Raw genomic sequence first — 72,089 nt, forward strand, 5'->3', positions numbered from 1 at the left:
AAAAAATCCAAACACAGTTAATTTTAAATTTGCATAGAATAACCTCTCAATGCTTAAATATTTTCATATTTGCATAACAATATGGTTAACACATCTATAAATTCAATTATGCATATAAATACAATTTTAATGCATGTATAAATTGAGATTTCCATAGAAATGCATTTTTAATGCATGTACAAATACAAATTTGTATATCACTATGATTCTAACACATGAATAAATTCAGATTTACATAGAAATATGATTCTAATAAATGAATAAATTTGAATTCACATCGAACATGGCTCTAACATGCATATTAAATTCGTATTTAAGAAAAACATCAATTCTAACACATGAATTAATTTTACTTTTTATGAAACATCATTTCAAAATGCATTTAAAATTTGAATTAATATAATTCTCAATTCAAACATGCATATAGAAATCAATTTTGGGAAAATCCTCAATTCTAATACGTGAATTAATTCTAATTTTCTATAAAATAATATTTTAATATGCAGTTAAAATTTGGATTAGCAAAATCTCTAATTGTGACATGCATTTAGAATCTAAATTTGAGAGAATCCCCAATTCTAATATATGAATTAATTTTTATTTCTACAAAACAACATTCTAATATGCATTTAAAATTAGGATTTACATAATTCCTAATTCTAACATACATATAGAATCCAAATTTGGATGAATCCTCAATTCTAATATATAAATTAATTTTAAATTTTATAAAACAATATTTTAATATGCATTTAAAATTATGATTAGCATAATCCTTAATTCTAACATGCATATAAAATTCGAATTTGAAAAAAAATCTTAATTTTAATACATGAATTAATTCTAATTTGCATGAAACATTATTCTAATATACATTTAAAATTAAGATTAACATAATCTTTAATTTTAACATGCATATAAAAATCAAATTTGAACAAATCCTCAATTCTAATACATGAATCAATCATAATTCTCATGATATGTTATGCTAATATGCATTTAAAATTAAGATTAACATAAGTCTTAATTCTAACATGCATATAGAATTCAAGTTTGGATAAATCTCCAATTATCACTTCTAATTTTCATGACATGTGATTCAAATATGCATTTAAAACTTAGATCTACACAAAAACATAATTCTAACATGCATTTAAGATTCAGATTTAGCATGCTTTAAAACTTTACAACTATACAAGGTTAGAGTATTTCTACCTTTTATGTATAAATTGAATTCTCAAAAAAGCCAATTCCCAAAATTGCGGGTGAGAGTATGAACTTCAATTCGTGAATTGAGAGAGAGAGTTCCTTCTCCAAATAAAAAATGAGAATGGGGGCGGGAGAGTGCTTCCTCCAAACCGAAATGAGAGTGAGGGCTTCCTTCTCCAAAACACCAATTACATAGACCGAAACGAGGATGGCGATCGATGAGGGCCGTGTCCCTACGGACATGGTGAAACCCAATCCCCTAGAAAGATGTAGTGATGGGTCATGTCGACCGCAGGTCATACGTACGAAGGATTGCAGATCCCCATGTACAGGACCCAGCCTAGCAGAGACACTTGGTCTGCCGACACTGCCCTTCTCCTTCCCTCCTATGGAGACAGCTGGATAAGTACCTCTACCACGTGAGGTGTCATCCGGTTGAGAATGAACCAGATGTCCCCTTAGGTTTTTCTTTTAGTTCGTGGGATATCTCTGCCCCCAAACGGACCCGGGTCGTGGATCCGAGTTTGAAACAGAGCCCCATGAAACCAAGTATCCGGATCCGCTCCAGGAACTCTGTCAAAACTCAAAGCAAGGGGGCGATGGGTATGGAAACTCGAGGGTTTCCAAGGGCCTCCTCAACCCTTTTAAGAAAAAAGAAACCCCTACCCACAGGGGCATTAAGAGTACCAAACCTCTCAGGTCGGCCAATGTGAACACCACCATGGCATTCGAATTCATGGTCACCACCGGAGGGTCCCTTTGTGGGGAGGTCACAAAAATAGTGCATTCAGGTGACAGTTTGGAGGACTACCCCTTTCCCCCTGATTAATGATGATCATAACTTAGAATGTTAGGGGCTTGGGTCGCCAATGGGCCCGTCGGCAATTTTTGTAAAACGGAAGGACAGACCTGGTGGCCAGAGTCAAACATCTACTCACAGGTCAGCTTCTGTTCCCAAACAATCCCATCAGGTCTGGTTTCTTGCCTTTCGAAAAACAAAAAAAATACATGACAGGAAGAAACAACATAACCTTGCCATTGTAGCCCCGGCATCAGATTATGATCAATCAATAAGACAAAAGATAACTAGTATAATCTCCATTACAGCAATTCCTTTTACAGATTGTTCAGGTGCTACTTTAGGATTAATATTGGCTGCCATCGACTGTATCATACTCTAGTATAAACTAGTCATTTTTCAAAAATGAAGAATACTAAAATGCAGCTGTGGGTATGATTGAGGGAAAAAACAAAGTCACACCTATTATCTTTCGCTAGATACTGCAGTACTCTCAAAGTTGCCTACATTTTCCTTACATTTATAAACAAGAACAACAAAGAATGACTGCCCGTGAGGGCACTGCTCATCTGGTAGGGGGCAACTTGTAATCATCACCAAGCTGATGGGTTATCGCACATTTCAAAACCGACAAATGTGCACCCTTTACCGCAAGACTGAAGCTGGGTGTGCTCCCTGTTAGCTGGGCAAGCGGAACCTAGGGTTTTATGCCAATAAATTTGGTGGGTGAGGCAGTTTTTTTTACACATTCTTTTTTTCAACAGAGAAAGCTGGGGTGAGGCAGAACCCTACCATAACATTGGGATTCAAACTTGCAACGTCTCAATACAAGGTTATGTACACTACTGCTCCTGCCGGACAAGCGTTACCCCCGTTGGTTTTTTTCTACTATATTCCAGAAAAGAGGGGAAACAATTATCAACACATTGTCATCAGGATGACATACTCCATTGAGACGAGGTCAATTCTACAAGTCATGCGTCTCCATTTTATTCATAAGCATGAGGTCTCATAGTCTTCAAAAGATGAAAAGACAAGACCCCACTCACAATATTCCAAATTAGATTTCCAAATTGGTTCATGATGTTTGTCCAGTTCTAGATGACCTTTTGGCATTCCACTGTCCTGAGTGCATTCACCCACACATGGACTTTGTCCTCTTTCCTTGCGAACCTACCCTCCACATGGCATGTCGGTGCTGCATTTTTCTTGCTTTTGGAAAATGAGCTGATGCTGCTTCACCTACCTCTTTCTCCTAGTTTAGTTTGTAATCAAAACATAGAGAAACCACCATTATGGTTTAGACGTCTCATTACCCTGCTTCAATGTTTGTGGTGTAAAATTCCAGGAGCACTCTTCCTTGCTCACCACAGATATTTTCCTGTTTACGCAAGTTTCTGTCTCGACCCAAAACCCATACCTAGAAATGGTGGCTCAATGTCCACTCTTAGGAACCCAGTCAAGTCTTTGAGGCGCGCTTAATATTGTGTTGAAGACATCTAAATACAAGCTAGCCCACAAGGGTTATATACACCTGATTAAGCGGGTCATTACCCTGCTTCAATGTTTGTGGTGTAAAATTCCAGGAGCACTCTTCCTTGCTCACCACAGATATTTTCCTGTTAGCTTGGGCTTGAGACAAGAGATGCACACCTCCCATATTGAATTCGCAATGTCCTTCAACTTGAATGCCTTAAGCTGACCCGCTTAATCAGGTGTATATAACCCTTGTGGGCTAGCTTGTATTTAGATGTCTTCAACACAATATTAAGCGCGCCTCAAAGACTTGACTGGGTTCCTAAGAGTGGACATTGAGCCACCATTTCTAGGTATGGGTTTTGGGTCGAGACAGAAACTTGCGTAAACAGGCTGGATCCAAGTTAAATACGGTCAAACTGCTAAGTTTTAAAAGTTTACGGATGAGACAGTCGAAAAAGTTCGGGCAATGTTGTATACAACACTAATTTTTTACACAATATCATCACTGATTGAGAACTAGAAAATATAACAAAGATGGTCAATTTACTGTTTTCCCTGACAGTTTTGCTCTTTTGTTTTGTCGAAATCATGGTGCCTGATTTTTTCAGGCGACAACTTACTTGGTGTTTGATTTTTTTAAGAGATGACTTACATGATGCCTGATTTTTTTTCAAATAACAATTTAGACAAGTGGTTTGACCAAAGTACCTAATTTTTCAGGCAATAAAAGGGTAAAATCATTATGAAAAAAATAATTGGCCAGATTTGTCAAATTTTGAGTCATGAATTGACTGTGTTTGACATATTTTTTTGGGTATCGGCCAAAACACAAAATGGTGCCAAATGTTAGTGTCATCTATGTCTCTGTCAGAAAAGTTTATGCTAAAAAATGGATCCTAATCAAGATTAGGGTTAGACCAATGTCTTGATTTTGCCCAGGACTGAGTTCAACTAATATACGGAGCCTCCTTACCTAAAATCAATTAACTTTTTTTTATGTTTACATGAAAAAACCACCAGACCTAGTCGCATTGGCTCCTCTTGTTGTACTTACAATCACTGTCCTGACAGTGTAAAACTTAGTGAGCTTACTCTTTGCCCTCAAAAAGTCGCCAGGCTTCAGCTTGGTCAAAAGATGACGTTTATGAGATTTGAACCCAAACCTAAACCACCTGCCAAGCGGCTTAAGCCACCCCCATCCCACTAGGCAAAACCAATTAACTTAATAGGCAAGATGTAATTTTTTGGGCTCAACATGAGATTTATTTTGAGTTGGCTTCTAGCCTTCTTGTAATAAATGAGGGGAACAACAATAAATAAATAACTTGGCGGGTTGTTGGAAAGTCATTATTTTAGAGACAAATGTTCCCAATGTGTCAGGGTCTTCAAGTAAACGGCCTTGGGCTTTCACAATAGGAGACGTATAGAATTGCCGCTTCAAGAAAAGTTGAAAGAACCTCCTTGTGGATGTTTTGGTGAGGTTCAGATTTTGGTTTTACTGGCCTCCATAATTGCTGGCCGCGCCACTTGCATATGGAGCATTACCAAATATGACAAACAGGTGGGCGCCACAAAGTCTAAAGAGAACGACGGATGCTTTAAAAAAAATCATTCTTTAGCCGCCTATGTTATTCTCCTTTTATGCCAACAATCATTTGCAATGTAAATTATAATTTTATCATCAATGAGAGAGAGAGAGAGAGAGATTCCACCGGTTTAGAAAAGACGGTTTAATATTGTCACTTTCAAGAGTTGGGTGATCAAAAGTAGCATGGGAATCATCATCTGAGAAAAATGAGGCATCTCAAATATTTAAAACGAGTTGCTAAATCCAAAATTCTCTATAGATTAAACACCTATGTGAAGATTAGTTTTTTATTATTTTTTTTCTTTTGCTAAAGCAAGTGAAAACCCTTCATCACCAACCACGTATTGGCTCTTAGCAGGAACATAAGGGTCATTTTTACCAACGGGGCCTCCGCTTGTCTGGTAGGAGCAGCTAGTGAACGTCACCTTGTTTTGGCACGCTGCAAAGTTCAAATCCCACAATATTAACAATTATATAGATCATGATCAACATGAGTTGTTGCCGGAGGCTTGGTTGGAGTTGTGAAGATCACATCTTTTCTTGCCGATCTGGGATTTTGTCTTGATGGTTTTAAATATTTTTTAATTAGTTTTATTTTAAGGTTGGTAATATCTCTTTAAATTTAAGTTGAATAGTAATTATGTCAGTGTTTTTATTAAACATGAATTTACCTATAATTTCCTAAGGTTTTTCAATTTTACTTTAAATATTTTTGATGTGTGTAAAAAAAAATTGGTCTGACACTATGAACAAGTTCATAAGGCATTGCTCTACAAAACTAAGGTCTAGGGAGTCAGCTTTTGCGCAAACAGTAGTGTTTAATAGCTTCACAGGCTCAAACTCTAGAAAGAGACTACCCAATGACAAAACATCAAATACAACTTTAATTGTCCTTCAGTTACAAATCTTAAGCGGGTCATACTTATTTTTAACCTTGTAGGACTAGATCCTAATCCCTTGGACTTGGGTCCACGTCCACTTTCATAATTCGGTTCTACTAAAACGATTCTGAATCTGAAACATAACATATGATCCATAATTGAAATTCTAAATCATTCGTATAAGTGAGCAAGCTATCTAATTCAAATTGAAAATGTAAGTCTTAATACATCAACTTAAAATAAAAATTTTATGACTTAGGAAGAATCTAAGTCAAGTGTTTCCCCGAGATCCTAAAGAAAGTGTAGTTCTTGGTTCCTCCATTACATTCCACCATTACTCGTAAAACCAATATTCATCACTTGAAGGATTTATATATAGTCTGACTCATCAAGTCTGATAGGTATAATAACAATGCAAGTTGAACAAAACTTACACATACATAACCCTTAGTCATTCAGGATACAAGTCAGCATAATACATCAATTGCATAATCATGATATATGAATATCAATTGCATGCTTTCAATATCCAATTTCAACATAAGCATAATACAATAGTTTTCAACAAAACTATTTCATAATCTCACTAATGGCTATCTTACCTTGCCATCCCATATCATGCAACATCATACCAATATGTATAATTCTGTATTACACAATTAGGACATGTTTTTAATACAAGGTAATTGTGATTACATGGTTATATTTTTCTTGCTTAATGCACTCATCGGGTACTTGTGGAACTCCCCAAGATAGAAGAAACCACAATGAGTGTTTATTCTGCTATGTTATTTCATTTCTCGTGTATCTAACTATTCGATGAGCCAAGTGGGCGGTCCATGACTGGGAGGAACCATGTAAGGCATGCAACAATTAGGATGCACCCTGACCTTTTGTAAAAGGTATGCATCTACCACCTACGATAGATTAGTAGTTCAATCTCCTATACTCCCAAGGATTGTTGAGTAAGTGAAACACCTCGCTCTTACAAAATATCAGAAAGAGGTCGCGTAAGGGTTTGTACTATCTACTCTCTCTAAGGTAAACCTGGAAATGAATGAGTCATGTTCATTATTAAAGGTCACTTTATATTACATGTGCCTTCTCTTTAGGGAGTTCAAGGCTAAATAGCCTAAGTACCCCTTTAGGATAATTTATTATTCATGTTCTTTAGGTTTAACTTGATTGCAACCCATTCATGCATGCTCTGATGCCTTTAGTTCAAATGAGTATATCACATATGAGGGTGATCATCAAATTATATATGCATGTATTTATTTTTCATAACTTGGTGCATTTGTTGCACCTCATGGGTTCTCATAAACTCTTTGCTCATTCCAGAGCAAAACAACAAAACATCATACATGAATGCTTTTCCATGCCTTACACTACGATAAAATCACATGCCACATAGATACGTGGAAATTTGCACCACATTGGTTCCTTTGAACCCAAACTCATTAACGAGCATTATACATGCATGCTTTTTCTATACCTTACAATACAAAAATTATATGTTACACATTCATACGTGCAATACTACACTACATTGGTTTTCTTGAACCCAAGCTCATTTAAGAGCATTGTACATGCATGTCTTTTCATGCCTTAAAATACAATATAATTATATGCTACACATACATATGTATAATATGGCACCACATTGGTTCTTTTGAGACCAAGCTCATGCATGAGCATAACAAGTGCATATATGCATTTTATGTCTTATAACGTTTACATAATATTATGTTGTATATTAGTATCATGTTGCATATAAACATCATACTTAACATCATGAATAATTCTAATATCATGACAATATATAACATGCTTAATATGTATTTAGCACAAACATGATATTTAAATACCTTCACTATATACATAAACCTAACATCAATATAAACATAAAATTTATTTTTTTTTGTATACCTCAACATGGTAAAAATCACATAACATTAAAACTAATTTTTAGTGCACATAAGCATATCACAATTCACATACATTAATTCAGATTTTGTGTGCTCATAATTATAACACAACACACCTCAAATTTGATTTTTTGTGCACATAATCATTTCATAATTTACAAACATTAAATCAAAATTTCTGTGTGCATACTCATTGCATAATCACATACCAGAAATCCAATTTTTCTTTTCACATAAGTATTGCACAATCACATACATAAAGATTTGATTTTAGATACACATAGACATGATATAATTCACATATCAAATCTAATTTTCTGTGCACACAAACATTCACATACACATACAACAAATCAGATTTTCTGTGCACAAAAGTATTTCACAAACATATACATAAGATATGAATTTTTTGTGCTCATAATCATAACCCCAACATACTCACTAAATCTAGATTTTTTGGGTAGATGAATGCTATAATAAATCTAGAAATTTTTGTGCATACAAGTACCAATTCAAGTCTAAAATTTATGTGCATATAAGAAGCTTTTCAAATATAAAATTTTTGTACTTAATGAGCACACAATCAAAACTGAATTTAAGTCATATACATGCATTTTATAAAATCTAATTTTTTTTTGCGTATGAGCATACATTCAAATCTAAAATTTCTGTGCACTTGAATATATTCAAATCTGAAAATTTTATGTACACTTTAACATATTCAGATCTAAAAATTTTGTTCACACTTGCACATATTCGAATTTGAAAATTCCTGTAAATACTTTCACATATGTAATTCTGAAAATTCTTTACAAACATGTATTCTGTCAAATTTAAATGTATCGCATTTAATTTTATCATTTCATATTTGCATATTTAAAAAAAAAATCCAAACACAGTTAATTTTAAATTTGCATAGAATAACCTCTCAATGCTTAAATATTTTCATATTTGCATAACAATATGGTTAACACATGTATAAATTCAATTATGCATATAAATACAATTTTAATGATGCGTATGCATCATTAGGCCTTCGCCGAATATGTCCAAACCACCGTAAACGATTTTCTCTCATCTTATTTTCAATGGATGCAACGTCTACCTTCTTACGTATCTCCTTGTTTCGAATCTTATCTTTTATTGTATTTTCACACATCCATCGAAGCATACACATCTCAGCTACATTCATTTTTTGAATATGATGTATCTTGGCCGCCCAACATTTTGTACCATATAATAAAGCGGGCCTAATTGTCGTCCTATAAAACTTTTCCTTCAACCGCAATAGCATTCTACGATCGCACAACACTCGAGTTGCACTTTTCCATTTCATCCACCCAACCTTTATCCTATGGTTTACATCTTCATCAATTTCTCCATCGTTTCGAATGATAGATCCCAAATATTTGAAACAGTCATTCACCGATATTTCTTGCTCTCCAAGCTTCACTACACTCTCATCACTACTGCATTGCTTACTAAACCGACATTCCATATATTGTTTTACTCTTACTCAACGTAAAACCACTTACTTCCAATGTCTGTCTCCATAAATTTATATAGATTTATTTAATTGAAAACATGAATCCTCCTCCAAAAAGTTAGGTTACTATTAAAAACTTTAAAAAAACAATAGTTTCGAGTAGTTTTTTCTTAATCTGAACCGATAAAACATACGTAGGTGTTTGCTGAATCTGTACTCACAAAAACATTGTATACTTTACTTATATATATATATATATATATATATATATATATATATATATATATATATATATATATATATATATATATATATATGCAAGCTGGGGTTTGGCAGATCCCAACCGGTTATACAAGGTACCATTGGGTTTTGAACTTGCAACGTCCCAATACAAAGTGACATGCACTAACAGCTCCTACCAAACAAGGAGAGCCCCTATTTGTATTGGAAGCAGATCAGGTCATGCTGAACATGAGCGTTTATGCTCATGCTGACATCATGACCATCCGATTTGCATTTTAAAAAGCTCAAAAGTCAACAAAACCATGTGGCATTCATCCAAAATGCAAACAGATGGCCACGAGGTCGGCATGAGAAAAAATGCTCATGTTCAACATGACCTGATCTGCTTTCGTTTGTATTATATATATTTTTACATAGTAAAAATAGATGCTTTACACGTAGGGTTGTCAACGGGTCGGGTTCGCATTGAGTTTCCAACCTGACCTGAATCTAAATTCCTGAGTATGGGTATGCAAAATGCCGACCCGGATAATATTCGGCTCGGCCTGAAACCTGATTTGAGCAGTATGCGGGATGGGTTGGGGTCATGATTTTTTCTGAGTACCAACCTAATCCGTTATATATATTTTTAATAAAAAAAAAATCTGAAATTATGCATATCTGAGTTTGGGATTCCATTTTTGTGACTCGGTCGAACCTGAACCCGATCATTAATTATATGGGTGGGTCTGGGTTGTCCCTGACCGGTTGACTGTTGGATCTAGAAAATAGATTCAGTATGAGAACTGAATCTAATGCAGGAACCAATTCTCCTGTGACCTATGACTGCATGAAGTAAGTGGATCGCTTTTTGCGAGCTTAATTAGTGGGTTACGGGGAGTTACAACTCCACATTATGTGGTTAGTTATAGGATGTGAAGACCCATAACTAGGGGTTTGTTATGCCCAAACACAGTAAACAACTACTCTAGAGGAAGCTATAAAAGCCCACCACTTGCACACTAACAAACAGAAAAAAAATATATGTGCGTTATCCCCTTGACGCGAGTCGTTTTACCGAAAAGCCCTTTTTCATACTCTTCCTTATTCATTACATATCAGGCAAAAACCTGATAATAAAATAATTAAAAAAATTTGTTATCCAATGGCGTACAACCCATCCATTGTTCTTTCACCCCTAGGGATACTCCAAAATACACAAGATGATTCTAATCTCCTATATCATCCCTATCTTATGATGAAAGTTGTTTTGATCAAATCGGAAATCGGACTCCATAGATGTGATTTAGGTCATTCATTTAGTATTCATTTAGGATTGATATTTAAATCATCAAAAATCTGCTATTCTTATTAAATCGACAACACTGGAGGTTAGATTTGATCAGAACAACTTTCATCATAAGATTAAGAAGGGTACTAAGATTAGGGATGACATAAGGGATGAGTGAAACCAAACTGAAAATTACACCTTTATATTTTTTTTATTAAATATTTTTGGTGGGCCTTATCCTAAATAACTTAATTTATTCTCTATAAAGTAATTTGATTTATTTGATTTGGTGGGTTTTTTGGTTTTAGCAAAAAGGTTCACAAGGTTCCGAATATGAAAAGTTGAAAAACTTTGTCGGTAGCACGAAGAACATTTAATTTTGAAAATTCAATTTTGGGATATGAAATCATTTTCTTTATCTGTATGTACCTGCTTCATTTTCAACCTTACATGCATATTACGTTAGCGTATTTCAAGTCGAGGGGCAAGGAAAAGGAAAAGGGTAGAGTGTGGGATTGTCCTGACCCTTGCATCATCATTATTACAATAAAACTAATGCTAACTAATACTGTGAAAAACATGCCAATTCTATCTGAAATTCTGAATTAACAATCTCAAATAGTTGGTAGCGCAATCTTACCCTTTCCACAACTCTAAAGACCAAATCCAAATTGATCAAATTATTTATTTATTTATTTATAAGAAAAGAAACCGCATCTGGGATCGAAGACCTGGCAACTAAGCATATCACTGAAGCTCAAGCTCAATTTGTTCAAGCCTTGAGATTGAAGCTAACCTTCCATGTCCTACAGCTTTCACTTTCACTGTTTTGTATCCAGATATAGAATTTCACAAAATTGGAGGCAACCGGTGTTTTGTAATCACCCTTAACGTGGGGCCCACTCACCTACCCCGTGAGCTCATACTCTCTCTTTCTCTCTCTCTACAATACACACTGAAAAGTATATATAGGTGAATGTGCAAAATGAAAAGCCAAAGCCAAGAGTAGTAGTTGGTACAGCAATGGTGGCCATGGAAGTGAAACACCTAAGCTCCGAATGGGTGAAGCCAGAAACAAGGCTTCAAGGAGAAATGCCACTCTCCATCTTTGATAGAGCAAACTCAGACCTTCACGTAGCAATAGTCCTAGTCTATGACACCCCTACAGCCAGTAACGCCGAGCTCAAGCTTGCTCTTGCAAAGGCTCTCACTTATTACCCAGTTCTAGCTGGGAAATTATCAGACCAATCCCCCGTCGTTGTTCTCGACGATGGCGCCGGAGCACCTGTCTCCGAGAAGTCGGTAGATGGGAGCATTCATGACTTTCTTCCACTGGAGCACGGCCCAGACCTAGGCCTTCTTCATCTTCACACAGAGGAGTCCAACCCACTTCTCATGATCCAGCTCAATAGGTTCAGTTGTGGTGGCCTAATCCTTGGACTTAGTGCAAACCATAGGGTTGCTGATGGCCAGTCAATAAGCAACTTTCTGGCCTCCTGGTCCCAGTTGGTCCTAGGGAAAGAGGTTAAGCCTGAACCTACACACGATCACCAATCACTACTGAGACCCAGAGACCCTCCCATGCCTGAATTCCCACATGAACAAATGGAGTTTGGTATCTCACCCCCAGGTGAGCCCAACTTCTTTGAGGAGGCTATTGAAAATGTAGCTGTGCATTACACATATGAGTTCCTTCAGAAGCTCAAGGATAGGCCGGGGTCGAAGCACAGCACCTTTGAGTGCCTGCTGTCTCACCTGTGGAAGAAAGTCACCGTTGCTCGCAGTCTCGGAGACGAGGTCGTTACGAGCGCGAGAGTGTCCATTAATGGAAGGCCGAGATTGGGGGTCCCCGGCGCGTACTTTGGGAATTTGGTACTAACTGCCTTTCCAACTGCTAAGGTGAAGGATCTGGTGCAGGTAAGGGTAGTTAGACAATGGTTGCTATGATATGAAGTAATCATAAGGCTATACTGGCACAAAAGAACTTTGGAGTTCATGAACTTGGTTGTGTTTAATGTGATTATAAAGTGTTTGAAGTTCATGAACTTGTCAAGTTTCTTGTGTCACCAGTGGTAGCGGGCCTAGGGAGATGGTGCTAACCCCTTAGTCCCAGTCACAGGTTTCACTTCCACCAGGTGTGTGGGTGCCTTTCACTGGTGGGTTCTGAGTGCTTGGTGTCAGTGACCCCACCCAGAGATTACCTACTTAGGGGGGAACTTCTGCTACCAATTTGAGTCATAAGATATAAAAAGTAGACGGATTAAGCAAGAGGCATGGTTAGGTGGTCTGGCCCGAGTACTTCATAAAGTGCTCGGCCCACACAAAATTTTATGAGCCCATAAAATATTGCACATTGTAAAACACAGTTTTTTCAAAACTCATAAAATCGTGCTTACATGTTATAGTCGGATAATCCCAGAGCCAATTTCCATGTATGTAGATCATATTTTTAACGATAATTTTATAAAAATAAAAAAAAAATAAAACTCACTCTCCTAGTTTTACCTTCTCTTGACTACCATATATTTATAATTTCCTTGTCTTTGCTAAATTTCGAACAGGGGGGTCTAGGCTATGGTGCAAAGTTGATCAATGAGGCAGTCGGCAAGATTGGAAGCAACTACTTCCAGTCATTCATCGACTTTGGGGAATTGAACAAAGACAAGGAATTGTACCCTTCAGTAAGTGAAGAATTAGTCAGCAATACTCTCTCCCCAGACTTGGAGGTTGATAGCTGGTTGGGCTTCCAGTTTCACCAAGTGGACATGGGGGGAGGCGCACCCTGTTCATTCATGCCCTCCTGGATACCCATGGAAGGCCTCGTCATACTCGCTCCGGCGCCGCCGCGAGAGAAAGGGGGGTTCACCGACAGGTGGCGAAACGGCGTCGACGTAATTGTGACTCTTCTCCCTGAGAATGCAGCTGTCTTCAGGAAGATGGCTCACTCCATAGACTCAAATACTTGAGAGTTTTGGTACTTGTATTTCCTGCTTTCTTTTCTTTTGGCACTAAAGAGTTTATAATGTTTGTTATCCCAAAGAGTTTATAATGTTTGTTTCATTTACAAGTATAAATACTATTACGGAGGTGCAAGATAAAATGGATCATGCCACAGTTCGAAAGTTGACCTTTGGGATTCCAAAAGTTGAAGGCTTTTTGCTTTTTTTCTGATATGTATCGCGGCGAAACTCCCCGTCATGTTGTGGGGTTCGAGAGAGATTGACACTCTACGGTATGGCCCAACCCACCGCAAGTTTTTTTTATGTCCAAGTTCTCAGCCAAAGCAGGTAATCTCTGGGTGGGGTCACCTACAGAACTCAAACCCTTACGAGGCCACCACCAACCCCAAGTTATTAAAACTCTTTGGCCGCCTGCCTTGCTCAAGACAAACCCATCACATTTTATGAGAAAACAAAGTGACAAGAACCAATCACTATCAGTAATTGAATTGTATATATATGGAAATGAAAACCTCCCTAATGGAAAACCCTTTCAAACCTTCACAATGAACCTTTTATTAGATTTTTGATGTTTTACCTATGTGATCTATATGCTTGTTTTTATAAGATCTTGGAGCATTTGATTAAGACGTATGGATAGGTTTTTATAAGTTTTAAAATCAATGGTGTACAATTTTCATAAAATTTTTGAGACTCCAAATACTATTTTTTTTATCCAAAATTCACGATCTAAGTGTCAATTTATAGTAAATCAATCATGCTGAATACATGAGGTTTGAGAGGCTTACCATTGAGGAGGTTTTCATCCCCACCCCCCCCCCCCCCCCCCCCCCCACACACACATATATATGAAATGAAAACCTACAAAATATAATACCTATTAAGTTGAACATGATAGTGTTTTTTCAGTGTTTTTTTTTCGAAATTCCAGACCCCAAAGATGTGTTCAGTAAGATTGATTAACTAGAAACGATTGATTTGCTAAAAATTGACACTTGGATCATGCGATCGAATTCCTCTGCCACATGGGGTGGCTGTTGTTCTGAATGTTTTTGATCCGCTGTTCTGCCACATGGGGCTGCTTACCACTTTCTATGCCCGCCTGTACCATCCATGCCGCAATGGATGACACATGCACTAAAAGTAAAAAAGGCCTTTAGCTGCTCTAAAAGCGCCAGTAAAAGTAAATTCTCCTTTAACAAGAATGTGTGCACTGAGCGCGCCCATCGTCCTTGCGATGAACTGTCAACATGCGTCCACTGGCATCTAGTCACCTGGGTGGTACTCAGCTCTCTCTCTCTCTCTCTCTCTCTCTCTCTCTCTCTCTCTCTCTCTATATATATATATATATATATATATATATATATATATATATATATATATATCTTATATATAGAAATATGACTACCCGGTCAACGTGACGTCTACCAAAAACTCTAATCAAGCTGCTCAATATATTTTGTGAACAATATGTAGAAGTAAACCAATAACTTATTTTAAACGATTTGGTTGATCTTGTTTACTAAATCCAAAATTACATCACAATCAACCACACCATTGATGGAGACATGATTGAAATTGACCTAAATTAATACCTCTTGATCTATATGGGCCCTAGCAGCAAACCAAGTTTATGTGACAATAAAGAGGATTAGAAAACTAGGGTCTGTCGTCTTAGTTATTAGGGGGAACCCTTGTACAAACGGATAATGTCAAATGTTTTTAAAGACAAAAGCCCAATAAAATCTCGACCTTTTATGACCCCTGCATGATATTGTAATATGAACATCACCTCTTGATCTCTGCAGTTAGTTTCATAATGACCCACTAAGTGGGAAGTTAATGTGTATAATATAATAGATTTTGTTTCCATAACAGAACTGGAGTAGGGATGCACAACGAGCTTGACCCGTTTAGGATCGCTTTGAATTCGATTCGAAAAAATAAATGAGCCAAGCTTTAACAAAGATTCAGGCTCGGTACACGTAAACGCGAGCCGAGTTTGATCTGGCAGTCCAGTTCCGATAAGCTCAGTAAGCCCGATTAAGCTGGACTCATATAGCTATATAAAAAAAAATAGATTTTATATATCTATTTTGTTCATAATATAGTCACTAAGAGACATCTTACCTTAATGGGTAAGTCAATGTTCATCCTTGAAAGTGGTATGGGTTTAAATCCCACGGTTTTTCTCTTTTTCAAAAAGCATTTTATATGAATTTTAAAAAAATTTAAACCTTTTAAAATTAAATGTACTCAACTCGAGGCGATCCTTGGCAAAGGTTGTTCAAGCTCGGCTTGAAACCCATGAAATTTGACCAAGTGATTGAAAAACACAAAATAAATATCATATTCATTTTTTTTAAACGGTCAAGGATAACCCACAATTATCAGCAGTAGTTTAGCAGGCCTCTGGTTGGTAAAACCCTGAGGTCTTCCTTAGTCACTGTAGAGTACACTCAACTTTGACCTTTTTTTATTATAGGCAAACTGGGGTTTTGAACTTGCAACGTCCCAACTCATTGCTATGTACACTAACGGTTTCTACCAAACAAGTGGGGCCCTTGTTTGTCACTTAACTTGGGCCTTATGGCAAGGGATTTTCCTTATGAGTAGGGGGTGTCAATGGGCATGGTTTACTAGGACCAAACCCTATAGAGTCCGGGTATGGAGATATATAAGAAGACCCGATTAAGACTCTCAAGGGTCCATACTTGAAGGTTCAATTAATACATAGATCCAGGTATAGTTTGTGAAATTTTATACCTGACCCGAGTTCCGATTAAGACAATTTTTCAATATAAAAATGATAAAAATATGCTTTTTAAAGGGTATGGTCCGAGTTTGGCTCATGTAGTTCTTATCAGGTCAGGTATGATTTTTCTTGTAGTGGATTCGATTAAACTCAGATCTAAACCCGATACCATACTCAAAAATCTGATCCATGTCTGGTTTCACCTGGGTCCAAACCAAACCCGACCTGTTGACCACCCTGCTCGTGAGTTAAGGACTCATGACATACCAACAACTTGGTGACTTTCACAAGTCGGGCCTTAAGCAAATGATCGATGTCCTTGCGAGTAATATCATATTCGAAACTGTACATATTATTGTAGGAATGTTTTCATATTATTCACAAAAACATATGTTCGCATGTATCTGGATATGAACTAGATTTAATGAGCTATATTGGAACGTAGTCAGTGCTTTTATATGTCAATAGTGAATTCAGTACAGAAAAGGTGCTAAAATGTGTGTTTTACATGTAAAAGGATTTCTTGATCCAAATATATGCCCCAACCCGAAAAAAGTTTTATTTAATAAATATAAAATCCAATCTAGATGACGATACAAAATCCCATATTTTATATGCCCTAGATCCGGTTCCAACGGGTCTGGGACGAGTTCGACCTAGATAATCCCTCCTGAGAATGTGTCTAGTCTGGGTTTTCACTCGGGTTAGACCCAAATCCCATATTTTGGTCCCAGTCATGTGGAACCTACCCAGACTTGGCCTAATCGGGCCCGAACAGAGATCCAGCTTGGTTTTGGATGGGATTAAATCCAGACCCAACTATTTTTTAGAGTTAGATCGGGTTAAGACCAGACCTATTATCCTCCAAACTCAATCCAGTCTTCATCGTACCCTAATCTACTTATCATGTACCCAATTTGGTCGCGATCAAACCAGATTTTAACCAAAACTCGTTATCTAGACCACAAAAACCCAAACCCAAATAATTATTCATATCAAACCCAAGCCTAACCATAACCATCCAACCCAATCTCATTGAAACTGGGTAGTGCTCCAAAACTTTCATACCCACACCAAATCCAAGTCCTGTCCACAATCCAATCTAGTCATACCCAAAACCAAACCCAAAATTTGAACCTAAGTTACACCCGAACTCCTCTCAATAACCTAAAACAAGTTCTAGTATCCACCTCCACCAAGATCCAACACCTACAAATTCAAAGGGAAACTTTCACAGTTTCATGGTCCATTGAATACAAAGATATTCTTTGATTGGATCCATATGATGTGGTTCTACTTCGGGTACCATCATGATTCAGAACATCGCATGGTTCTGTTGGCAGCAACATGACTTCAAGGATCAACTGAAGTATGGTGGAATGAGTTACAAAAAAATCGTGAGAACCAAGGTTTGAGACAAGTTCATAATTGGGGAGAGATGCATCATTTGATGCAAACCAAGTTCGTTTCTAGAACTTTTACCCAAGCTCAAATAGGTAAAACCAACTCAGAATCTAATTTAAACAAGCTTCCGTTAGAACCTATCCACAACTTACCCAAAGACCTAGATCCAATTAAAGAAGATTTGAATTCAAAATATCATAATGAATCCAAACTCATTTTATTGGATCTCCCAAAGCCTATTATAGAATCCATTGACCCATTCATGGATAAACCCAAATTTAATCTAAACAAAGCCTACCAAGTCCAATCCCATAATTTTTTTCATATCCATTCTCAATTTTGTCATGCTCAAACCCAATTAGATCTAGTTCAAAATTGAGCCACCTCAAGCCATGCCTAGCATCCAAATTGAACCTCTCCAAAACCCATCTATACCCAAAACTAGTCAAGATCCAAACTGTAGTTGGATCAATATGAGTTTTAACAATTAGCTATGGATGAGGTTCCTTCATAGTGGATCTAGATTTTGACACAATCATATGCGCCTGATCTATTGAAACCGTTTTATTTTGGAGGCATTTCATGTGACTTTGGTTGGTTTGGAAAGAATGTTCTTAATTTTAGTGTGCATTTCTTAGAAGATTCTGCTTGATTCGTTCAATTTGTAGAGCATCTTTGAAACCCAGTTCCATATTGTGGGCTGATAACCCACAAGGTGAAATTGACAAGCGAGATCTAGACTTGAGGGCATGTCTTCTCCAACCTGGAAAGAATAATGCAGGAGTAGAACAGAAGACCAAGTTCCATAAAGGTTCCAGTTGAATTAATTTTGGTTATTTGGTTTTCTTGTATTTATTTAATTTGGATCTTAGTTTAGGATTTTGTTTTGGATTTTATTTCATATAGGATCTATCTCAAATCCATATTGATTATTGGGTTGTGTTTGGGTTATGGTTTCAGATTGGATCTATCTTAGATCAATATTAAGATTAAGGTTCCTAGGGTTTTTCTCTTTTCATTATAAATATTCATTGTAGAGAGGAGAAAGTTAGGGAGATGAATGAAATATGAAATATTTTTAGCTATTTTTCTTATTTTTCTGTCAATTTCCTGCTTTTCGTAATTTTCTAGTTTCGTAGCGGCTCTAGGGTGCCTATTCTTGCGGGGTTCACGAGCGATCCGCCTGACCACTACATCAAGTAATTTTTTTGAATGAATTACAATATTATATTTTGTTTTATAATATATTTATATTATAGTAATATTCTAAACTATAGTAATACATGTTTATATATATGGATTCCTAGCAGTTCCTTTGATGAGAGTGAAACTCACCAGCCCACATACCGTTTTTTTTGTTCCTATTAGAAGATATGAAGCTCTTACAGGCTCTGTTCAACTGTAAAAACACAATTTCCAACAGCAGTCTTTGAACAAACTATTGCAGAATATAACCTGGGCATATCAGACTATTGCAGAATATGATCTGGGCATATCAGAAATTGTTTAGGTGAGAAACAAGGGATCCCTCTAGGTGATCCAACTGGGTCCCACTGTTGAGGATATAGAGCAGAGGCCTCCAACCCGCAGACAGATTTGAAACACACACACAGGTTTGTTGAACCATTCCTCACTTGTCACCTCATCTCCAATTCATATGTGAGTGGGTATGTTCATATATGCAGTTGCAGAAATTGAACAAGAAAGAGAAATTGAGAAATAAAAGCCAAATGTGAATTTCTCAAAATAAGAAGTTCATTCAATACAATGCGAAACATCAAGACATCAATCCAAAGCAGGAAAAAGAAAAGCACAAGAAAAGATAAAGGAAAACAAAAACAAAAACACACATGACAATGGAAGACGAAACAGACAATCAACCAACCAGAAAAGCAGTGATGCCATAGGACCGACAAAATTAAATATTGCCCAGAGCTATGGAATGGTCTTAAGGGATTCAAACCCATGACCTTTGGCTTAAAATTTAACCAACACTCTAACCAACTGAGCTACAGGATCAACAAAATTAAATATTCACAAACACTATCCAAGTAGTGCTTTTCTTATGAATAACATCTGAACAGTCCAGAACAAGGCTGGGGATTGATTGACAAATCTAAGAGCTCATGTAGAAATAATAGATTAGTAGGAATGTCCATCCTTCAGTTTTCAATAAGCAAAAGCTAATCTGAAACAAGACATAAATACCAAAAAATATCAACCTGAAACTCATTTTTAGTAAATAAGCAGTTAAACACACCTATTAGAAGACACCAGTTGCTTGAACTCCTCTTCAAGCTTCTGCAAGGCTTTAGCTAGCAAACCATTTGCTCGGTTAAGAACACCATCATTATTCTTGAAGCTTTTGTTAGAGCTGAAGAAATTGACATTGTTTCTCCGCTGATCCACTGCCTCCAAAACGCCACTAAGATCATCATGTGGCCCTTAATTATAATAGCTTCTGCCTGCCATTTTCCAAATGAAGCAGACTTAGCCCTCAAAGATTTTTATCAATATTTCAGTCCTTCTAGAAGACACTTGGCAAAAGGAGATACTCCAAACTCTATACAGACAAACAAGTGTATATATATAACACAGCCTTTAGCAACAATGACAGTAGAAAGCTTAAACCTTGACGATTTGCAATCAGTAATGAAGTTAACAGCATCAACAAAACCACAACCAATGAACTAGCAAGCAGTACACAAAAAAAATAAATGGAAAGAACTGATTAACATATGGAAATACGTCATTAATATGAAATAACCAATGAAATAACAAAGAGCAATGTAAACAGAAATATAAGCCTCTAAAATTGCTGCAACAATTTAAAATCTCCACAAAAAAACAATGCAAAGTATTACTTGAATAGGAATTCACAGAGAAGCCATCCGCTTTATAGAGAAGCAGAATGAGCAAACACACGTATATGTAAAGAAATGATATTCTCAAGCTCTGCGAATTTGATGTTTGACTTATTAACCAACTTCCAGACATTTCTTTTGTGAACCAAGAGACATATTAAAGACAATTCAGATAAAGATTTCCCAAAAAAAACAATTCATTACTTGTTTACCCAAATAAATCTTAGGTTCATGTTTTCAAAATAAAGATGTGCTGCACAGAGCTCTAGAGTCTCATCATGCTGCTTTTAGATGAAGGTACAGGGCCATAGAAAGCAATGCACCAAAAGTTAGGGTCAAGTAAGCTGAGTTCCACAAACCATTATGAAATCAAACTAGCTAATCAAAAGTGCGCAACCAGAGCAGGACCCAAATAAGGGGTCAGAACCCTTATTGAAAGAAAACATACACTTGCTGGAAATCGCAAAAGCCTTTCAAATTATGCTTGAATGAATCCTCTCTCAAACCGGTTATAGAGAACCATGAGGTCCAAATTCAAGCACAACCGAATGAACCCGAGACCATTTACACCAACCCGCCATCCACTAATCAAACCGGATCCCCTGAACCAATCCAAACTGAGAATGATTCTACCTTACATCCTGAACAAAATCATATCACTTCTCAACTCAAAACCAACTCAGACAATCAAACTAAAATCGAACCAAACCTGCATACCTTGAAAATTATCAATGATCCTATGTTGCACTCTATGCCCATGCCAGAAATCCAAGACCGAAAGGAATCAGCCATCCCTTCTGTCATTATCTATCATTCTCTCGATTTTCGAAAGAGCATTTTAGTTTCTTTGTTTTCATTTCATCTCATGATAAACAACGGGATTTTCAATCGGCCATGAGGGATGACCAGTGGAGAGAAGCTATGGCAGTTGACATTAAGGCCTTAGAGGAGAATAACACATGGACCCTTCTCAAATTATTTGAAGGAAAGAAGTCCATCTGTTCAAAATGAGTATACAAAATCAAATATCGCTTTAATGGATCCATTGAAAGGTATAAGGCGTGTTTGATTGCAAAGAGAAATACCCAGCATGAAGGATTAGATTATTATGATACCTGTGCCCCCATTGCAAAACTTGTTACCATGTGATACCCATGGTGACAAATATCGCGATATTTATGAAAATCTCGCGAAAAAAATGTGATATAAACTGCAAACGTTTTAAACTGTAACTGTTAAATCTATCAAGATTTACAAAATCTCGCGAGATTTTTGTTTTGTGACAAAATCTCGCGATATTATCGTGAGATTTACTAAATCTCGCGATATTATCGTGAGATTTACTAAATCTCGCGATATTGTTTGTCACACTTTGTTTTTTTTTTCATGGTTCTTAAGCTTGAAACCTTAGGTGAGTCCCCACTTGTTTGCGAAAAACACAAACAACCTATGTTGTGCAGCTCTGCCTGTGAGAGCACCGAGAGACGACAACCCAACTGCCACAGCCAGGTTCATCTCTCTCTCTCTCTCTCTCTCTCTCTCTCTCTCTCTCTCTCTCTCTCTCTCCACGCACACATTCAAAATCTGGTGATACATTCCTATGCAGCATACTCTTAGAGTTCTTTGCAAAATCTGGTGATTTGGGCAATGCCCACAAAGTGTTTGAGGGAATTCCCCAGCGAAATGTTTATTCATGGAATGACATTGTTAATGCATGCTTCAAAAGACAATGCCCACCAATTGTTTGTTGCAATGCCGGAGAGGAATGTGGTGTCTTGGAACACTGTGATTGGTGGGTTTGTTCAGAGTGGGTATGAGGAGAGGACAGAGGGTTGAGATTTTATAAAGAGATGAACATGGCTAATGTTCTTAATGCGGTTGGTAAACTGGGTGATTTGGAAATGGGAAGGCAAAGCCACAATCATGTTAGGGTTGGGTTTGATTCAGATTTGTATGTTGAGGATTTCTTTGTTTGTATGTATGCAAAATGTGGGTGTTTGTGCAATGCATACAGGATTGAAAATAGATTTTATACTTTTTTGCATGTAAAATTAAATTAGTTTTTTTTTTTTTAGATTTTTTTGAGAATTTATTTGATTTTTTAATTTTTTTCTCGAGATTTTGCCGAAAAAAACTCAAAAAATATTCCAAAAGTTCTCCTGAAAAATTCATTGCCGAGAAATTGCCGTTTTAAACTTGTGTCACTACAGTGATATCTACTTGCTCTTGCTTCTATTCTTGATTGGCCCTTGCATCAACTTGACGTGAATAATGTTTTTTTACATGGCAACTTGAATGAAAAAATTTACATGAACAGGATATTCCACCAAGGGAGAACATATTGCCTCAATAAATCACTCTATAAGCTTAAACAAGCAGTTGTTTGCAAAATTTTCCTAAGCTCTTAAATATGTAGATTTTACTCCATCCTTTACTGACTACTCTATAAATTGCGACTCCTAGAATTAGAAGTTGTCATCAAACAACTGAAGGTTGTTCGGAATGGTTAACATGCGGGAGAAGGGTGATGCAACCATTGTACCAATGCCTCCATATGAGGCACCACTGTTATTGGTTTTGATGGTGTTGGACAGGGTCTCAATGGACACCGGCCAAATGTGCTCTAATACCAAATTAAGGTAAAAGAGAGAGAGATTATCTCACTAGAATTAACGTGATTTGATTCCAATAGGAATCTACGTCAACAAATGTTGGGAGACCTCGCACACTGAGTTTACCCTTCTCCATTCAACTTATTTAAATATTATTTACAGTTCACATAAAAAAATATAGGAGGCACCAATTCAACATAGATGGCAGTCCTATCATTTTCCTTATCAATAGATTTACAAGAATCATATATTTTGGTTTCCTTGATTTTGAGGTCATCTTGATCCTTGATTTGGATGATATATTTATGCTCATCTTTATCCTTGAAACTAACATGATCCTTGAGCTTATCTTGATCCCCAATTGTGCGACTGTGTGGATATGCCTTGATGGGATCCATAGCCGATTCATTGGTAGCCCTATGCTATGGGCCAGTTTGGCACCATGGTGAAGCCCCATGTGATAGAATCCAGGATTTTTAATTCATGTTGAACCCTTTAGGTTTAGCTGTGATATTCCTTTATCTAGGTCCAATGGGTTTTAAGTCAGGTGATTAGTGTGACAAATCTCTCTAAAATATCAAGATAGTTACATGAAAGTTAAAAATAGATTTTTTTAAACATAAATATTGTGTTTTAAATATAATATTTATATTGGTATAGACTATTTATAATAAGTTTCGAGTGATTTACGAAACTTGTAAAATATTTTTTATGGAAAACTTAGAACCTGATGAATGAAAAACAAAAGAGCCTATGTGATTGATTTTTAAACATGTTCCATTGTCGAGTAAGACATCATCACCTCCTTCATAATCGTTGTGTAGGGATAAATTGTTCAACTCTATAGTAATATGATGTGTGGCACCCGAATCAAGGTACCAAGCTTTATCAGAGCAGCAAGATACTTCCCACATGCTTGACATACCAAATTATTTTGGTTTTGAAAACAAAAAATTTGTGGTTGCCTTACTTGATTGGACTGACCACTACGTCAACTATTTTGCCACCTATTCTAATAATAATTTGTGTTTTTTTTTTTACCTGATTGATTTTCATTTTGGTATCCACTTCATCAGTTTGATTGCTTATTCAAAAAATTTGCAGATGGACTTATTGATTCACTAGGCTCAACAATGTTAACTGGAAGCTCATGAGTAAGTAATAACCCGTCCAATTCGTCTTGAGAGAACTCCTCTTTACGAATGACAATAGATGACTTGAAAGCCCTATATTCAGAATTTGGGAAACTAATAAGAATGTATGAGATTAAATCTTCTTCCACCACTGGCTTGAAAGCAAGGGCAAGGTGATGAGCAATAACCTTCTCCTTATAAAAATATGATGAAATTAAATATGATGTCTTGAAAAAGCAAGGGCAAAGATAATAAAATCTTGATTGGCCCTTGCATCAACTTGAAGTGAATAATGTTTTTTTACATGGCAACTTGAATGAAAAAAATTACATGAACAGGATATTCCACTAAGGGAGAACATATTGCCTCAATAAATCACTCTATAAGCTTAAACAAGCCGTTTGCAAAATTTTCCTAAGCTCTTAAATATGTAGATTTTACTCCATCCTTTACTGACTACTCTATAAATGGAGACAAGTGCACCTTTGTCCTTGTGTACGTTGATGACATCATTGTCACTAGAAATGACAATGCGATAATAGAAAAGCTAAATTGATTTCTTCATCAATGTTTTCATACTAAGTATCCAGATCAAATGATCAAATGAAGGAATTTTCTTAAATTAAAGAAAACAGGCTTTACAAATTTTGAAAGATAGAGGTTACCTAAGTTCACATCTTAGTGATGTCCCTATGAAACAAAGATTGAAACTGGATTATAGTGAAGCAATTCTAAAATATCCAACTTCATATAGAAGGCGTGTGGGACGACTCATTTATCTCACCATCACTCGTCCTGACATTACTTATTCGTTAAATATTATGAGTCAGTTTATGCATAAACCTCACCAACCTCATTAAGAGACGGCCATATAACTTCTTCGTTATCTCAAGAGCACACCGGGGCAATGAATCTTACTCGGCTCATGAAGTACCCTTTTAACTTTTATGCTACTCAAACTCTGATTGGGCCAGTTGTCCATTCAACAAACGATCCACCACTGAATTTTATAGTTTTCTTAGACAAAGTCCAATCTCTTGAAAAACTAAAAAGCAAGTCATCATATCCCATTTTTCGTAAAAATAAAATATTGATCAATGGCAACCACAACAACTGAGATCACATGGTTAAAATATCTATTAAAAGATTTTGATTTTCTTCGTGCTCACTTATATTATGATAACCAATTTGCCTTACACATAGCAGTCAATCTAGCTTTTCATGAGTAAACTAAACATATCGAGTTGATTGCCATTTTATTCGAAAGAAAATTCAAAATGACACTCTGTGTACTAAGTTGGTTCCAATCAAACATCAAAGGGTTGATATCTTAACCAAAATCATTGGAAATGAGTAATTCAAATTTTTAGTCAGCAAGTTGGGCATATTAAATCTACATGCTCCAACTTGATATTATAGTGGAAAAAGTTGGCACGTTACATTTCAAAATAGTAAGTTGATAATATTAGAAAATTGGTATGATAAGTCTTGCTTAAATCGTGCCAACTGAAATCTAGTAAGTTGAAGATGAGATTTGCTGGATTTGCGGATCGATTTTGAAAAGTTCTCTACTCAGCCAAAGTCGATGTTGTGTAACAGCTGTAACAAATTTTATCTTGTTATTTTTGTTTTGTTATTTTCTATATCCCATAAATCATGAGATTATATCAATGCTGTTCACATATAAAGTTGTAATTGTTTCTAAATGTGATATACAAGATTTTTTACTCACGTGAAAGTTTTCATCTCCACATGGTTTTTGGTTTAGGAAAAAAGTGGTAGGGCAAGAACCTTTGACCTTTTCTTCCAATATCAACAATAATATCTAGACTAAGAGTGGCCATCAGGCTGGCCCATCCCGGCACGATTATAGCTAGGCCCAGGTCAAGCTTTGGCAGGGCCCTTTTTGACCTGACCCAGTTAATGTGCTAAGCCTGTCGGACCATGTGTATTTTACATAACGACCCGGCGTATTTCTAGCCTGATTACTTAGTTGGGCTAGGCCTGAGTTTAATTGGGCTGAGACTGAATTTTTCATCCCAGGCCTGACCCATGATAGGGTGGGTACCCGGCAGATTATCCGGCCCGATGACCACCCCTAAACTACTTTATACTTTACATTGGGGTTTTTTTATTTTGTTTTGGTGGAGGTGGTGGTCCACCTAAGTTAATTTGTACTGCATAATATTTTTGTCTTGGTTAGAGATCTAATCAATATTTCAGGTCCTTTGTCTTGCTCTCCAATTGAATCGTCAAAAAAAAAATTACTAGTGCTGTTTACCATATATAAAAAGAAAGTTTTACTCTGAAGGCAAAGGTAAGCCCATAAAACGCCAGGACAGCAACATTAAGTACGGCAGGCAAAGCCATTGCGCTTAAGTCACTGACTGAGGTAGTTTCTTTATATATATATATATATATATATATATATATATATATATATATATATATATATATAATGAGTTTTTTAGGTTTTTTCCATTAGGTCTCGTTAGGCTCCTTCAAAAATCATGGTTTCAAGTATTTTTTTCTCGTGTCTAATATCATAAATGTGATCTATAGGTTTTATTTAGTGGAAACCGGGTTTTAGATTGCTGGAATCTGACCTGTATATAGGTTTTTAAGTGATCCAAAATCAATGGCTATATAGGTACTAATTTTTTTTTGGCTCAGAAAAACATGTTTTTTTGTCAAAAAAATTATGATTCAAGAGTCGATTCTCACTAAATCGAGCATGCCCAATACATCTAATGGTCCAAATCTATTATAAAACACTTAAAACCTATGAGGCAGAACAAGAAATGAAGCCTAATATGTTCAGTTCTTTTATATATATATATATATATATATATATATATATATATATATATAATAATGGGTCTGTGCTAAACGGCGTGCTAAATGGGTTTTTCAGGCTTCTCCGGCACTTTTTATGCTGTTTCATTCTCATAAATGTGTTGGGCATGGTCGATTTACTAAGCATCCACACCTTGATCATGTGTTTTCGATAAAAAAAATGATGTTTGGAGCCTCAAAATTTTACAAAAATTTTGGATCATTGATTTTTCAAACTTTATAAAAACCCACCAATGTGTTGGAATCAAACCCTTCAAGAGCTGATCCCTTTAAAATCAAGTATATCACATCTGTACGGTCAGAATTTAAAAATAAAATGAAAAAAACCCCAAAAAATCATTTAGCAAGTGGTTTAGCAGGGACCCATTTTCCTATAAATATATATATATATATATATATATATATATATATATATATATATATATATATATATATATATATATATATTTATAGGAATATATATATAGAGAGAGAGAAGTACAAAAGTAGGGGTGTAAACTGACCGGATTCAGGCTGGATTGTTCTCGTTGTAGACCCTAATCTGAAATGTAAAGAGTACAAAAATCTGAATCCAGATCTTGAATGTAAACAGTAGAAGAGTAGAAATTCAGACCCAAATCAGATCCAATGAGGTAAGGTTGAATCTGAATCTAACACGCAAGTGGTAGTATAAAAATGTAAAACAGCAAGCTATGTACATCTAAAAAAACCCGATTGGGTTTTGACTTTATCTGAACTAGACCTGACTTAAAATATTGATCCCAATCCTATTATGATTTAACAGATCTGCATGCATATCTAAATCCTACGTCAAGGATCCGAATCGGGAAATAGCATGTGGTGCTTGGATCGGATATCTGACAATATCCGGTCAGCTTGCTCTATTAGAATGCTTTAGACCCAGCCAACCCACACGTGGTGGTTGGTAGGGTGATGCCTATGGGAGCAAAATTACCAGAGCGCGCCCACACGAGCAGATGTTGTCTCTGACGACTGGGGTGTGGTTCGACTTGGTGGAGTGGGCTCCACGTTGCAGCTCCCACCCACGTGGTGTGGACCCACCAAGTGGTTGTTTAGTATGCACACGTTGGCTGTGACGTGAAAACCGGAAAGTTGGTGCGAGAACTGACAGATGTGGTTGGGTGAGAGAAGAAGAAGATTCGTTGTGGTCAGAGGCATATTGACCACGGTGCTGCTCTTCGGTTTCGACCTTCTAGACGGTGGCACCACAAAAGTCAAAAAGTAGTTTTCTTAAAAATAATAATAATAATTGTACTTGGAAAATTACTATTATAATTATTATTATTCTTTTTGTTATTTGAAGCAATATTGTCAGTATGGATATCGGCATAGTGACAAAAGTTTAAAACACATTTTTTTTCGGTAATAAAAAACTCGTAAGTTTTTTATTTTTTTTAAATCTCCCTTTTTTTGGACTAAATCTTGATAAAAAAATAAATATAAAACATATTTTTATAAGAAAATATAAATAAAATATTTAAAAGTAAAAACCACAAAAAAATTTCATGATAAATAGCCGTTTAAAATGTAAATATCTTGTTTAAATTGTGATATTTATGTTTTGCCAAAAAGTCATGATACTTTGAAAATACAGTGAGAAATTGTGGTTTTTAACTTTCAGATAATTTCATGCAATATTATCACGAGATTTTCATAAATCTCACGATATTTGGCACTATGGATAATATCGGCCCTGTATTGTTTTGCCAACTATTTAGGTGAATCAGACGATACCAATACTTAAGCGAACCATTTTGAATCGGTTAAAAAATATTACATGTCAATCAGAATGTAACATGTGTTAAAGTTATTAAAATAATATTAAAAATGATTTTAAGTATTTTTATATTTATTATAAAATAACCAATTCAGGGGCTATAGATTTCCTGCCGATAAGATAAGATCAGCACCACAACATTGATTTGAAGCAAGATAGTAAGTAGATAACTTTTGTGATCCAAACCCTGCCACCCTTGTTTATGATATGATAGTTTGCCCATGAGGACACGTGACGTGAGTTGACTAGTAAGTGCGAAATGGAATTTGAAAAATAGGATAAAAATATAATATAATTTTTAAAATTTTAATCAATAAAAAATATTTTTGATAACAGTAAAAAATATGAATGTATTATTAAAAATATTAAAATAATGATCATATGTGTACTCTCTTGTGAGTAGGGGTGTCAACTGGTCGGGTTTAGTTCGGACCCAGGTAGAACCAGACTTGGACCAGATTTTTGGGTATGGTATCGGGTCCGGACTGAGGTCTAATAGGGTGCACTATAAGAAAACCCATACCCGGTAAAATCGTTTGTCACTAAGTTGGTAACTATGTCTGGTAGAGAAACATTAATTTTTGGAGCTTAGTATCTCTTATCTACTATGGTTTGATGCTCTAGGAACCTAACTAGGCCCCCATTGAAGTTCAATTCAGTGATCATATTCACTCAACCTAGTGGAATCTTGCTTGAATAAACTTTTGACCAATAGTGACACTTAACAACCACGATTTTTTACAAGCTTTGTTGGGGCCCTTGCCTCTTAAAGTAGCTTATCTTCAACTCCCCACAAGTCGTTTTTGGTGGGCAGACCTATGTATCCATCACAAGTTAAGTCGCTATTGGAAAATAATTGTTTTGTAGTACCTTCTAATTGACATTAATGATATGGAATATAAAATCTTTATCATATATCTTTCATGCAAAACTGTGAATAACTAAAAATAATATGCTTCATTGTACATTTCATTTAATAAAGATCACCTATATATATATATATCGGTACTTACAAGCATCACAAAGGGCTTTTGTTTTTTTTTCATATTTTTCTCAAATTTTGCATTCTACATGCTTGATTTTATAAGAATTGACTCTTGGATCGTCTAATACCGATGCTTGGGTAGATTTTTAGAAGGATTGAAAATCAATGATTTAAAATTCTCATAAATATTCAAGGCTTAAAAATTCATGTTTTTCATCAAAAAATATGATGAAAGTGTTATTTTCTAGCAAAACAACCATTTCGAATACAACTGCAGGGGTCAGATTTGTGAAAAATGCCCCAAAAACCTTCATTGCCATATTCACCTAACCGTTGTTAGCACCTACTCCCAATTATATATATATATATATATATGATGCCACATTTGGTCATGCCGCCATCACGTCCAAACATCCCTTTTAATTATTTTTTTAATTTATCTTGGTTGTTTTTCATACGGTAGAGGTAGGATTATACAAGGCTTCAAAAATCCATGGCCTACAATATACAGATCCTTTCTCAGGTCATAAAATCATATTTTTTCATCAAAAAAATATGATACAAAAGCTGGTTCCCACTATCTTGAACATGCTGAATTCATCCATGAGGTCAGTTTAATCAAAACAACTTTCACAGAGGAAATTCATGCTCGTTTGTATGTAATAGAGTCATTACCAATCCATTATATATATATATATAGGAATGGGTTAGTTCTAAATGTAATATGTTAAATGAAACGTGATAAATGAGTTTTTTAGCATTTTTTTATTTTATTTTTAAATTGTAGCTGTACAAATGTGATCTATTTACTTCATTTTATAGGGGTCAACTCTTGAAGTGTTCTATTCCGATACATGGGTGAGTTTTTATAATGTTCAAAATATCAACTGTCCAAAATCTTTATAAACTTTTTAGGCTCCAAATATCATTTTTTTCACCGAAAACACATGATCCAAGTGTGGATTCCTCGTAAATCAACCATGCCCAACACATTTATGGGGTCAAAACTGAGAAAAAAATACCCAAAGAGCAGAAAAACCCACTTTACATGTTTCATTTATAGTATGGACCCATTTTTTTCTCTCTATATATAGACTGAGAGAGTAATGGGTAGGTGTCTAACACTTTTTGTGCCTACCGCCAGTGGATAGGAGTTTATAGGTTGTTTTTCAAAAATCCATGCAGATGTGCTCTGCAGGGTCAATTTGCTAGGAAATTATACTTGGATCATGTTTTTTTGAGAAAAAAGATGATTTTTAAGCATTGAATATTTTTTAAAATTATATACCATTGATTTTTGAATCATATAAAAACCTAACTTGGTATTGGAATCAGATCTAAAAGTCAATTCCCATAAAATCAAGCATGGAGATCACAAATTTAAAAAAAAATACAAATAATCTTTTCAAAGCTCAGTAAGCACACCCTAGGGACAAAATGGGTCAGGCACCTACCCATTACTCTTATATATTATGTATATAGAGAGATTGGTAGCTAGCTGCTCACACGTTGGGTGCAAAATGAACGTGCTAAATGGGTTTTTCAGCTTATTTTATTTTATTTTATTTTTAAATTCTGACCTTTCAGATATCATCTATCAACTTGATTTTATAGCGATCAGCTCTTGACGCGTTCTATGTCAACACATGGGTGGGTTTTTCATAAGTCCAAAAAGTCAATAGTTCAAAATCTTTGTAAATGTTTGAGACTCCAAATATCATTTTTTTAACGAAAACACATTTATGTGGAACTGCTAAAACAAGACAGGAAGGACAAAAAAACCCATTTATCCCGTATCAATTCACCTAACTAGTGAGCAGCTACAAATCTCTCTCTCTCTCTTCCTCTCTTATGTGGAGGCTTTCACTGTGGACCTCTTGTGGGGACCCCAGCCAATTCGTAGATGTAAAAGTTGGCGGATCATTTGGAGAACTTGGATGCTTTCTTCCTGGTGGGTTGTTTGGATGTCGTGCAACAATGCTATTTTCAGGCAGATCTCGGTTAATTTCAACAAGTTAGTAAATTATATTTTGGCGGATGTATACGCCTCATTGCACATCTTTCTTCCTAATCTTCAATGCCAATTGCCGCTAAGGCCTCCCTCGGATCCGGACTGATCGCCTTGTTTCTGATTTGTATTTTGTGCTTTTTGGCTTATGTGTTTTTTGTCGGTCTGGGTCCTGTGTGTTTTGTTTCCCGGTTTCAATGTTTGTTGAACTTGTCATAATGTCGATATCTTTGATTCCTCTCTCTCTCTCTCTCTCTCTCTCTCTCTCTCTCTCTCTCTCTCTCTATATATATATATATATATATATATATATATATATATATATATATATATATATATATATATATATATATATATATATGTCAATCAATGCATTACCTGGGGTTCTAAGAAGACTAAGAGCAACCTTCTCGTCTACATGAGTCGCCCCTTTGTTAGTAGCCAATAATTATCTTTATTGATTTTTCAAGATTAAGTAAAAAATAAATATTTTTTATGTTAGAAAGTCTACGAGCTACCTAAACGATTGCTTATTAATTTTTAAAATTAAATTTTTTTTTTTACCGAACAAGAGGTTGGTCCACAGGGGTACAAATTCACTTGGAGTGATTTGACACCTTGTTAGGCTTTTGCGTCGCTTATATATACGAATACACAGAAGGGTGCAACATCGGACGAGCTGGGGGTGCGTCCAAGTGTTTTAAAAAAAAGACCTTTAGTTGGATCGCTGCTAAAGCTCATATTTCTTATGAACGTGTTTGTGCCGCTGATAGTGTGTGTGCATCCAATGTAACGTGTGAGTTGGACGTTACAACCTACTGTTTATATATACCAACAGGGGCTCCGTGCCAGGAGCAGTTAGTGCATGTCACCTTGTGTTGGGACGGTGCAAGTTTGAACCCTTATGATATAGTTGTATAACTGGTAGGGGTCTGCCTGACCTCAGTTTTCTCCCTTATATATATATATATATATATATATATATATATATATATATATATATATATATATATATATATATATATATATATATATATATATATATATATATATATATTGAATAATACAAGTAGTGCTCGTGCATGCACCCTTTGACCTTCTTTCAAGCAAAATAGGGACTTATCTAAAGTGAATGATGGCCTTTTAGTCAATGATAGGGAGAGCAGTGAACCTGAAAAAAACAGAGATTCATGGTTTGTTTGGACCAAGGATGAAGAACTTAAAACGAAGAATGGACTTACTCTTGCCCCTCCTTCATCCCGCCCTGTCTCCTTGAAATTATTAATATACTCTTATATATTATAAAATCTTTGTGTGTATATATATATATATATATATATATATATATATATATTCCTAACCTTAAACCTTTTATCTTCTTTTTTTTAATCCTCTTAAAATAGAAATAAAGTTATTTTGAGACGGGATGGAGACGGAGACCGGACGAGGATGGGGATGGGGATTTTGAGACGGGGATGAACCGGGATGGAAGGCAAAATTTTGAGACGAGGTGGGGGTGGATACCTTGCCGCCTGCCCCTGGCCCGGTCCATTGCCATCCCTAATCAATGAAGCTGACTTTTTCTCAAGTTTTAGCCATTATTTTATAAAAAAAGTCATGTTTTATTTAAACAATTCGAAAATTGTTCTTAGTTTTAACATGGTAGATAACCATATTTCTCTTTTTATATAAGGTTAAACACAATGTTGACCAATTTCTTTTTATATGCCATAACGATGAACATGGGGTTTGGTTTTAATGATCATTATTTTATAATTAATATTAAAACATGTATCTGCTTTTAGAAATTTATCATTTACCGACCATGTTTTATAAGATAAAGGACATGGAAACTTTCCAAAAAAAAAAACAGCCTTTCAAAAAAGACAAGGACACGGGTGGCCCTATGTCTTAGTAAACACATAATGTAAAGACAATCCATATATAGTGCCACTATAATCTTGAATAATAAAATGCTAGAAAGGAAAAATACTAGATATTAAATTTTTTAAGTTCCATCCCTTGACCAAATTATATGTGTTCTTCATACCATATGCACCTACCTTTTTTGTTGTATAGTTTGGCCAACGATTCAGGTGAATCAGCCGATACCGATACTTAAGTGAATCATTCTGAATTGGCTAAAAAATAATTAAAAAATATTAGGTGTCAATCAGAATTTGACACGTGTTAAAGTTATTAAAATAATATTAAAAATAATTTTAGGTATTTTTTTTACATTCATTAAAAAATAGCCAGGGTGAAGCTCTGCTTCACACGTATCCATTCTAGATTTTGGTAACAATGGGGTGCCCTTATAGCTGGAGTTTGGTAACCTAAGGTTTTCAAAGTTGACTCACCGGATTTTAATCAGGCCTTCTTATTTATCACCAAACCCTAACCCTATAAGATTTAGTACAAGTCAGATGGGATCAAACCCAACCCATTGACACCCCTACTCTAATGTAGTCCAAATACCCTGCCCAATATCAGACTTTGTTTATGCATAAAGGAGTTGCACACGAGTCCGGATCCGGTGCCAATATAATGGCACAAAATTTCGTGCCTTACGCACCTGATCGCCCTTTCATCAGGTCTTGGCCCCCACAACTAACAGGCCCTATCCCCAAGATGGAAGGCGATATAGTGCGTAAGGCACGTTTTTTTGTGCCATCATATGGCACCTGATCCGGACTCATTGTCACAAGTTTCTATGTAGAACCTCCTTCTTTGTGACAAATGTGCTTTTGATCAGCAGCCAATCATCCATCGACGTGCCAACGAGACACGTCAGAGCTCCTCCATTTAACATTATGAAAAAAGATAAAGTGAGATGTCAAATCACATTTGGTTTGCAACGCTCATTCTAGATGAGCTTGGAATAGGCACACCACCTAATGGACGGAGGGAGTGACAAAGCACAAACAAAAACGTAATTTGTCACATCACCTAATCGCTTCTCATCACTTGTCATGCCTAATCTGATAGCTACACATACCACCAAGCTGAAATTGACACTCATTTGGCCCAACACCAACCCCAACTTACTTTTTAACAAAAAAGAAAAAGGGAGACTAAATGCCAATGCCAAGTTCTTTGACTCTTACAGTAATAATAAATGAAGCAAATGGAGCCTGCAAAACCAACCAACCATGTATAGATGGTGGAAGGCTTACAATGAAAGGGATGACCATGAGTTTAATAACCATCAGTTTTACCAAAGATTACACACTCTGGAAGCAAACTCGAGGGGCATGATTGGGTCGGTGGTAAATGTGACCTTGCCCAACCAACATGCTTTGGATGACAGTATTGAGCAGAGGGAGGGGACCCACAAGACCCTGCATGCAGGCCTTCCCTATGTTTCACTGGGCATGCTCCCTCTAAATAGATGCAAGCAGTGGGAGGTAGGTCAGACCATCTTAGCCTCATGGATCCTGATCATGACCCAGTTGTTGGGTTAAATCACCACGTTGATGGTGGTTACCTACGATGTGGGTAACATTTTCTCACATAAAATGCTCCTTCTGTTAAACCCATCACCGAATAAAAGGGGGAACGGTTGTTCAACCGTTTTCGTTCGGTGATTATAAGAAGGAGGTTTCATGAGCAACTTTATACGGGAGAAAAGGTGTGAAAATCAACTCTATGTATACAATGAAAAACACAGTGAAAGAGGAAATAGGGTCGACTCACCAGTGGCATTCAGAGGTCTGCGCTTGTGGTGGCGACAGACCGGCTGAGTTGAAGGAAACCCCTCTCCGGCAACATCCTCCGCCCTCCGGCAATGGCCGCCTCAGGTATGCAATCTGTGTGTTTTGTTTTTGCAGGGGCTCTGTACGACTGGTGGTTGAGGCACCAACGACTCAGGACCGGGCGGTGCCACACTCCCCAACAATGGGTTATGGGCTCACACCCTGCATCTGTCGCGGGGTGTGCTCTGGCCGTCAGGCATGGCAGATCGTCGTGGGGCGATTCTGCAGCCAGCCGACGACTGTCGGCGTTGGGCGACAGACAGCAAAAAAAAATAAATTAAAGGGGTTTTGGGTTTTTCTTTTACCTGAGACCATTAGGCTGCTGGTTCTTTCAACGTCGCCTGAGACTGACGTGCAGAGTCATCGTTATTCTGGCCAGCCACTGTCCGGCGATGCAAGCATCCAGCCGACAGCGCTTTGGGTTTTCGGTAAAGCAGTTGCACCGGGTCTGGGCTCCGTGAGGGTCGTCGGAAGGTGTGGCGGCTCGCCGACAGACGATGTTGGTCGTCGACGGGGGACATTGGGTCGCCGGCAGGCGACGTTGGTCGCCGGTGGGCGACATTGGTCGTCGACTGCAAGATGGGGAAAACCCCTCTTTTGAGAAAAATTGGGGTTTCTGCCCCCTTTTCAGTTTTTTAACGGGTGGAATCGGATCGGTTCTGGTATTCGGTTCAGACCTGATCCGGTTAATATCAGATCCATTATACCCGGGTCAAATCTGGATCCGGTTATTACCGGGTCTGGCCCTGATCCAGTAAACCTCAGGCAGACCCGAATTCTGTTATTACTGGGTCTAGCCCAGATCCAGTAAGTACTGGGGCAGACCCAGATCTGGTTATAACTAGGTCTGACCCGGATCTGGTTATAGCCGGGTCTGATCCGGATCCGGTAAGTACCGAGGCAGACCCGGATCTAGTTATAACTGGGTCTGACCCGGATTCGGTAAGTACCGGGTCTGACCCGGATCCGGTAATACCGAGTTCGACCTGGATCCAGTTATAAACTGGGTCTGACTCGGATCCAGTTAATACCAGGTCTGACCGAGATCCAAATAATACCGGGTCTGACCCGAATTCGGTTGCAACCGGGTTCGACTCGGGTCCAGTTTATACCGGGTCTGACCCGGATCCGGTTACAGTTGGGTTCGACCTGGAGCCAGTAGGGTCCAAGCACTATTTGGCCTGAACCGGATCAGAGACTGATTCGGCCCCCTTTCGGGATCGGTTCGGAACCATTTTGACTGATTCTTTCCAGTTTTTCACCGGTTCTGAGATGCTAAGACCATGTTTTCTTAAATATAAGAAAATACATGGATTTTGGCATGTGATTATAGGGTTTTTATGAACTTTTGTTCATGCTTGACCCGGTTCATAAGGTTCAGAATTGGTTCGGACCCTTGGATGACCGGTTCGGGGTTGTTTGAGACCGGTTTAGAGTGCTTTATGACCGGTTAGTGATACATATGACTGGTTCATTCAATTTTCGAACCATTTCGAATGTCATATGACTGGTCCATTCGGTTTACGGACCATTTCAAGATATTGTTTTCATATTGGCATTAAGGATAGCTAAATAACTTAGTGAATTCATGTAACCAAAGTGACTGAATACACGTATATTGTCAAAATATTGTATTATCATATGGTTTTAGCCAATATTACTGTTGTACTTATATTCATGAAACGATAAACGACCCAATGGTAGTTTTATCGTGTTTGGAATTTAAGTAGGGTAGAATAAGGTAAATGTGTCGAGATACATCACACATGTGTATCGAAAGGTACCTTGTGTTGATGGTCTAACTTCACAAGAACCTTAGTTTTATCGAATATGGTTAGTAGGCGAAGTGGTTTCGCGTGTCGGAGCTCTTACCAAAGTAGGACTCCGATGACCCCCTTCACTCGACAGAAAATAAGCATATCAAGGGCCTTTATTCTTTTGCTTTTTTCATTAAATTTAGTCTTGTACGAATGCTTCTTGATATGTGTTTTTTTTCATGCAGTTTCTAGTTCTGTGATTTTAGATGGCTCTAGCTCAATACCTTTTCTAGATGGATCTAACTTTAGTGATTGGAAAGAAACTGTTCTTTTTACATTAGGGTATATGGATTTAGATCTGGCCCTAAAAATAGATGAACCCGCTGCCCTCACTTATCAGAGCACTGCTGATCAAAATATTGTTTTTGAGAAGTGGGAGCGCACAAATAGGCTTAGCTTGTTGCTTTTGCAATCTAAAGTAGCTACGAATATTCGTAGTGCTATCCCATAATGCAGAATAATGAGAAAATTCATGAATGCCATTAAAGCACAGTTTGTGAGTTCAAACAAGACCAGAGCTTGTACCCTGATGTCAAAACTCATATCTATGAAATATACTGGAGAGAAAAATATTCGCCAGATAATTTTGGATATGAAGAACATAGTGTCTCAGCTAAATGACATGAAGCTCACTATCTCTGATTCTTTCTTAGTGCATTTGGTTCTAACGTCCTTACCTTTGAAATACGAACCTTTCAAAATCTCTTACAACACACATAATGATGAATAAACGTTCAATAAACTTATGTCCAAGTGTATTGAAGAAAAAGAAATGGTGAAAGGGAAGAAGGTGCAGAGTGCACATATGGCTTCTCATACATCCAAGGTAGGAACAAAGAAGAATGCATTTAAGAGAAATGCTAGGAAGAAGCCAACTGGGAATAAGTCATCCCAAGATAAGCAATCTGACTCTACTCCCACAAAGTGCTTCTTTTGCAAGAAGAATAGACACATGAAGGCATATTGAATAAAGTATAAGAAGTGGTTGGAAAAGAGAGGTAATTTGTCATTTGTTTCTCATTAATGTAATTTATTACAAATTTCTGAAAATAGCTGGTGGATTGATTCTAGTGCTATTGTTCATATTTTCGACTGTCTACAGTTATTCCTAAGCAGAAGAGAATCGACAATGCGTGAGAAGAGCATCTATTCGGGAAACAAGATACGTTCACATGTGAAGGGTGTTGGAACCTGCAAGATTACTCTAGATACATGCATAGTTTTACATCTTCATGATGTCTTTTATATTCCATCGTATAGTAGAAACTTAATTTCAATTTCAAAGTTGGATAAATTTGGATATTTTTTAAGTTTGAAAATTCTAAATTGTTCATATTCAGAAATTCATTTAAAATTGGTTTTGCATCAGTTTATTATGGTTTATATATATTGAATGTGAATATCCAAACTCCGGAGTCTCTGACTTCTGAATACGCATTGGTTGGAAATAAACGCAGCTTGATAAATGATAAATCTTATATGCTTTGGCATCGAAGGTTGGGTCATATCTCTGAAAAGAGAATAAAGAGGCTCGTAAATGAAGGGATCTTGAAATCTCTAGATTTTATCGACAATAACCCATGTGTTGATTGCATAAATGCTAAGCATATAAACACATATAAAGAGGGTGTCAAACGTAGCAGTGAGATATTGGAGATAGTCCATACGGATGTATGTTGACCGTTTTCCCTCTGTTACACAAGCAAAAAAAATTTTGTCACATTTATTGATAACTATTCTTGGTATATGTATCTCTACTTGATCTTTGAAAAATCTGATGTTTTTCAGATGTTTAAGAAATTTAAGAAAGAAGTAGAGAAACAAACCGATAAGGTTATTAAGATAGTCAGGTCTGATAGATGTGACGAATATTATGGTAGATTTACTGAGATGGGGCAAAGAGAATGACCATTAGTGTGATTTCTCAAAGAAGAAGTCATTGTGCCTCAATATACCATGCCTGGTAGTGCTTATGAGAATGGTGTAGCTGAAATGAGAAATCATACTCTTAAAAAAATGGTCAGAGCTATGTTAAATTATTCAATGCTTCCCATAAAGTTGTGGGGTGAAGCCTTAAGGACTGTTGTGCATATTTTTGAATAAGATTTCTATGAAATCTGTACCTAAAACTCCTTATGAGTTATGGACAGGTAGGAAACCATCACTGTCTCATATGCACATATGGGGATGTCCCGTAGAGGCTAAGTTGTATAACCCTCACATTAAAGCCTTTGATCTAAGAACAACTAGTGGATATTTCATTGGTTATCCAGAAAGATCAAAAGGGTACAGGTTTTATTGCCCATCTCACTTACCACAGATTATTGAAACGGATAAGGAGAGATGATCGTTGATTCTCTTACTAAAGGGCTAGCACCGGGATTATATTCCGAACATGTAATGAGGATGGGGTTGTTAAACTCTTTTTGACATATGCACATAAATAAAGTGATCACTTTCAGTTTTTTATTCTTATTATGGTTGTTGTTAATCTCATAAGGATTAGAGATTCAACTAAGGATCTATAGAATAAAATAAAAAGGTCATTTTATTCATCAAGTTATTCTCATAAAGTTTTCTAGTTAAAGGGTTTATCGTCGGAACAAGTGGGAGAATGTTAGGTTAAACCACCACGTTGGTGGTGGTTACCCACGATGTGGGTAACGTTTTCCCACATAAAGTGTTCCTTCCGTTAAACCCATCACCGAATAAAAGGGGGAACAGTTGTTCAACCGTTCTCATTCGGTGATTATAAGAAAGAGGTTTCATGAGCAACCTTATACGGGAGAAAAGGTGTGGAAATCAAATATGTGTATTCAGTGAAAGAGGGAATAAGGTCGACTCACTGATGGCATTCGGAGGCCTGCGCTTGTGGTGACTGCAGACCGGCTGAGTTGAAGGAAATCCCTCTCCAGCAACATCCTCCGCCCTCTGGCAATGGCCGCCTCAAGTATGCATTCTGTGTGTTTTGTTTTTGCAGGGGCTCTGTATGGCTGGTGGCTGAGGCACCGGCGACTCAGGACCGGGCGGTGCCACACTCCCCAACACCAGTATCTTAATCAGACCTGACCCGCCTATCTGAAGTTTACTGTGTGGCTTTGCCTTCACATGACTTAGGGTTCTCCCTATCTAACGAGCAGGGGTCTTCTACCCCACCTTTTCCCAAGGTTTTTCTTTTTCGCATATGACCACAGCTTCAAAGATAAATGGTTCTGTCAAGAGATTCACCAGAGTTTTTACTCATCCACCGGTGGAGCTTCTTCAGGATGGTCCTAAATCTCTTCAGGAAGTACAAGCTGTGAGGACTTCATTGCCTCAAATCAAGCTTGTCCCGGCATCGTCCAAGAAGCATCGCAAACCTCGAAGAACCGAAGCGGAGATGCTGAATGTTAATTCTAAGTAGTTGGCTTTGTTGCTAAGCATTGATTTGGTTGTGACCAGCTACATGAATTCGATCTTTGTTCATGGCCTGGGGCTGTTTGCCAGCCCTGTTGGGTGTAATCACTGTGGTTCTTTTAATAAAATTTCTTTATTTCAAAAAAGAAAAAAACAAAGATTACACCTTCATGGTTAGTTAATCATCCGCGGAAGAGATTGTTAATCAATTAAGATCTGTTCTCAAAATCAAAACATATATATCTGATGTAGAAACATTAGTTCTATGGAAATCATGTTTTTTTTTTGGAATTTGGAGCTCTGTCATGCAATTTAGAGATCAACTAATATTGCCACCATAACTACAATTGTAGAAAGAGAAATATACATCACTGAAATTCATTATTGATTTAATGCTTGTTAAATGACGACTCAAGGAAAAGAAGGAAATTTGCGTTGCACATAGGATTCTCACAATGATGATCCCCTTATATTGCACTGTAAGAATAAATAATTAACAACAACAACAACAACAATAATAATAGTAGATGAACTCATCATCAACCTATCAATCATCGATGGAGTGTGCGATCTGCTTGAAGATTTCCGCGTGCTCCCGGAAAAGGGTAACGATCACATTGATGCCGCCTTTGCCAATCTCTTGCGACGGGGCGGGGACTATTATGACCAGGCCTTCCATGGGGATCCATGAAGGCAAGAAGGCACAGGGTGCACCTCCCCCCATGTCCAACTCATGGAATTGGAAGCCCAGCCAGCTATCTACCTCCAAGTCAGGTATCATGAAGTTGTCTTCCACATCTTGTGAAGGGACCAACTCTTTGTCCTTGTTGAGCTCACCAAAATCAATGAAGGATTGGAAGTAGTCTTTCCCAAGCCTTGCAACAGCCTCCTTGATCAACTTTGCACCATAGCCTACACCCTCCTGTTTGACAATTTTGAGAAAGCAACATTTAGACTTGGAAATTAAAACAAGGAGTTCATAAGTGCTAATTAAGGAGATCATTTTTACGCCGATATCTTTAATGTAAATTAACTACTCAATTATCGAAGAATTATTGTGTAGCATCATGACCAGTTTGTTTTGTTTTGAGTTGGGTGATTATTGTGTGGCATCCTTTTTTTTAGATAATAAGATTTTTTGTTTTCTCAAAAATAATGAATAAAGGAAAAGATAAACCCAAATTTGATGGACCCAATGTCACCTAACAATACAACCTAAGTATCCTTTCAACCTACACCAGCATTTGGCAGCATATGATAAATTAAGTTCATCGGTTCCTATCAGTAGCAAGGATTGGGTCCGCATGGAACGTGACCAAGTTCGTGAACTTGGTCACCTTTTTTAGGAAGATTCTAGGAAAGTAATATGAAAAAAATTGCTTGCCAAATGAGGCCAAAACTCCACGTGACAGACCATTGTATCTCATGTGAAATTAATTTGCACCATTAATTCCTTGGCTTGAAGTCCTGGGATTTTAACAATCTCCAATCATGAAACCCCATGAATCGAATTGCATAGAGCAGTCTGATGCACCATCATAAAATATGGACATTAATTGAGAGCCCTTTGTAATGAAGCATGACAAAGTTCATGAACCTCCAAGTTTGAGAAACACTAGAGTTCCTGAACTTGGGAAAAACTTTCATATACGCCAATCACAAGAAAAGCATCGAAGTTCATGATTTTGGCCAAGCTTCGTCTCAAAGCCCAAACATGGTCTCTCACAATATAAAAACAACCAGTATAATATATAAAGCTGCAATCTTACTCTACCCTGCTCACCTTGACAAGCTCCTTCACCTTGGAGGTTGGGTATGCTTCCAACACCAAGTTTCCAAAATACTCATGTGGGATCCCCAGCCTTGGCCTGCCGTTCACCAAGACCCTCACACGTGTGACCTCATCGTCGCCGACCCCGCGGGCAATGCTGGCCTTCCTCCACACGTGCGAGAGTATGCACTCGAAGGTGCTGTGCTTGAGCCCAGGCCTGGCCTCCAGGGCCCTCTCCTTGAGCTCCCTAATGAAGTCCCATGAGTAGTTCACAATGAGGTTCTCCATTGTATCAATGTCTGCATTGTCACCAACAGGGGGCAGCTCAGAGAACTCTATTTGCTCATGTGGGTACTGGCACGTTGGTGGGTCCCTTGGGACCAAGAGGGTCTGGTCATGGATAGGTGGGTGCTCCAACTCTTGGCCCCGGACCAACTGGGCCCATGACACAAAGAAGTTGCTCATGGACTGGCCATCAGCAATCCTGTGGTTGGCACTGAGCCCAATTATCAGGCCACCACAGTCGAACCTATTGAGCTGGATCATGAGAAGTGGGTTGGACCCTTCAGGGTGTGGGTGCAGGTCATGGAGGGACGGAGATGGCTCGATGGGCAGGTAATCATCGAGCTTGCCGGCGATCCTCGCCTCGAAGACTGGCACGCCGGAGTCATCGTCAAGGATGATTGTGGGGGACTGGGTTGAGAGCCTGCCAGCCAGGAGAGGGAAGTAGGAGAGGGCCTTGGAGAGGCCCTGCTTGATCTTGGTGTTGCTGGCTGTGTGGGTGTTGTAGACGAAGAGGACTGCTATGTGGAGGTCAGAGGCTTGTTTGTCGAAGATGGTGAAGGGGACTTCCTTGTTGAAGCCTGTTTCTGGCTTCACAAATGTGGAGCTTTGGTGGGTCAATTCCATGGCTAGAGAGAGATGTGAAACTTTGGTTTTGTTGGTATGTTTTGCAACTTGTTGGCACTCTCTTATTTATAATGGTATAATGTGGTCATGTATGGAGAGAGAGAGAGAGAGAGAGAGAGAGAGAGAGAGTAGTTACACCAAGTCAACTTAGAGACAGAAAGATACAGGGGAGAGAGAAAGAGGGGGTGCTACCAACCAAAGTTGGAAGGGGTAGGGAGAGAGAAGACAAAGAAGCAACCGTGTTTGAAACGAAATTGGTGCCGACGACTGTCCACAGAAAGAGTCTAGAGAGAGAAAGGAAGCGCTGAACGTGGCAAAGAGGGCATCAAAAGTAGATAGCGATGGAATACTGAACATGCACGGCTCCTTCCTATGTCTCATGGTTGGGACCCACCACTCCCCAACTTTGTGCCAACGGTTGGCAAATAGAGGAATCAGGGTTGAATGCAAGTAAATCCAAACCCGAACATGGCTAGAGTGGCGGGTCGTCAAAATTAAGGATGGACATTAGGCCAGCCCTGCCCAGCCCAACCCAACCCAACCCAAATGTGGCCTTATAAGGGACCAAGAGGCCCAACCCAAACCCTTAACCTGTTATAATCGGGTATGGGTCGGGTTTGTGACAAGCTTGGGTCGTGCTTGGCAAGCCAAGCTTTCTAGGCGGGTTTAGCTAAGCGGGTCAGGCCTTTTGGGGTCTATGTACTTTTACATTGGAACAGGCCCAATTCCTGCCTGTTTAGCTCATCGGGCCAGGTCAGGCCTGACTTTTCATCATGCTAGGGATGTAAAAAGCAGCCAGCCCAATGTCCACCCTTAATCAGGATGCCAAACCAAATCCATCCGGCTCTTGATTGTACGGATATTGGTCTTGATCCGAATAGACAGTACAGCACTGGACCTAATGATATAGACTGTAATGTTCGATTCTATGTTTGTGGTTTTTGAAACTTTTCTATTCAAAATCTGGCTTGATTCTCATTTCCTGGATATTAGTCTTTTTTTTTTTAGAGAGAGAGAGAGAGAGAGAGAGAAAAGCTGGGTTAGACAGACTCCCACCAGTTATACAACCGTACCATTGGGTTTTGAACTTGCAATGCCCCAACACAAGGTGACGTGCACTAACTGCTCCTACCAGACAAGTGGAGCCCCCGTTGGTGCTGGATATTAGTCTTAATGGGTATCCTTGAGTTAGATTTGGCCTCCATCTAGGATCGGTTGTAAATCCCAAAGTTATTTAAGGGTTGTTTGAGGAGGTTGGATCAGGTGCAATCACATTGCACACTTCTAGTGTGCCGCTGCACCTGACTGCCCTCCATCTCTGGGATGCAGCTAGGGGTGTCAATGGGTCTGGTTTACCCGGACCAAACCCTATAGGGTCTGGTTATGGTGACAAATAAGGTTGCACTGTCCTTCGCGGTTCCAAGTGTGGCATCCAACCTATTGGTCACCAACCCTGTTTGGAAGAAAGGTTATTTAAATAGAAACATTAGCCAAGAGGTAGCTGCACATCGTTCGCATAATTATTCTATTCCTACTCCCTACGACAGGAAGCACACCAAACTAGTGGGGACAATATGATCGTGTCTGGTGAGATCAAGATTACAGCTTATACTGGATCTGGAACCTTGATTGGAATCCAATTAATTGCCCTTAAAAGCTGGACTAGTATCCGGCACCGCCTGGATCGGAGCACTGCCCGACTTTTACATCCGGGGTGTGCATTTTCTGACGCATCTTGGACAATCCAATATTCGCTCCATTCCATTCCCGAATTAATTGGATCAGATCCGAACCATTCTGATCCGCCTGACCAATGCAAAAAAGTGGTTCATAAGTTTTGGACTTATTTCACTAAGAAAAAGGCCTTGGCCTGTTTGTTCAAATGAGTCTCTCCTTGGCTATCAAACCTAGTGGAACTAAGCAGAGATCAATGTCACGAATCTTATTCTCATGAAAATATGACCTAGGGAAAATCTCGCGATATTCTAAAAATTCTGGTTTAATTTTGTTGCAAAAAACTTGAGAAATTATTCGCATATATAAAAAATACATATAATGTATGTATTAAAGCATAAATAAGAATATGAAATATTAAAATTTGGTGCAACAATTGTTTTTTTTAAGGTTAAATATCACAACAAAATGTGATATTATCAAAATTGTGTGTTTTTCGATATCATATGGTCCTCTGAAAATATTGCAATAAAATGATGATTTTGCAAAATATGGTGGATATTTATAATATGGGTTGAGAGATCCTTACCACTTGACTTGGCCATTGCAGACAAAAATTCATTGAAATTTTGCTCAGCTTTATTTTGTTGCTTTGGGATGGGTTAAAAACCAATGTTGTCAGTATCGGTATCGGCCCTGAATCGTTAGGCCACCGATTCAGCTGTATCGGCTGATACCGATACTCAACTGAATTGTTCCCTATCAGCCCAAAAATAATAAAAATTTATCACATGTTAATCATAACCTGACACGTGTTAAAACCATTAATTTATTTTAAAATAATATTAAAAATATTTTTTGGTGTTTTTCATATTTGTTAAAAAATAGCTGATTCAGGCCTGCAGTGTATCGAATTTCTGCCGATATAATGCATATCGGCTGATATAGGCTGAAGCACAACGATACTAGGGGTGTCAACGGGTCAGGTTTGGTTCGGACCCAGGTGATACCATACTTGGACCCAGTTTTCAGGTATAGTATTGAGTCCAGACCTGAATTTAATCAGGTCCACTATAAGAAAAACCGTACTCGGACCTGCTAAGAACTACATGAACCATACCCGGTAAAATCATATTTGTTTATCATTTTTACATTGAAAAATTGCGGGTCTTAGTCGGAACTCGTGTCCGGTCCGGGTCCTTATAAAATTTCACAAACTATATAGTCCGGATCCATGTATTAATCAGACTTTCATATTCGGACTGGGTCTTATTATTTATCACCATACCCAGATCCTATAAGGTTTGGTTCGGGTCGGGTCTCGGTAAACCCGGCCCGTTGACACCCCCTCACCGACACTCCCAATAGGTCAAAAGGGTTTTATGAAATGTAGATAAAACGTGTAGAGTAGGTTACATCTAGTGAAGTAGACAATTCAGTCAAATCATCGCTTATATATCTTCATTGACATTTTTGGACCGACTTGCTATCTTTGAACGTCCCCATCGGGTTCTCATGAGAACATAGATCCATTGATTGGACCACAAAAAGCAAAGGAAAATTTATACATGAACATAAGAGAGTGGTTTTTACTTTTTTTTTTTTTTTTAAGAAACGATTTTCACTGCTTCATGCAGGAATTTTTCGTGTCAAGTAGTTTTGCTAAGTGCTCGGTCCGATCATTAGATCTGCTCTTTTTTTATTAGCTCACCCATGCCTAGATGGCTTTACATAGAAGGGAAAATTAGTCATATGGTTCTGATTAAAGCCGGGTTTGGACAAAGCAGGTTATATGTTCCCCCCCCGATGATTCACTGAATCCCACGTCTGTGTTCGGGGCTTTAAATGAGCACCACGTATACAAGCACATGGGGCTCGTATTCCCGTGTATGTTGACATAACTTTGCATCGGACTCTGGTGTTGTTGCAAAGACTTAAGTACCCTTTATTGCTATTCTTCTCATAAAGTAATGGTTTGAGAAAATGACAAAAATGCCTTTCATTCAAAAAAGAAAAAACAAATAGTTCAAAAAAAGGACAAACATGTCCTCCATCCAGAAAGTCGAGGATGATGTTGACTCTTCAAAGTCTTCTTCTTTTTCTGTTCAAAAAAAGGACAAACATGTTTTCTTCTTCTTTCTCCGTAAAACATTGTAAAACCCTTTCTCTCTCTAGAGAAGAAATCAAGGGAAACAAAGAGTTCTTCCTGGAGAAGGCCATGAACATCAACCCTCTCACTCTCTCTCCTTTCTCTCTCTACTTCTGTGCACATCCAACAGACGATCCTACATTGCTGCATCGTCATCTTCTTCTTCTTCCTTCTTCGTAAAACACTGTAAAACCCTCTCTCTCTGTAGAGAAGAAATCAAGAGAGGTAAAGGGTTCCTCCTGGAGAAGGTCATGAACACCAACCCTCTCACTCTCTCTCCCTTCTCTCTCTACTTGTGTGCCTGATTTAGAGTTTTTGCCCTTACAGGAGGGGGGTCCGGGGGCTCCCCCCCGGCGCGGATCCCGCTGCGCGGGCGGGGGTCCAGGGGAGGCCGCCCCTGGCGGGGGGGCTCGGGGGCAGCGCCCTCCGAACCAAATTTTTTTTGGGACTTTCAACAATGATTTGTAGTATTATCGGGCTTTCCTACAGAATTTTGTAGCATTTGTAGTGTCTTCCGTAAATCGCGAAACGCTATAGCGATTTGTAGTGTCTTCCGCAAATCGCTATAGCGATTTGTAGTGTCTTCCGCAAATTAGGACCAACTTGTCAGAGTCATATCTCCCTAATCGGAGGTCATATTCCAAATCCGCGATTTGTAGTGTCTTCCGCAAATCGCTATAGCGATTTGTAGTGTCTTCCACAAATCGCTATACCGATTTGTAGTGTCTTCCGCAAATTAGGAAAGCCCGATAATACTACAAATGTTACAAATTGCTGTAGGAAAGCCCGATAATACTACAAATCATTGTTGGAAGGCCCAAAAAAAATTTGGTCCGGAGGGCGCTGCCCCCCGAGCCCCCCGCCCGCGCAGCGGGATCCGCGCCGGGGGGAGCCCCCGGACCCCCCTCCTGTAAGGGCAAAAACTCTAAATCAGGCACACAAGTAGAGAGAGAAGGGAGAGAGAGTGAGAGGGTTGGTGTTCATGGCCTTCTCCAGGAGGAACCCTTTACCTCTCTTGATTTCTTCTCTACAGAGAGAGAGGGTTTTACAGTGTTTTACGAAGAAGGAAGAAGAAGAAGATGACGATGCAGCAATGTAGGATCGTCTGTTGGATGTGCACAGAAGTAAAGAGAGAAGGGAGAGAGAGTGAGAGGGTTGATGTTCATGGCCTTCTCTAGGAAGAACTCTTTGTTTCCCTTGATTTCTTCTCTAGAGAGAGAAAGGGTTTTACAGTGTTTTACGGAGAAAGAAGAAGAAAACATGTTTGTCCTTTTTTTGAACAGAAAAAGAAGAAGACTTTGAAGAGTCAACATCATCCTCGACTTTCTGGATGGAGGACATGTTTATCCTTTTTTTGAACTATTTGTTTTTTCTTTTTTGAATGAAAGGCATTTTTGTCATTTTCTCAAACCATCACTTTATGAGAAGAATAGCAATAAAGGGTACTTAAGTCTTTGCAACAACACCAGAGTCCGATGCAAAGTTATGTCAACATACACGGGAATACGAGCCCCATGTGCTTGTATACGTGGTGCTCATTCAAAGCCCCGAACACAGACGCGGGATTCAGTGAATCATCCGGGGCGAACATACACAACCCTCTCGGGTTTGGAAGTCATTGGTACGACTTTTGCATGGGCATGTCCCATTTCACGTACGTTGGGGAGGATTACATTTGCTACTGAACTAGGAAGTCAATAATAAGAACTTCAACATTTTTTTAATGAAAGAAAAGATTTTTTGGGACATGTGAAATACACTGAACTGCAAGCAGGACTGGTAAATGATCCAACTGAGCCAAGCTCAGGCTGTTTGGGCTTGGCTAGTTAAGGGTGAACTCTCGCTCGTGCTCGGCCAGTAAGCACGTCATGATCCAAGCCGAGCCCGAGCTATACAAGCTGGTTATGATTTGGCTTTGATTTCTAAAAACATTTGTTTTTCAATCTCACAGCACCAGTCAAAGATCTTGAACATCCAATGCCTCAAAGTTCTGATTTCAATTTGATTTCTTGTTGGTTTGAAAGATGAATTTTCAAGGGGGGGGGGGGGGGGGCGGAGATGCAGTACCAAAAGGCTTGTTTGATGGCTTGTCCGGGGAGTGATTTGGGACAGTGTGGCCATAAATCATGCCCTCGCTATGTATGCCGTGTTTTTGGAATGATGTTTTATTGTTCTACCACCACCCCTGTTACGCCGAGAACAAGACTGGGAGAACGGTTTAATTAAAAAAAAATGGGCGGGGCAATACCCCCCTCCCTCGACTCCCTCCTGTTCTCGCTGCCCTAACTCCTGTTCTCTCTCTCTCTCTCTCAGCCCCCTGATGAACCTCTCTCCGGCAAGCCTCCATCCTACGGGCGTCCATTCGGCGAGCCTCTCTCTTGCGCCTTTGTGTGCATCCCTCCGTTGTCCTCTCCAAGCTTTCCTTCTCTGCCCTAGGTTGCACCTATCTCTCGCTCAGCAAGCATGTCATCCCATGTATTATGGTCATTTTTGTCTGTACAGTTAACTAGGGTTTGGGCCTGATTTGTGGAAAATCTCGTGGATTTCTCTTGATCTTCAACTACTAATGAGTTTTCTTGGTGTTGCTACGCATTTAATAGTGTTCCCTCTTGTTATGCGTTATTCTTTTGGGCAAGACTGGTGTGTATTCGAGGCAGAACACTGAGCTTCGTCAAGTCAACAAGATTTTCTGAGCGTCTACTAAGTCAGATGTCTCGTCTTTTTCTCTTTAGATTAAATATGACTGAATAAGGTTGCCCAACAGGATGGCCTGCCTGCTGTCTCATCAACCTGCCCGCACGCACCATGAGCTTATATATATATATATAGTAGGGGTAGGTTGTCTGACCATTTCTTGAATCTGACTGAATGGATGCGTGCTGAGCGTTCATCGCGCGTGTTTGATGGATGCTCAGCGCGTGCCCGCACGCACCATGAGCTTATATATATATATATATATATATATATATATATATATATATATATATATATAGTAGGGGTAGGTGTCTGACCATTTCTTGAGTTTGACTGAATGGATGTGTGCTGAACGTTCATCGCGCGTGTTTGATGGATGCTCAGCGCATGTCCAGCGTCAAAAATGGCCTTCAGATGCTTTTGAAGTGTAGTTAAAGATCTGGTCTGAAAAAATGACCTTTAGTGCTTCAAAAGCGCCGCTAAAAGTCATTTTTGATGCCGTGCTGAGCGTCCATCACACATCCGCTTTGGATGCTCAATCGTGCGTCCATTCTAGTCCGGCTCAAAAGTGGACAGGCACCTACCCCCTTTTCCTATATATATAGAGTATGTGAAAGACATTGAAAATAGCTTCTTTATTTATAAGATATATGTTTATTATTTACTTTTAATAAGTTATATTAAAAATATGACCCCGAACCACTGAGTTGGGCATGGCCGATCTCTGACCGAGTTTTGAGAATGCCAACCTTGTCAAGAATGAGTCTGTCTGTATTTCAAAGGTGCTTTGTGATGCCGTAGCTTTGTAAAAATTGCGTCCGATCTCACCGTCCACTTGGACTACAGTTAAAGCAGTCAGCATTAAATGTTGGCAACGGCACTGGCTTTCCTGTGAAGATCATCAATACATGTCACCAAAATTCTCCTCTACCAACAGAATAATGGTGATGTTAGTTGGCTTCTTAAAGGTTTATATACTCAATTTATAACAAACTTATATTAAATAAGTAGGGATACCAATTTTTCTTCGCAATAAGTGTTCAAATGATTGGACAACCTAACTTAGTCTATCATTAATAAGTTTCATCCTAGGAGATGTGAAGGGCGGGAGTGAAGACAGGGACGGTTGTCGACAGGGCGGATGTGACCCGTCTAAAAATTCCTTTCATCCAAGCATGGGTTTTGACCCGCTTTCGTTCCCCATCACTAAAAAAAAAACGTTAATTAACATAAATTGATGATGAATTGTTTTCCTCACAAAGTTATGACGAATTAGCGAAAGAAAAGTAATGGTCATTAAAATTGAAATTTGTCACGAAATTAACAACAAAAATATTTTGCCTTAAACTTCATCGCTAATTAGCGACGAAAAAATTCTGTGTCAAACTCTGTCGCAACTTAACGACGAATTAGCAACAAAATTTTTCTGTCGCTACTTAGCGACGAATTTTGACACGAAACATTTTTGTCGTTAATTCATCATTATTTTTTTATATAAGCCCGTCTAAGACACGAAATTCTCTCTCTCTAATTACCCCTAAATCGGGTTCTCAGTCAAAGAACCCTAACCTTCCACCTTTGCCTCTGTCGGCCCCTTAGCCTACGTCGGCCCTCGCTGCATCCAGCTACCTTCTGCCGACAGACCAGACAGAATCCACCCCCGCCGGCGACACCCTCCCCCTGGTCTCTCTCTCTCTCTCTCTCTCTCTCTCTCTTCGTCTCCTTCTGTTTTTTGGCTGACAGGCAGAGGTTGCCTGTCCTCCATTTTTTTCAGCCGACAGGTAGGGGTTGCGCCCCAGCTTGTCTCACTTTTTCGATCGGCAAGCAGGGGCACCCCTGCCAGTTTTTTTGATCGGTAGGGAAGACACCCTCTGCCATTTATGACAAAGAATGAGGCAGAGGCTTTGGGCACCTCCCTCATTCCTTCTGGTCGGCAGGGGCTTTGCCTCCTCCCGTTTCTCCTTCCTTGTAAGGGAGGGGTCGAGACCCCCTCCCTGTTGCTTGGGTTACGAGGGAGGGATTCGGCCCCGACTGCGCCTCCCCTCTTACCACCACCCTTGTCCCTCTTCGTCGTATATAAATGTGTATTGCAATATATCAATGTGCATTGCAGGTACATAACTGAGCTAATTGCGCGATGCTTAGTGCTAAGCATCACATGCAACTAAAAATGCAATGCAAAAGGAAATAAGAAAAAAATGCAAAGGCAAAAGCAATACAAATCGAGTAAATACATGTGGTGAGTAAGTGATACAAGCGCATCACATGTTATTTACTTTCTTGAATGCAACACTTTCTTGTTCACGCACTCACTCAGTTGTTGATATCTAGAACTGCTTTGCTGGAGTTCGGAGATCATGTTGAGCATGATTTGAATGTATAAAAATCGAAGTACTCTTATTTTTGTAGTTCGGAGTCCATGCTAGTCATGGTAGTAGTTAGCGGGATATTGGAGTGTGTTTGTTGCAGATACATGTTTGACATTATTGTGATATGAATGATTGAATGTATTGCAATATTTGATGTGACTGTATCCATGCTTGTATAAAATTATTTTTTAATTAATTATGCCCTTCATATGAAATTATATCATGCTTAAATTGAATGTATCATGTTTATGAATGTGATTTCGTCTTTCTAAATATCTTTGTGATGAATATAGATATATATATATATATATATATATATATATGTGTGTGTGTGTGTGTGTGTGTGTGTGTCATGTATCCATGCTTGCAGAAAGTTGTTTTCAAATTAAATATGCCCTCCATGTAAAATTATATTATGAAAACATGCTTAAATTGAATGTATCATGTTTATGAATGTGATTTCATCTTTCTAAACATCTTTGTGATATATATATATATATGTGTGTGTGTGTGTGTGTATCGTGTATCATGTATTCATGCTTGCATAAAGTTATTTTTGAATTAATTATGCCCTTCATGTGAAATTGTATTATAAAAATATGCTTAAATTGAATGTATCGTGTTTATGAATGTGATTTCATCTTTCCAAATATCTTTGTGATATATATATCCAACAATGCTTGATAAATTTGATATTTTTTCATCGACGCATTATTATGATTCTCTTTTAACTGGTGAAGATAATATCCGTAACATTATAGGATAAAATGACTGCAAACTGTGAATGGATGTACCGTAGAATAGTTGGTAATGAGGTGTCGCTTGAATATATAGATGGTGTTTACAGTTTCATTGAATTTGCAATGGCAAGTGTCAATATAGTAGATCTCATCGGTCGGATCAGGTGCCCCTGCACGATGTGTAAGAACAATCGATTTGTAGAATCGCACGACATTAGACACCATCTATACAAGAAGGGTTTTATGAGTGGTTATCATAATTGGACGCTTCATGAAGAAGAATTTTGAAATAATTTTGACATACGGGTGGATGTGGTGCATGACAATCCCTATGTGAATTTGATATTTGATGCTACAGGACCAGAACTGGGTTCTGCTATGGGTCCTAGTGATGTACAAACTGGAATAGAGGAAGAAGCAGCAAACGATACAGTTAGTAGATTTTATGACTTACTTAGAGATGCTGATGAGCCACTGTGAAATAGTTGCGAGAGTAATACTATTTTGTCTGCAGTTCTTCAACTACTGAATTTAAAGTCAGAGTATAATTTGAGTCAATCATGTTTTGATCATTTGTGCTTTATTGTGAAGACTATGTTGCCCAAAGATGAGAATTTGCCACAAAATTTCTATCGTGCGAAGGTTATGGTCAACGCTCTAGGTATAGGGTATCAAAAGATAGATGTTTGTCCAAATCACTGCATGTTGTATTTCAAATATCAAGAAAATAACAGATCATGTCTGTCATGTGGGCATCCTCGGTTCAAGCCAAAGACAAGGGGCAATGGTATCACGAGGTCAAAAGAAGTGTTATACAAGTCACTCTACTACTTTTTGCTCACCCCTAGATTGCAACGATTGTATATGTCTTCGAGGACAGCTAAACACATGAGATGATATGCAAATAAAGTTCGACATGATGAAGACAAGATCACGCATCTTGTTGACGCGGAAGCTTGTAAACACTTTGATCATACTCATCAAACATTCACAATGGAAGTGAGAAATGTTAGGCTAGGTTTATGTACAGATGGATTTAATTCATTTGGGGGTAGATCAACCCCATACTCGTGTTGTCCAGTATTTATCACCTCATACAACCTTCCTTCATGCTTATGTATGAAGCATTAAAATCTTTTCTTATCTTTATTGATCTCTGGTCCGACCTTTTCAGGCCAAAATCTTGATGTATATTTAAGGTCATTGATTGATGAGCTGAAAATACTGTGGGATGACGGTGTTCTCACGTACGATGGCCACAAAAAACAAAACTTCAATATAAATGTTGTTGTTCTATGGACAATTAGTGACTTCTCTACGTATGATATGTTATATGATTGGAACATATATAGGAGGTTGGCATATCCGTACTGCATGGAGGATACAAAATCTTTTAGATTGATGCATAAAAGGAAGTCATGGTAGTTTGATTGTCACCATCAATTTTTACCCAGCAACCATCCATTTTGAAGACAAAGGAATGTGTTTCGAGCATGCACAACTGAAATATAAGGTCCACTTACACGGTTGTCTAGCATAAAGATTTTAAGACGATTGTGATACTTTCTATATGGACTGACAGATACCTGTAGTCTGACGCCCTTCCTTGGATTTGGAAAGGATCACAATTGGACAAAGCAATCCATATTTTGAGAACTACCATATTGGTCGACCTTATTGATATAACATAATTTGGATGTAGTGCATGTGGAGAAAAATATGTTTGATAACGTGTTCAATATGGTAATGAATGTTAAAGGAAAAATGAAAGATAATCTGAAGTCCCGTATGGATTTAAAAGTAATATGTAAAATACCAGAATTGGAACTCCAAGAGTACAATGACAAAGTACTAAAACCAAAGGCAAGGTACGTGTTTGGACCAGATCAAATAAAGTAGGTATGTGAGTGGTTGAGACACTTAAAATTTCCAGATGGATATGTCTCTAACATTGCTCGGGCTGTGAAGATAGACGAGGGACAATTATATGGGTTCAAGAGCTATGATTGTCATGTCATTATGCAACAGTTGATTCCCCTAGCATTCCATGATATGTTAGACAAACCTATATGGGGGGTATTATCCGAGTTGAGTAGTTTTTTTAGAACATTGTGTGCATCAAAAATTATAGTAACTGAGGTAAAGAATCTCGATGATTCTGTCGTCACTACTATTTGTTAGCTAGAGAAGATATTTTCGCCAGCATTTTTCGATGTTATGGAATATGTGATCATATATTTGCTATATGAACTTAGAGTTGATAGTCCTATGCAATATCGGTGGATGTATCTATTTGAAAGGTATATTTTTATTTATACTTTTCTCTCTAATGCTATTGAAAATTTATTGTATTACAAGATGTATATTGTTGACAGATGCATGTTTGACCTCAAAAAAAGTATTGTCAAATTTATAAGTATTGTTGCATACTTTTTAATTATTTTTTTATCATTTAACCTAGCAGAAAAAGAAGGTATTGTGCCTTACAAGGATGTGTTTGTTGAAACACATAAACGTAAGAGCATGGAAGAGTTCGTATCAGAAAAGGCGAGAGCGACAACGGTATTATATTTATTGTATTAATAAACATTATAATAGACAAGTTACCATGAACATTATAATTCTTAATTATTAATTCATACTATAATCATTACTTTGTAAGAGTCATACGAGCAGTAGATGGTAGAGTGATATGGCGATGACTCCACTCAACATCCGCCTTTTGATCCTACTGCATGGGTGACTGTATCCGGTGAACCAAAAAATGGTCGTGTGTTCGGGTTTGGGAGTAATATGAATATCACACCAGTCGTTGCCTCCTCCAGCCAGGGCTCTCAGAGTTCTCCCTCCAGCATCAACTCCCAGCGCTCGTTTGACCGTGCTAATTCTTGGGATGGTGTCTGTCAACTTGTTAAGGATACAATGTATGACTTTTTACATGAAGCCATTTCTGACGTTCTCACTCTTGCTCTTTAACAACATATTGTATGCTATTATCTGTTGTATTCTTTTCTTTGGATTTATGGCAATCTATTGTTACATTAACTTGTGGTTGTAGGAACTTTGAAGGCCTAGATATGAGTGGGGTGTGTGTGAGTGATGGATGCAAGTAAGGAGGCAGATGCAACTATAACTCATGTTGTCGCCAAAACCGTATTATGTTGTGCTCTCTCTTTATATATATATGAAAAAGTATAGGTGAATGATCACTTTAGAACATGACCAGAACAAACTCGCTCGAAGTATTCATCATGCACATGGTGGACGCTCCTCGCCAGGTTCTGCCAAATAACACTTTTAGTGGCAACAAAAGTCACCGCTAAAGGTATGTGACCTTTAGCGATGACTTTTGTCGTTGCTAAAGGTCCCAACGTAGAAGTTCGTCATGGTCATGTTTGAAAGTGAGCATGCACCTATGCTCTACTATATATATATATATATATATATATATATATATATATATGTGTGTGTGTGTGTGTGTGTGTGTGTGCGAGAGAGAGAGAGAGAGGAGGGAAGGGGGGAAAATGTTTGCTACCACCCTCATAAGGAACCCTCTAATAAAAAATAAAATAAAATATTTAAAAAAAAAATCAGTTCTTTTGCACATCTGGCCCACATATTAAGTAGAAATTGACCTTTGGAGATCATGTTTTTTTTGACATATATGTCCGATTTAATAAGGATTGAAAAATCATCAGTCGACAATGTACCAAACTTTCAAACCTCAAAAAAACATTTTCACTTTGAAAAACTATGATCCAATGATTAATTTCTATTGTTTTGACCATGTTAAATACATCCATAAGGTCAGATTTGGTTAAAACAACTTCCCCCTATGAGTTCCAGCTAAGGGTTCTTCACCCATGAAGGCAGCAAATGCTTTCTCATATATATAGAGAGAGAGGAACTAAAACTTACCTACCAGAAAACCCTCTTAAACCTACCCAATGGATGTTATATTATTTTTTTAGTATTTTTTTAAAAAATTTTGACAGTATAGATGTGATTTATATGCTTGTTTTTATAAGAATCAGTTCTTAGAGCATTTGATTATGATGCATGGATAGGTTTTTATAAGTTTCAAAAACCAACAACGTACAATTTTCAAGGCTGTAAATACTATTTTTTCTATCCAAAATTCATTATTCAAGTGTCGATTTGTAGTAAATAAATCATGTTGAACACATCTATATAGTCAGAATCTTAAAAAAAAATACTAAATATTTCTATTGGGTAGGTTTGGAACCGTTTTCATTGAGAAGGTTTTCATTCCTATATATATATATAGAAAACCTCCCAAACCTACCCAATAAGAAATATTTATCAGAATTTCAGTATTTTTATGAAATTTTGACCTTACAGATGTGTTCAACATGATTGATTTACTAAAAATTGATAGTTGGATCATGCATTTTAGATGAAAAAATGGTATTTGGAGCTTTGAAATTTTATGAAATTGTAGACCGTTGATTTTTTAAACCTTATAAACGCACATCCATGCATCGGAATCAAATGCTCCAAGAACTTATTCTTATAAAAACAAGCATATAGATCACATCTATAAGGGCAGAATTTTGAAAAAATACCGAAAATCTGATAAATGTTTTTTATTGGGTAGGTTTGAGAGGTTTTCTATTAGGGAATTTTTCATTCCTATATATATATATATATATATATATATATATATATATATATATATATATATAGTACCATGATACCTTAGTGGTACACACTTTTGCGTGTTTGGATTTAGCCACCAAATGATAAATCTAACCATACATATGTGTTTAGCATGGTTTATTTAATATGATAGAATGCTTTATCATGCCTAATACACTAAAATATTCATTTTTGAAAAGGAAAAAATCAATGGCTAATAATTAGTAAACATGAGAGTAGTTTAGAAACAGTGTAAAACAAAATATCATGTTGAAATAAATTTTAACACATGAAAATAGTAAATAGAACATGTTAAATCAAGTGTGTAGCACAGTAAGTTACGGTGGTACCACCATATATATGTCAAGCTTCTGATACAGATGTGCATGCAAGATCAATGAGTTGAAATGAGCAATATTTGATTGTCTGTGCTTTTTTAAGTAAACCTAACCTACATTACATATATAATCTACAAGGTCTGTTTAATGGGGATTAACTTTTGAATAACTGGAATCCGGTGTATATGCAGGTTTTTCTAGTGATTCAAAAATCAATGGATGTAAATATAATAAATTTTTGTAACTTCTATTTTTTTGTCAAAAACACACAATCTAGGGGTTCATCTCTAACAAATTGACTATGTGGAACATATCTGCAGTGCTAGATTGAGTTCAAACAACTTGCACCCATAAGTTTCAACTCATTGATATTATATGCATACTAAGACTTATCATATATATGTATGTGCAAAATGATACGTGCTAAATGGTTTTTCAGGGTTTTTTCATTTTATTTTAAGATGTGATCTATATATTTGATTTTATAGGGATCAGCTCTTGGACTGTCTGACACATTGGTGGGTTTTTATAAGGTTGGAAAAATCAATGGTCCAAAATCTTTATAAATTTTGTTGGGTTTCAAATAGCATTTTTTCATCGAAAACACATAATGCAGGTATGGATTCCTCGGAAATCGACCATGCCCAACACATTTATGGGGTCACAACTGCAAAAAAAACACCAGAAGGGTAGAAAAACCTATTTAGTATGTATCATTTAGAAAGTATCAATTTTGCACCTACCCATCTCTCTCTCTCTCTCTCTCTCTCTCTCTCTCTCTCTCTATATATATATATATATATATATATATATAGAGAGAGAGAGAGAGAGAGAGAGAGAGAGAGAGAGAGAGAGCAGGGTGTAGCTGCCTACCTCCTGCTGTGCGCACACCCAACCAACTAAATGCTACCATACTTAGAACTAAGCACTATATTAACCAATGTCAAAGCTTCATTTAGAATTAACATATATTAACCCGTGTGAGATTCGAACTTGGAACTAGTCACAGGCATTATTTCTTTTTCAGACAAAGACGTAGATAGCACTAGCTTTTGGGCATAATGTCACAATTGACCACGAATTAGAAAATGTAACAAATGTGAACAATTGTTTTTTTTTCTTGATAGTTTTGCCTTTTTGTTGCCTGGAAAATTAGGCACCCACTTGTTTAAGTTGTCTGAAAAATCAGGCATCATGTAAGTTGTCACTTAAAGAAAACTAAGCGTCATGTAAATTATCGCCTGAGAAAATCAGGCACCATTTAAGTAGTCACCTAAAAAAGACATGCACCATGACAAACAGCAAAATTACAAAGAAACAAAGTAAAATTGGTCATGTTTACCGTATTTTCTTGGCAGATTGGGCATGTTTGTCATATTTTCTAGTTTGCGGCAATATATAAAATTGTGCCAAAAATTAGTACCATCTACGTCATTGTTGGCTGTTTTTCATAGGCTAGCTGGGGAATAATTCCCAGTAGAGAGCATGGCTCAGGGCTTCCCAGGAGGGCATCGCATTATCCATCAGTTTTTTGTGAATGTACAGAATCACATTCAAAATTTTGTCATTCTGAATTTTAACCCATCTTTGTCTACTTGCTCGCAGGGAATCCCATTTCAGGTGGGAAAACAATCCCCCTGATTGAGACGTAATAAACAGTGAGTGATTCTCTTGTTGTGTATTTCTATATAGTTCTCTTGTACATATCTTCTAATCAATGGAAGGGAGTTAACCCTTAGCATACCCTTTATTGAAAAAAAAAAAACTGGGGGATAACCCCAATGTGATTCGAACCTGAGACCCTTTGGTTATGACAGTGCAACCTTAATGGCGTTCATGTGGCAGCTGCCCAGTAGGGTGGCAGACTAATCCACATTTCAAATCTCATTGCTTACATGACTATGGCTAGACTATGACAAATCACCTTAAATAGTCAAAATGCTGAAAACATATAAATAGAACGAAGAAAGGGACTTTACTGTTTCATCAAGGGGTGTTTGAATTGCAGACACCAGAGGACAACACGGTACATCCTGTCCTGTACTGTCTGCACTCTGTCTTGCCCTGTCGCGCTCTGTCATGCCCTGTCCACACGCCCCAAAAATAATAATAATAATTTTTAGTGTCTATGCCTGTCCATCCTCCGCTGTTCCATGGGGGGGGGGGGGGGGGGGGGGACACACCAAGTGGGCATCTGCGTATCCCGTGTTTGTGTGGGTGTGCTGACATGCGCTGGGCATCCTGCGGACAGCGCATCAAACGCCCCCTTAGGCAGCATCTCCGTAGTGGGCGACAAGGCAATTCTGGGGTTTTACTGTCCAAATAGGGGGCTGATCCATCTGGATTTTCTACCCACCTATAACAATCTAACACCTTGGATAGGTTTCTCATTCTCAACAAAATGAGCAAACGAAGAAGACATGCTGAAAAAAATGCATTCACAAATTTGTAACTAAAATATAGCATTTGTAGACTGCTGCTAAAATATGTCAAACTAGAAGCATGAAATAGTGCAATCAGGTAGGAGCGACTTGTGAACTTTACCAAGTTGATGGGACATCACAAATTCAAAACTCACGAAGTCGGGGAGGCCTGTCCCTTGCCGGTCCATGCTGTGTGTACTCCACGGTGTACAGGGGAGACATCAATGGTTTTGCCAATCGGAGGCCTGCCAATGCGATGGAGGTGGTTTTCCCTTGGCCTAGCTAAGAGAAAAAACGAAAATAAAGAACACCATCCTCATAGTCTTCAAAAATGTTATGGACATTGAGAACTTGAATAAAGTCTCCAAACATGGTAATACTGTTGCTCAACAAGATGGTAGTACTTGGACATCGTACTCTGCGCTGTGTAGCTATGCAGTTGGTTTAACAAAAAGGAATCGTGGATTTTCATGTGATTCTTATTAGCAGAAGTTGATGAGCGGCAGTCAAGAAGTTGAATATTTGTTCATTAAGCAGTAATTCTTGATGTTTTGTTTTCCTCTGAGCAGGTCTAATGAGTACATTGTGAACGTTTTTTTTTTTATGATGAAGTTCCGTGCCGAAGAAGGTAATCTCCGGGTGGGATCACCCACACCCAAGCCCTTACGGAGCCCACCAGTGAAAGGCACCTGCACCTCCGTTGGGAGTCGAACCTGGGATAAAGGGGTCAGCACCTTCATTGTGGAAGTTGTTCTGCTTCAAGCTGTGCACAGACTTCCCCCCTGGTCTCTCATCATGTTTTGAGTTTTAGCTATACTGCTCCCTGTTGCTTACATATATTTTCAATTGTATCTCCTGTAACTAGGTGACATTTTGTCACATGTTTCATGTCATTTTTCTATACTGAGCTGAATGATTTTCTGTTTGATTTCATAAAACAAAAGCTCATTTAAGTTGCAATTTCTTAACCAAATTTGCACAGCAGAGTCAAGGATCCATGGAAGCATTACTCTGTTAGCTTATTCTTGTTTTGGCAGCTGTGTCACATGGACACTCCACTTTGCCCAGCGTATCGTGTCCTTAGATATACTAGCCATATTGAAAACTTCATAAAAATGGCTGCATCCCCATATCCATGTGACATAGCTTGGCAGTGAGTACAGTGACTGTATCATTTGGTTTCCCAAATGAAGCTAGCACAAGAATGCTACCACATCACAAAAGCAGGTGGTGTTTCAGGAACTAGAGAGAGTAGAGACAGGCTGAATGCTGTTGAAATCTACAGACAAGACTGGCATGGTTGTGGTACCTTTGTAAAAAGTAAATTGTGATCTTCATGGAATTAACAAAAACTTGGATGTTTCACAGGAAAGAACTTGACACACCTGGGAAGCACTCTTATGGTTGATCATTTATCAAAGTTTAAATGGAAGCAATTTGCAGATGCAGCTATGCAATTCTGACTTTGCTGAACCTTTGCAAGTGACAGCACACCATTGACAGCTTATAATATGCAGTGATGCTCTCACCAAGTCATTTTCCTTTTAATATGTTAGGTGCTCAGAGAGGACTTCCCCATTGATGATTTAAGATTCTGATTTGAGGATACAGTGCTGGGAAGAAAGTGATATTCACTAATCACATAGCATCCACAAGTGCAATAAATTTTGAAAGAAATGGGCATCTCTCTTCTTAATGTAACATACTCATGTTTTGAGCAGCCAATTCACCTTTCTAGAATAGAAATATTTAAATGGTCTATTCTCCCACTTGTTTTGGGGGTTCAAACTTACTAAAAACACTATAAGCTGAAGCTCCAGATAAGATAATAAAACACAATAAAGCCATGAAATGAAGAATCAAAGACGTCCTTGCTTTACCACAAAACTTTCCATAACTATCACAAGCTGTACTCCATGAGACATAGATATCTCCTTTATATTCCAAGTATAAGATCTCCATAGCTGCAGATCCTGAGGTAGTCATCAGGTAAGCAACAATCTGGGAGCGGCCGGAGACCCCAAAAGAATTTATTAGATAACAAAAAAGAACAAATGGTTATCTTAGTCAGGTGAACTTGAATAATTGATCAGGCATATTAACTTTGCACTCATCATATATGAAAACTAATGAGGTTTTATTGATGAATTAGCAAAAAAAAAAAGCAGTTAGAAAAACCTGATCTGATATGAAGAGAACCCAATTTTTTGCTGAACTCCTATGACATGACAATGGCACTGCAACGAGTGTATAGCAGACAGAAATGGCATTTATGATGATCATGTACCTGAATTGGCATTAATGGTGGTAGTCAGTCCATGCTAAAAAACAATGATCACAGAAAAAAAGAGGTTCACAAGATCACGATATATTGTAGATAACTCCATTTTTTTATGCTATAAGACAATCAAATGTAGTGTAAGTTACGCCATGAGATACCAATTAAATACCATGTCTATATCAACCTGGGTCATCTGGCTGAATTTGATGACAACAGAGATAGATCCAGTTGAGACTACTACATATGGTTTCCAACATCAAGGGTTCAAAGCCCTCTGAAATCTTGTCAAAATCATATGCTCATAAGCTGAGCACCGGCACAGTTTAACACCCAGGTTTTCTTGCTTTGGTATTTGGTCCATATTTGTGTGTATGTGAGCAGATAATAATAAACAGCCCTTTTTTATTTATATCCCCAAGAAACCGCACCCTACATGAAGACCTTGTCGTGCTGACTCAACCTGCCATACCTACAGTTGTTTCAGCGGAGTAAAACTCCAGACCCTGCCTCCTTTTCCAACACCAAGTAGGCTGGAAACTGGTTTTGAAATGAGATTACCGCCCATATTGGTTTATGGAAGGAAGACATCAGAGAACCACAGTGACATACAAAATCTTTGAAAATAAAGATGGACATACTTACTCAAACCCTGACAGACTGTTGTACTTCAGCTCCCCATAGATGTTCACCTGCCTGTTGCTCATCATTAGCCATAGGGAAGCACTGCAGAGTGGAAATACAAGGACCCTGAGGAAGAATTCAAGGAATTTGGGGTTCAAAAAGGGCATCAGAGACGTGGGTGTCTCTTTTAAAGTCGGTTTCATCTTGAAGAATTGCAGAGAATGAACAGAGAGGGAGGATAAAAGGCATAGTTAATATTTTTAAGGGAAGGAATGTAGTTGGTGCATAAAGGCACTTTATGGGTTAAAGTGTTAGGACAAGCATTCAATCCTCATAGATCAACATGTTGAATCATATAGAAACTTTGAAAGAATTCTATAAACGGAAGCGTACCTGAATCCATAGCAACAATCGCTGAAGGTATGATCTTCTAGATCAATATACTTGATGTTCTGTGCTCTTGTTTCCTGTAGCGTCTTCTCTCTCTTAATGGGATGTAGAGGAATGTTCAAGTATATGATCCAGGGACCATGACCCCTTTATCAAAGATGATAATCACCATTTGGGTAATTACACTTTAGCCCATCATTAAAGTGTAATTACACCTTAGTCTCTACACATTAGAGCACCACACCCTATGGATACATTAAAGCTTAAATAACTTAAACAGAAATTAATCACTTTTAAGAAAGCTTACAAATAGACAGTTTATAACACATAATTATTATACATATAAGTCCAATATTGGATAAATGATCCAATGTAATTGTAAATGTTCCAACAATCTCCCACTTGGACTATATGTGTAACCTTATAATTATGTATTATTAAAATACCATATGAGCTCAGCTTTACTGTCATACTTGAATGTATCCAAAAATCAATCATGTCCATCAATTATATTAACACAGAATCAAGGCGGCCTTTGTTACATTTGTCGTAACTCGACTTTCAATGGTTACTTGTGCCAACACAATCGAATGACAAAGATCATGATGTGGATGTGTAGCATGGAAATTTCATGCAATGTGATTGCAACATGTCTATTTCCAACTGGTCCACCTTGAACCTTATTAAGATCAATCATATACCATATTCAAAGTGTGAATAAACTGAACGACTTTAATTTTTGCAGAAAATTAACCTTAAAACATCTTTACAACATAACAAAATTGTGTCTATAATAAAAACATTTCAAATGCAAACTCCCACTAAAACTGAATATCTTCAAGAGACTTGACACCCATACGAGCAACATGCTCAATAAACAGTTTGGGTGGCAATCCCTTAGTAAGCGAATCCGCAATCATGGAGTTTGTCCCAATATGTTCAATAGACACTTGTCCACTTTGAATTCTTTCTTTAACAACCAGAAATTTGATGTCTATGTGATTTGACTTCATTGAACTTCTGTTGTTATTGGAATACATAACTGTTGATTTATTGTCACAAAATAACTTTAGTGGTTTTGTAATATTATCCACTATACGCAGTCCCGTGACAAAATTACGCAGCCAGATTCCTTGGTTGGATGCTTCAAAACATGCTACAAACTCAGTTGCCATGGTAGAGGATGCTATAAGAGTCTGTTTAGCACTCCTCCATGAAATGGCACCTTCTGCAAGTAAAAAGATGTAGCCCGACGTAGACTTCTTGTTATCTTGGCATCCAGCAAAATCAGAATCGATATACCCAATGATCTCTAGCTGGTCCGATCTCTGATATGTGAGCACGTAATCCTTCGTCCTCTGTAAGTATCGTAATACTCGTTTGACTGCTCTCCAATGGTCCATTCCTGGATTACTTAAATATCTGCCCAACATTGCCACAATGAACGCGATATCCGGACGCGTACATACTTGAGCATACATGAGACTCCCTAGTGCCGAAGCATAAGGGATGTTCTGCATTTCCTTTCGCTCATAATCATTTTTAGGGCACTGATTGAGACTGAACTTGTCTCCTTTAGCTACAGGGGTATCTCCTGGTTTACAATTTTGCATGCCAAATCTTTTAAGAATCCTTTCGATATATCGCTTTTGTGATAGTCCCAGAGTACCTCGAGAGTGATCTCGATGTATTTGTATTCCTAACACAAAAGATGCATCACCAAGATCTTTCATCTCAAAATGCTTAGCTAGAAATTTCTTGGTGTCATGCAATAAGCTCATATCGTTACTGGCAAGCAAAATATCATCAACATATAAAACCAGAAATATATGTGTGCTCCCACAGAACTTATGGTATACACAGTCATCAACCAAGTTCACCTCAAAACCGAACGAGATGATCACTTGATGAAACTTGAAATACCATTGTCTAGATGCTTGTTTGAGTCCATAGATGGATTTCTTAAGTTTGCAGACCATATTCTTTGAGTCATCTGACACAAAGTTTTCTGGCTGCACCATATAAATTGTTTCATCAATGTCACCATTGAGAAATGTTGTCTTTACATCCATCTGATGTAACTCAAGATCAAAATGTGTCACTAATGCCATTATAATCTTGAAAGAGTCTTTTGAAGAAACTGGAGCGAAAGTCTCTTTATAGTCGATGCCTTCTTTCTGTGTAAAGCCCTTTGCAACAAGACGAGCCTTATATTTCTCCACATTGCCTTTTGAATCCCTCTTGGTCTTAAAAATCCATTTGCAACCAACAGGTTTCACACCTTCAGGCAATGGGACAAGTTCCCATACGTCATTGTCACTCATGGACTTAATCTCCTCATTCATGGCATCTATCCACTTTTGAGAATTGGAACTTTCCATGGCCTGATGGAAGCTGATAGGATCATCTTCCACCATTCCAATGTCAACATCATTTTCTTGGAGAAATACAATATAATCATCTGGTATTGCACTTCTTCTTTCTCTAGTGGATCTTCTTAATGGTATAGGTTCTTGAGGTTGTGGAGTTTGTTCATCTGGAATGAGAGATTCTCCAACATTGTCTTGAGTTGTGTTTTGGACAGGGTCGGAGTAATTCTGATCAATACCAACAACACCTAATGGAATATCAACATATTCTTATTCAAAGACAAAGTCCTTTACTTTATCACCCCCGGCAAACTCGACATCCTCAAAGAATCGGGCATTTCCAGATTCAAAAATTGCCTTGGTTGTGGGATCATAAAACTTGTATCCTCTAGATCTTTCAGAGTATTCAATAAAATAGCAACTAATGGTTCTTGTGTCCAGTTTCTTTTCATTAGGCTTATATGGCCTTGCCTCAGCTGGACATTCCCAAATGTGCAAATGCTTTAGACTAGGCTTCCTGCCTGTCCAAAGTTCATAAGGGGTTTTAGTAGTTGCTTTAGTTGGAACTCTGTTGAGGATATATGTTGCAGTCTTAAGTGCTTCTCCCCAGAGTGATTCTGGTAAGATAGAATGACTAATCATACTTCTTACCATATCCTTAAGCGTTCTATTTCGTCTTTCAGCAACACCATTCATCGTGGGTGAACCTGGCATGGTGTACTGTGGGACGATACTGCATTCCTCTAGGTATCTAGCAAAAGGTCTTGGACGTTGTTCACCTGAACCGTCATATCTACCGTAGTATTCACCACCACGATCAGATCTGACGCTTTTAATCCTTTTGTTGAGTTTATTCTCAACTTATGCCTTAAAGGATTTGAACACATTCAAGGATTGTGACTTTTCATTAATAAGAAAAATGTAGCCATATCTAGAATAATCGTCAATGAACGTTATAAAGTATTGTTGACCATTCCAAGCAACCGTAGGGAATGGCCCAAAAATGTCTGTATGAATAAGTTCAAGGACGCCTAATGTCCTGTTGGCTACAAATTTCCTTTTATTGGTTTGTTTTCCCTTAATGCAATGAACACAAATATCATAATCTGTAAAATCTAAGGGATCTAGAATTTCATTAGACACAAGTCTTTCAATTCTTCGTTTTGAAATATGTCCTAATCTCTTGTGCCATAATGCAACTGAATTCTCATTGGCTAATTTTCTTTTGATGTTATGACTTAAATGCAGGGATTCATTAAATGAAGCAATAATATCAATAGAATAAAGATTATCATGCAAAGACAAAGAACCAGATCCAACTGATTTTGAATCATGAAACAAACTGAATTTTCTATTTCCAAATGAACAAGTAAAGCCTAATTTGTCCAAAGCAGAAATAGAAATAAGGTTACGTCTAAAAAACGGAACAACAAATGTTTCATCAAGATTCAAATAAAATCCAGTTTTCAACAATAATCTAAATTTTCCTATTGCTTCAACTTCAATTTTCTTGCCATCGCCCAAATAGATGTATCTTTCAGCATCATTTGGCTTTCGGCAATGGAGGCAACCCTGCATAGACACACCGATATGAGTGGTTGCACCAGAATCTATCCACCAAGTGTGTCTAGACACCGAAGTTAAATTAACCTCAGAACAAACCAAATTAAGTAATGTACCTTTCTTAGCACGCCAAGAATGATAGTTGGTACACTGCTTTTTTACATGTCCTTCAGCACCACAAAAGAAACATCTAGTACCTCCTGGGTTACCCATTTTCTTTTCTTGTTTCTTGTTGGGTGTTGTATCTGCAACTTCCTTTTTTTTTTTTTTTAATTCCCTTGCCCTTACCCTTTGGGTTCTTAGATGTAGAGGCAAAGTGAGCACTTTCATTATTATCTTGCTTCAGTCTTTCCTCTTCCTGAACACAATGGGAGATGAGCTCATTCAGAGACCAAGTCTCTTTCTGGCAATTGTAGCTCACCTTAAATTGACTGAATTGTGTTGGAAGAGAAATAAGAACCAAATGCACTAGCAATTCCTCTAAGAGTTCAAGCTTAAATGCCCTTAATTTTGAAGCGAGATGAGACATCTCCATAATGTACTCCCTGATATTGCCTCTACCCTTATACCTCATTGAGATTAGAGTTGTCAAGAGCGTAAAAATTTCAGACTTTTCGTTCTTGGCAAATCTTTTCTCAATGTCAGCAAGGAAATCTTTGGCTGTAGTAATATTTTCAGACGTAGTGCCCCTGAATGATTCTGGAATGGCCTTCTTTATGATCATCATACACATGCGATTTGATCTATCCCACCTGTCCATTTCTCTCTTTTCATCAGAGGTACTATTGTTTGTAATAGGTGAGGGAGAATCGGTCCTTATCGCAAGGTCGAGATCCATGACTCCGAGAACTATCAAGAGATTCTCTTGCCATGACTTGAAGTTTGTGCCATTAAGCATGGGAATAGAATTTATACTGGCAGTAATATTAGCAGGAGTGAAAATAGCTGAATCAAAATAAAATAAACTAGTCATGCTCACATAATTAACATAGTAATAATAATGAATTCAAATAACGGTAAATTGCATTTCAAGATATCGACACTCCATTAATATCCCATCTTTGGATAGGATATTAACTTGTAATTGACATCTTGGTGTAGTAATCAAACATTAACAGTAAGAACATGTCGAACAATGACCTTCCTTTGGGCTGATCTATTGCCCACATGTAATCCGAATAACTATCACATGTTTATTACCTCAGGTCCTCGTGTAATTCTGTAAATATTGATCTTCCTTTGGGCCGATCATTATTTACATTATTACACTTGCATAAAATCCTTTTATATTTTAAAATTAATCGATTTCCACAAGAGAGGTCACTTTGGTGACATGATGTTTCAATCAATTAATCTCAAAATACATATAACTTTTCCAATATTTGAATTCAAAATTATTTGGCATAATAAAATTTAACAGATCCGAAATTGATAAAAAAAAAAATTAGCCTTAAGATTGAAATAAAATTGACTTAAAAAGTCAATATATACTCTGTTTATAATTGTTCCAAAATTAATCCCTGTTCTGGAAATAAAGAAAAAATGTAGGGCAATTTTGTAAAATGTAATTCCACAAGAATGCGGAAAGGGGTTAAACCGCTTCACGATTTTCCGCTGTGCACGTCTACTTTCCAGCGAAAAATCAGCAGCAAACTGAAAAAGAAAAAAAAACTGGTCACCGGTCGCCGGTCACCGGTCACCGGTCACCGGTCACCGTGAGGCGGAAACGGCAGGTCACTGCTCGCCTGTGAGGCGACGCCGGTGGCATTCCCTTCACAGAATGGACGGAATCCTCAGTCCGGCGGACAGAAAAACTGAATCTATCATCTGGCCGATGTTAGATAAAAGAAATTTTTCCGGTCATTGAATCTTTCGTTTGTAGAAAGAGATATCAGTGTTTCATTCAGCCGATCAAAAAAAAAATTTGCAGCATGTATACTGATATCCCGATTGAAGTTCTTGTTGCAAAGAACAAAAAAAAAATGCTTGCAGTTTCTGTGTGTTACACAAAAAATGTTCTGTACGAAGTTGCAGAATCGAAAACTATGCTTAATCTCAAAATGTATAACCTTTTAATGTTTCTAAATGATCCATTCATGTACAGCTCTGATACCATTTGTTAGGACAAGCATTCAATCCTCATAGATCAACATGTTGAATCATATAGAAACTTTGAAAGAATTCTATAAACGAAAGCGTACCTGAATCCATAGCAACAATCGTTGAAGGTATGATCTTCTAGATCAATATACTTGATGTTCTGTGCTCTTGTTTCCTGTAGCTTCTTCTCTCTCTTAATGGGATGTAGAGGAATGTTCAAGTATATGATCCAGGGACCATGACCCCTTTATCAAAGATGATAATCACCATTTGGGTAATTATACTTTAGCCCATCATTAAAGTGTAATTACACCTTAGTCTCTACACATTAGAGCACCACACCCTATGGATACATTAAAGCTTAAATAACTTAAACAGAAATTAAACACTTTTAAGAAAGCTTACAAATAGACAGTTTATAACACATAATTATTATACATATAAGTCCAATATTGGATAAATGATCCAATGTAATTGTAAATGTTCCAACATAAAGATCTTGAGTGTAGTGTCTTCACTTTCCACACTTTAAGTGGGCTTCTGCACTGACTGCCCTCCATCTTTGGCTGACAGTCTGTCACTTGTGGGCCCAAAAGCATACGGAGGGCAGCCAGGTGCAGAGGCACAACACTCAAAGTGTGTCATGTGATGGCACCTGATCCTGGGTCTTGCTTTTCTTCCATGGGAATGGGAATGAAGAAAGCGGGTTAGGCGGAGCCCTGTTTTTTCTGTTAAAAAAGGAGGATGACAAAGAATGGTTTAATGGGTTGTTGGCGCAGTCATCTCAATGATGCATTTCTTTTGGCTCTTATTTGGGATGAAAGTAAGGATGGCAGTGGACCAAGGGAAACCGGCTCCACGCTGCCTCGCCCCGTTTGGATCGTGGATAAAAGACGTAAAATGGGGATGGCCGTGGGGATATTAAAATCAAAACCCTGGTGATGGAGGCCGGGATGGACTTATGCGTTCTTTTGCCTCATCCTTAATCCCGGTTAGTAAAATAATTAAAATACCTTTCGATGGTTCGACCTTCTTCTTTAGGGATGGCAGTAGACTTGTAGAAAATGGGGCCCCGCCTCGCCTCGTTTGGACTGAGGATGGAAGACATGAAACAAGGATAATGGTTAAAATCAAAACTCATGCGAGAATGAAAGATAATTTTTTGAGACTTGTCCCCCGCACCCTCCTTGGTCCACTGCCATCCCTAGATGAAAGGAACTCGAAAAGCAAAATAAGTCCTTGAAACTTCATGAACTGAACTCTTTGTGATATTAATAATATAGTTTCTGCGTCAGGTTGTTGCCACCAGCGTTGTCCCATGAATCTTTTTTCGTTTTCTTAATATAGTCTAGGAAAAATTGCTTGGCTAATCAAGTTCATTGCCAACGGCCATCATGTTCAAGTATGTGTCAAGTACCTAATGTTCAAGAACCTATGCACTATTATATAACATAAAATATAATATATAATAAGAATTAAACATATTAGGCCCTCTTCTCTCGTTATGCTCCGTTAGGCCTCAATACTTTGAAATATTTTTTGATATATTTGAATTATTAGATGTGTTTAGCATACTCGATTTAGTGAAAATCGGCTCTTGGATCATGTTTTTCTGATGAAAAAATGTATTTTTATAAACTGAAAAAAATTGATGCCTCCGTGGCCATTGATTTTGGATCACCGAAAAAGCCTGTATACAGATCAGATTTCGGTGATCCAAAAGCCAGTTAACACTAAACAAAACATATAGATCAGTGTTAGATGTGAGAAAAAATACCAAAAACTATGATTTTTGAAGGAGCCTAATGGGGGC

The 72,089-nt window shown here is 37.8% G+C and overlaps 2 protein-coding genes across 2 annotated transcripts; one reads left to right on the forward strand and one right to left on the reverse strand.

Moving 5' to 3' along the window:
- Nucleotides 1-11,906: 11,906 nt before the first annotated feature.
- Nucleotides 11,907-13,849, forward strand: LOC149844622 (tryptamine hydroxycinnamoyltransferase 1-like). Its single transcript, XM_089985673.1, has 2 exons — nt 11,907-12,800; nt 13,445-13,849. Exons 1-2 carry the CDS (start codon nt 11,907-11,909, stop codon nt 13,847-13,849), a joined length of 1,299 nt encoding a protein of 432 aa, XP_089841799.1.
- Nucleotides 13,850-41,573: 27,724 nt separating this feature from the next.
- On the reverse strand, nt 41,574-43,942 carry LOC149844623 (tryptamine hydroxycinnamoyltransferase 1-like). Its single transcript, XM_089994962.1, has 2 exons — nt 43,010-43,942; nt 41,574-42,148 (listed from the first exon to the last, which is right to left on the reverse strand). Exons 1-2 carry the CDS (start codon nt 43,904-43,906, stop codon nt 41,774-41,776), a joined length of 1,272 nt encoding a protein of 423 aa, XP_089851088.1. The 5' UTR covers nt 43,907-43,942; the 3' UTR covers nt 41,574-41,773.
- Nucleotides 43,943-72,089: the final 28,147 nt, after the last annotated feature.

This window comes from Nuphar pumila, chromosome 2 (genome assembly GCF_984573655.1).
Source record: "Nuphar pumila chromosome 2, dmNupPumi1.hap1.1, whole genome shotgun sequence".
Taxonomy (NCBI): Eukaryota; Viridiplantae; Streptophyta; class Magnoliopsida; order Nymphaeales; family Nymphaeaceae; genus Nuphar; species Nuphar pumila.

Excerpts from the sequence above, each read along its gene's own strand:
- LOC149844622 (XM_089985673.1), top strand. The coding sequence starts at position 11,907 with ATGGTGGCCATGGAAGTGAAACACCTAAGCTCCGAATGGGTGAAGCCA. Across the intron at positions 12,801-13,444 it reads AGGTGAAGGATCTGGTGCAG|GGGGGTCTAGGCTATGGTGC; the intron begins GTAAGGGTAGTT and ends AATTTCGAACAG.
- LOC149844623 (XM_089994962.1), bottom strand. The coding sequence starts at position 43,906 with ATGGAATTGACCCACCAAAGCTCCACATTTGTGAAGCCAGAAACAGGC. Across the intron at positions 42,149-43,009 it reads AGGTGAAGGAGCTTGTCAAG|GAGGGTGTAGGCTATGGTGC; the intron begins GTGAGCAGGGTA and ends ATTGTCAAACAG.